This window comes from Vigna angularis, chromosome 5 (genome assembly GCF_016808095.1).
Source record: "Vigna angularis cultivar LongXiaoDou No.4 chromosome 5, ASM1680809v1, whole genome shotgun sequence".
Taxonomy (NCBI): Eukaryota; Viridiplantae; Streptophyta; class Magnoliopsida; order Fabales; family Fabaceae; genus Vigna; species Vigna angularis.
In genome coordinates, this window is record NC_068974.1 from 34717536 (window position 1) to 34789624 (window position 72089).

The 72089-nt window shown below is 32.7% G+C and overlaps 4 protein-coding genes across 8 annotated transcripts; 1 reads left to right on the top strand and 3 right to left on the bottom strand.

Annotated features, from left to right (window-relative positions):
* Positions 1-388: 388 nt before the first annotated feature.
* LOC108340468 (tRNA ligase 1) lies at positions 389-32429 on the bottom strand. Of its 2 annotated transcripts, XM_017577875.2 has the most exons (27): positions 32081-32429; positions 31526-31930; positions 30714-30764; positions 30499-30581; positions 29988-30087; positions 29219-29297; positions 28077-28200; positions 27158-27264; positions 26549-26677; positions 26199-26263; positions 25840-26004; positions 25276-25436; positions 25113-25144; positions 23880-24040; positions 21071-21150; positions 19331-19396; positions 18890-19179; positions 13543-13650; positions 13102-13199; positions 11126-11186; positions 10433-10509; positions 10271-10342; positions 10114-10190; positions 2575-2655; positions 1816-1918; positions 1551-1709; positions 389-1104 (listed from the first exon to the last, which is right to left on the bottom strand). In XM_017577875.2, exons 1-27 carry the CDS (start codon positions 32234-32236, stop codon positions 715-717), a joined length of 3480 nt encoding a protein of 1159 aa, XP_017433364.1. In that variant the 5' UTR covers positions 32237-32429; the 3' UTR covers positions 389-714. The 2 variants fall into 2 exon arrangements, with proteins under 2 accessions (XP_017433364.1, XP_052734299.1); XM_052878339.1 differs by lacking the exon at positions 32081-32429 and having other exon boundaries at positions 31630-31768.
* Positions 32430-35882: 3453 nt separating this feature from the next.
* LOC108340769 (uncharacterized) lies at positions 35883-40337 on the bottom strand. 2 transcript variants are annotated; one of them, XM_017578336.2, is made up of 6 exons: positions 39728-40332; positions 39395-39586; positions 38900-39136; positions 38327-38544; positions 37457-37708; positions 35883-36295 (listed from the first exon to the last, which is right to left on the bottom strand). In XM_017578336.2, the coding sequence occupies exons 1-6, from the start codon at positions 40017-40019 to the stop codon at positions 36032-36034; spliced, it is 1455 nt and encodes a 484-aa protein (XP_017433825.1). In that variant the 5' UTR covers positions 40020-40332; the 3' UTR covers positions 35883-36031. The 2 variants fall into 2 exon arrangements, with proteins under 2 accessions (XP_017433825.1, XP_017433826.1); XM_017578337.2 differs by having other exon boundaries at positions 36119-36295; positions 37461-37708; positions 39728-40337.
* A 3429-nt stretch (positions 40338-43766) lies between these two features.
* LOC108339440 (flavonol 3-O-glucosyltransferase UGT76E12-like) lies at positions 43767-51633 on the top strand. Its single transcript, XM_017576568.1, has 4 exons — positions 43767-43911; positions 50431-50707; positions 50842-51003; positions 51288-51633. Exons 1-4 carry the CDS (start codon positions 43767-43769, stop codon positions 51631-51633), a joined length of 930 nt encoding a protein of 309 aa, XP_017432057.1.
* Positions 47266-56363, bottom strand: LOC108340707 (E3 ubiquitin-protein ligase RSL1). 3 transcript variants are annotated; one of them, XR_001833252.2, is made up of 5 exons: positions 55636-56363; positions 54417-55189; positions 52940-53135; positions 48839-48908; positions 47266-47476 (listed from the first exon to the last, which is right to left on the bottom strand). XR_001833252.2 is itself a non-coding variant. In XM_017578235.2 (4 exons), the coding sequence occupies exons 1-3, from the start codon at positions 56320-56322 to the stop codon at positions 52979-52981; spliced, it is 1617 nt and encodes a 538-aa protein (XP_017433724.1). In that variant the 5' UTR covers positions 56323-56363; the 3' UTR covers positions 47266-47476; positions 52940-52978. The 3 variants fall into 3 exon arrangements, 2 of the variants coding, with proteins under 2 accessions (XP_017433724.1, XP_052734300.1); XM_017578235.2 differs by lacking the exon at positions 48839-48908; XM_052878340.1 differs by lacking the exons at positions 47266-47476; positions 48839-48908 and having other exon boundaries at positions 52736-53135.
* Positions 56364-72089: the final 15726 nt, after the last annotated feature.

Here is a 72089-nt window from a genome sequence, read left to right on the forward strand (position 1 = left end):
CCATTTTTATTAAAATACTTAAATAAGATAAGCAAATAAAATCAAAATATATAACTAGAAGTAGTTTTACACGATAGTAATCCACACAATATTAATAAGAATAAAATTACAAACAATGAATAAAATAAATTTCAATAACAAAGATAAATAATAAAATGAGACGATTAAAATTCACTAATAAAATTAATTGGAAAGTGAAGATAGGTTATGGAAATCTCACAAATAAAATAAACCTAAAAAATAAAAACAAATAAATATTAAAATAATTATAAATAGAAAATATATAAAATTTTAATATATATCTTTTTATTTCAAAAATAACTAGTCGAAGTAAAAATTTATTGTTCAATTGAACAATTCTTAAATTATTTTAAATCCACAAGCATAATGGATAAGAAAAGAGCGTAAAATTTAAGCAAGTAAACAAGGAAGAGAAAACTATCATACCCGATATGGTGAAAGTTCGGCCAGAAAACTCCAGAAACCATACTCGGCTTTCTAAACAGCCTATATATATACACGATTTCTCAGGAGAAAATGCTAACTCCTACAAAAATTTCTCCATCATCTTCACTGAACATTGGATCTAACTTGTATGCCTTGAGCAAAGTGCATGATATTGTTAAAGAAATAAATAAATAGGCAAACGAAAAAGCTCATGCAAGCTTCTTCATTTCAGTTGGTTTTATTTTAGAAAAGATGAGTAGTACGAACTCAATAAAAGTCAATTGTGCCAGATAAAATGATGGGAGGATTGAAGTCAATTCGGGATGCTTTCCCCGCGGCAAACAACTGCGGTAACATGTTGGCCTCCTTGGGTGCAACACCTTGAGCAGTCCATAAGGTTATATGAGGCCACGGATTTTTTGAGACTATCTTCTCACCTTCCACTGAGCCGGGACAAGCTTCCAACGCAGCCATTTTATCTGAGAAGAGTAGTGCTGCTAACTCCACCGGAACCTTTTTATTAAGATAGATACCATAATCAGCTACAGCTTTGATGCCGTGGCTTCTCTTGTGGGCAAGAGTCACATGAGCTCGATTAAGGTTCTCGAGATGTTTGTCTTTAAGGAATGCGTCAATCTTGGGATTACTCTCGGCCAACTGCATTATACATATTAATGCATCAGATACTGTTTCTTAAAACTAATATAAATACACACGAATGTCAAAAACTCGTTGGATACACAATGTAACAAAGCATCTTCCAATTAATGGAACTATACTACCAGTTAATTATACTCACACCTGTCAAGTCTCTTGACTGTTGGAATTAATAAGATAGATTCCAATAAAAACCAGTTAATTATACTGCCACTAAAAGAAAATATACAGTAATTTTCTGCTTGTTCAGAATCTCCAACCTCACCAAAAAAAAAACAAAAAAACTTTACTCTCCTTATTTTTAAATATCTTTTACTTTCTTATTCAGGTTGTCTCTTCAATGCCCTTATAATTACAATTACAAATCAACAATTAAACTGAGCAGAAACAAGTTAGTTTGAGTATATATAACAAAATGCAACTAGAAGAGTAAAAATTTCCATTACTTTATTGAGGGCGCCTTTAATTTCAGTAACTGGCGTGGTGAGAGCAGCAAAAACAATGGTACCAAATTTCCTTATTTCAGTATCCGGTGGTGTGTAATCTCCCTTCGCAATGCTTCTCAACTGTTCCAACACTTGCTTGACAGTAAATTCAAATGGGACCTGCAGACGTTTTTAGGAAATTAGTAGCACCAAAATGTTATTAAAATGCTAAATATTGATAGCTGTGGACAAAAAGAAGTGAGAAAAAAAGGCTAGATGTACAAACCTGAATAGAATTAAAATACTCGGCATTTCCACAAAGTATATCCCGTAACTGTTTCTCCCATTTTAACCATTCTTTTGCGTAGGATCCTTTGGTAGACTCTAATCTATCAGATTAATGATCATTAAGATTGTCAGCTTCTCGGTTTACACCAGAGAGACTAAATAGAGTAAACAGGAGCCATCGACATATTGTTGTCAATCATCAAGATAACAGATATCACAAGTCATTCATACTTCATTGGCAGCTAAGTGAACATCATGGGATAGAAAAATTCCAGTGCGTTGCAGCACATGATTGTTAGAGGGAGACATGGGTGAGGATATACTATATGCAGCCTACGGCAAAGACCTTCCCATAATCAATAGAGTAAATCTCAAAACATGACAATTCAAAATGAAGTTTGACCAATAGTTGAATTAAAGATATGAGATTACAGTTTTATCTTAAGACACAAGCAAGAAAAAAACATTTTCTGCATCTTAAAACAAATTTCAGAACTTGAAAGATTGAGGCACTGGAAATTTCTGAAGCTCTGGTGGTGGCTGATCATAGATAGGTGTTCTTTCACTTTTACTGCAGCTTGTATGCATTTTAATCATATTACATCCAAAAATACACATAATACAGATTAAAAAAGGTCATAAATCCTATTGACGGTTGTTGTAGCAGATAGTGCATCCACTACACACTTAAACATCCCAAATAAAAAAAATAGTGTAATAAATTTCAAGCATGCAAGTAAAATATATTAAAATTGACCTTCCATGTCTATAAGTGTGAAGTTTATATAAATCAATTCCTTCCTCCAAAATGGACTGCACTGGGTTAGGAAGGGGATCCCTGCACATTGGGAAAAATACAAATAAAATGTTATTAAGAGAATATATGAATTCAATCTGGCTTCAGAGTCCTAGTGAGCTTTCTATTCATAAATAATGATGGATACAGTTATCCCATAACAACAGCGAGTCATCCGAAAAAGCAGGTAAAAGTTAGTTCAACACAGATGTTAAAAGAAAATGATCTGTATGTTAGAACATTTTTTCCTCCTCTTCTTTAATCTCGGTAATTTCTCTGCAAGTTCCGCTATTTCTATGTTTTTATTTTACATATGTCTAATAATGGTATCAAGAGCTTACTTCCTTGGATATAAGGCAAAGTCCTCATTGAGTGCAAATACAATATTGGGTGATTTATTTTTTGAGCAATTGTGGTGAAAATATGTCTTTGAAAATTCTCTATCCATCATTCTAATGTTTAATGAAGAGAACTATTATATTTGGACAGTCAAGATAAAGTTTGTTTTCAAGTCTCAACGTTTATGAAACATTGTAATATTTGACACAAATCCACAACCATTGAAAGAAATCCTTCTCTTCCTCAGCTTAAAGCTTTTGAGGAAGATATACTGAGGAAATATGAAACTCTTGCTGTATTCAGGACTTGCATGTCAAATTGTACCAAAATCACGTACTTGGAAACACCTAAACAAGTGTTAGGTATGATCTAAGATGAAATAGAGGGCAGTAACAAAGCCAAATCTGTTAAGACTACTCACATTGAAGAGAAAAATTTGAGTGATGAAAAAGGACAATAAATTTGTCAAAGATTTCTGACAGGTTAACAAATTTTGTTAATCAAATGCAATTTTGGTGAGAGACAATTTACTTATCAAAAAGGCTGTTGAGAAAAATACATGGGTTTCAGTGCTAGAAAAGTTTGTAGTCTATATCTTTGCAATTGTGAAGTCTTTCAGATTTACAGAAAGCTCACAATAAGAAGTCAAACGAGCAAGCTTCATGTATGAGAGAGCAAACGGTCTCAGTAAATTGTGAAGTAATTGACGGTTCCTTTTGAGCAAAACATAATGGAAGATGTTGGAGATATGATTTAATTACATTAAAAAACGAGATATGATATGATTTTATAGTTAAATATTTTACCAAATATTTGTCTTTGTTAGATGTTGATATTTTACCAAATATATCTCTTCTTTATTACTGTTGCAAATTCCACATCGACTAGAGATAAAATCAATTTACAATATATAAATGGGTGCAAATCTCATCTTACAATTCGGTTTAATGGGGTTGAATTAGGTTTAAAGTCTATTTCTTAACATGGTATCAGAGCCATAGTTTATGGCGCATCCTAGTGAGATTTGTGTTTGTTGGGCATATAATTCCACCTGCTATCGGACTACCCTTTAATGTCTAATTCCAAGTTCGAGATGTATATACCTCAACGTGAAGGGAGTGTGTAGACTGTTAGGATATTTATCCTATTTTATCATCATTATAGTGTGTCAAGGGTTACCCTATTTATCATGATTATATTATGTCTAGGATTACCCTATTTATCATGATTATATTGTGTCTAGGGTTACCCTATTTATCATGTATTTGTGTATCAATTTATTCTTATAAATAGAAGATTGTGAGAGGGATCAATCAAGCCCTCTAGAATTATTTTACAGTTTCAATCTTAAGTTGGTATCAGAGCGGGTCGATCCCGCTCTGGTTTCTGTCTCGTAATATATATTTGTCCGGCACCACAGTTCTTTGTCGCCCGCCGCTGCCCGCCGCTGCCCGCCGCCGGCCACCGTCGGCCGTCGCCGGCCACCGTCCGGCCACCGTCTCCGGCCACCGTCACCGCCGGCCACCGCCCGCCATTGCCGGCCACCGTCGTCCATCACTGTCAAAGTTTCCTTCGTCTAAACCCTTAGGGTTTTCTTGTTCTTCGTTAGTACTATTCGTCTTCTTCAGAAATGGCGTCTGGCAGTACTCTTTCCTTCTCTGGAAGTCCATCAATTACCTCCGAGAAGCTAAATGGAAAAAATTATCTATCATGGTCTGCTGCCGTTGAAATGTGGTTCCTTGGCCAAGGGCATTATGACCACCTTGAGCGAGATGGAAGCCATGTGCCTACTGAAAAAGCTGATCAGTGGAAACAAGCAGATTTCCAGTTGTGTGCCCTGTTATGGCAATCAGTGGAACCCAAACTTTTTGTATCTTTGAGGGCTTTCAAAACTTGTCACTCCTTTTGGAAGAAAGCCCAAAGCATTTATGCCAACGATATTCAACGTCTCTATGACACTACGAATAAACTTGCATCTCTTAAAATGGCAGACCATGATATGGTGTCCTTCATGACTGAAGCCCAATCTGCTGTCGAAGAACTTAGGATGTTTTTGGAAGTAGATCCATTAGAGGATATAAAAAAGAAACTAGACAAATTCTACATGGTGTTGATCCTTCGTGCCCTACATCCCGATTTTGATCATCTCAGAGATCAACTTCTAACTAGTCATGAGGTCCCCTCTATGGAAACATTGACCACTCGCCTTCTGCGTGTCCCGGTATCTCAAACTCAAGAAGCGCATGAACTAGTGGAACCATCTGTCATGGTTGCCACACGAGGAAGAGGAGGACGTGGCACTAGAGGAGGAGGACGAGGAGGTCGGGGACGTACTCAATGCACATATTGTAAAAGGATGGGTCATACTCAAGAGAATTGCTACTCCTTACATGGTTTCCCTTCCAAAACCGCCAATATTTCGAAGACTGAAACTTCCACTTTGAAAACTGAAACCTCTACTTCTATGTTTTCTGAGGATGAATATCAAGAGTATTTAAGGTTAAAGTCTAACAGCTTGGCACAACCATCTCAATCTCCCAATACATCAACAGCCTGCGTTTCTCAATCTATGGAATGTCAAAATTCATGGGTAATTGACTCAGGTGCTTCTGATCACATTTCTGGTAATACCTCTTTGTTCTCATCTATTTCCTTTCGAGAAAAACCTCATTTCATAACCCTTGCAAATGGATCTAAAACTTCTTCCAAAGGAGTCGGTCATGTTTCTTTGTCTCCCTCCCTCAATCTCAACTCAGTCCTTTTTGTCCCTAATTGTCCTTTTAATTTAATTTCCTTAAGCCAGTTGACTAAAATGTTAAATTGTTCAATAACCTTTGATCATAAATCTTTTGTTATACAGGAGCGTGGTTCAGGGAGACAGATTGGAGAAGGATATGAAGCTGGCGGATTATACCATTTTGGATCTCGTCCAAGGGTGTCTTGTGTTGCTGCTCTTAATCCTAAAGTGCTACATGATCGACTTGGCCATCCTCATTTGTCCAAATTAAAAAAGATGTGTCCTGAACTTAGTGGTCTCCAAACCTTAGAATGTGAGTCATGTCAATTAGGAAAACATGTTAGATCTTCCTTTCCTAAAAGGTCTCAATCAATATGTAATTCTAGTTTTTCCATCATCCATTCTGATATATGGGGACCTAGTCGTATCTCCTCCTTTGGTTATAGATATTTTGTTACCTTTATTGATGAATATTCAAGATGTACTTGGGTTTATCTTATGAAAAATCGTTCTGAATTGTTAGCTATCTTTACATCCTTTTTGAATGAAATCAAGAATCAATTTGGTCAAGTAATCAAAATATTAAGAAGTGATAATGCCAAAGAGTATTTTTCATCCTCCTTTTCTGCCATCTTGAGTTCCCATGGTATCTTACATCAGTCTACTTGTCCTCATACACCACAGCAAAATGGTATAGCAGAACGAAAAAATAGACACTTGGTTGAAACTGCTCGTACCCTTTTGCTTGGTGCCCATATTCCTGTCCATCACTGGGGGGATGCCATCTTAACTGCATGTTATCTTATTAATAGGATGCCCTCCTCCTCTCTTGATAATAAAGTCCCTTTCTCCATTTTGTTTCCTAATGATCCTCTCTTTCATACATCTCCTCGAGTGTTTGGCTGTGTATGTTTTGTTCATGACATGTCTCCAGGTCTAGACAAACTCTCCGCTCGCGCTCTCAAATGTGTCTTCTTAGGCTATTCTCGACTTCAAAAAGGATATCGGTGTTACTCTCCTGAAACTAAGAAGTATTACATGTCTGCCAATGTCACATTCTTTGAACAGACTCCTTACTTCTCTCCATCTGTTCAGGATGTTTCTATCCTCCAGCAGGTCCTTCCTATTCCAATGGTTGAGTCAAATAGCTCCACTGTCTCTGTCATTCCCAGTCATGATCACAATCCTTCTACACCTGTTTCTCCACATACTGAGATCATCCCACACAGGGCCCCAATGGATAGTCCACCTCCCCAAGACAATGGTGAATCTCCTACTTCAGATTCTTCTCCCTCGTCACCTCCTCCCACGCCTCCTGGTGCAAATGATTCAGCATGGCCTATTGCCCTCAGAAAAGGTACTCGTTCCACTCGGAACCCTCATCCCATTTATAATTTTCTAAGCTATCATCGATTGTCGCCCTCCTATTTTTCTCTTTTATCCTCAGTGTCCTCTGTTGTTATACCCAAGAATGTGAAAGAAGCACTTGATCATCCTGGATGGCGACAAGCTATGATTGCAGAAATGCAGGCTCTTGACCACAGTAATACTTGGGAGCTGGTGCCCCTTCCCCCAGGAAAAAAGGCGGTTGGTTGTCGATGGGTGTATGCAGTTAAAGTTGGCCCTGATGGTGAAATTGATCGGCTCAAAGCTCGGCTTGTTGCAAAAGGTTACACTCAGGTTTATGGTCTTGATTATTGTGACACTTTCTCTCCTGTAACCAAGATGACTACTATTCGTCTCTTCTTTGCCATGGCAGCCATTCGTCACTGGCCACTTCATCAATTGGATATCAAGAATGCCTTCCTACATGGTGATCTTGAGGAAGAAGTTTATATGGAGCAACCTCCAGGGTTTGTTGCTCAGGGGGAGTCTGGTATGGTATGCAAATTGCATCGATCTCTATATGGCCTCAAGCAATCCCCACGTGCTTGGTTTGGAAAGTTTAGCTCCATTGTTCAAAAATTTGGGCTAAAACGCAGTGAAGCAGACCATTCAGTTTTTTATTGTCATTCTTCTCTCGGGAAATGTGTTTACTTAATAGTATATGTTGATGATATTGTCATTACAGGAAATGATGCTGTTGGAATATCTCAACTAAAAGAGTACTTGTGTAGACATTTTCAAACCAAGGATCTTGGAAGTCTCAAATATTTCTTAGGCATTGAAGTAGCGCAATCAAAAGATGGAGTTGTAATCTCCCAAAGGAAGTATGCTCTTGATATATTACAAGAAACAGGCATGATTGATTGTAGACCGGTAGACAGTCCCATGGACCCAAACCAGAAATTAAGGACAGAAGAAGGTGAATTATTCTCCGATCCAGAGAGGTATAGGAGGCTGGTTGGCAAACTGATTTATCTCACTATTACAAGGCCAGATCTATCCTTTGCAGTTGGAGTGGTTAGTCAGTTCATGCAGGCTCCATGTATTGACCATTGGAATGCTCTCATTCGCATTCTAAGGTATGTAAAGAAGGCTCCCGGGCAAGGATTGTTATATGAAGATAAAGGAAGCATTCATGTCTCTGGGTATTGTGATGCAGATTGGGCAGGTTCACCTATTGATAGACGGTCTACAACAGGATATTGTGTTTTTCTGGGAGGAAACATTATTTCATGGAAAAGTAAGAAACAGAATGTAGTACTCGATCAACCGCGGAAGCCGAGTATAGGGCAATGGCATCACTAACATGTGAACTTATATGGGTGAAACAATTCCTTCAAGAGGTTAAATTTTGTGACATCCATACTATGAAGATGTATTGCGACAATCAAGCTGCTCTCCACATTGCATCAAATCCAGTGTTTCACGAGAGGACTAAACATATAGAAATTGATTGTCATTTTGTTCGTGAAAAGTTGTTGACCAAAGAAATATGTACTGAGTTTATTGGGTCAAACGATCAACTCGCAGATGTATTGACCAAGTCATTAAGGGGTCCTCGGATTGAGTTTATTTGTTCCAAGCTTGGTACATATAATTTGTATGCTCCAGCTTGAGGGGGAGTGTTAGGATATTTATCCTATTTTATCATCATTATAGTGTGTCAAGGGTTACCCTATTTATCATGATTATATTATGTCTAGGATTACCCTATTTATCATGATTATATTGTGTCTAGGGTTACCCTATTTATCATGTATTTGTGTATCAATTTATTCTTATAAATAGAAGATTGTGAGAGGGATCAATCAAGCCCTCTAGAATTATTTTACAGTTTCAATCTTAAGTTAGACAATCTCACATCAACTAATGATAAGGTCAATTTACAATATATAAGTGGGAATAAAGCTCACTTTACAAGCCAATTTTGTGGAGTTAAGTTAGGTTTAAAGTCCATTTCTTAACAATTACAAATAAGAATACCCATGTGTGAACACACATGCAAAATTCATTACATTCCTTTTCTTCTCTCTCTTCTTAACACAGGACCATCCTTCCTATCACCAATCTTTTCAACAAAAGACATTTTTTACAATTTTCTAGTAATAAAGGGAAAGTTCAAGCTTCTTCCAGAAAAGGAAACTTTTTGCCTTGTTCTACTACTACCAACGAACCAACCATGTCAAAGAAGATTGTTGGTACAAAGATAAACTTCATTTTTACTGTAATTGTTTCTAGAAATAAACTTGGTCACAGTTAAAAAAATTATTGCAAATTGAAAAAAAAAAACAACTTGAGCAACATGAAAAGAGAAGATGACATTGACTACTAGTATTTATTTATGACATCACAAAAACTTAATTCCAATGAATTGAATATTTGGCTTATTAAGAGAGGTTGCACCAGCCACGTGACTAAATGTTTTTCCATATTTTCCTCTATTGACATATCAATTGAACCCAAAGCCAAAATAGGAAATAGTGAAATTGTGCAAGCCAAAGGAACATGAATAATTTTTATATCAACAAAGAAATGAATGATAATTATAGATGTTTTCTACATTTCAAAACTGGATCAGAGTTTTCTTAGTGTTACACAATAGGTAAGAAGGGGATTTGCAGTCTCTGTCAAAGAAAACTATTGTTTTATCATTGATAAGCATGGGGTTGAGATTGCAAAGATTGGAAACAATATTTGAATTTGAATTTGTAGAAATAAGAGTGATGCATTTGTTGATGGCAACTTCCTTCATTAATGAAGATGTTGTTTGAGTCAAAGCCCCTTGATGATTGATGGATCGAGTGATGAAGATTTTGTTCCAAGAATGCTTCTATCTTGTTAATGTAATGGTTCTTTAGGTTTTCAAAATGTTGTAAGTTCTTTTATCTTAATTTCAACATTAAAACAAATTAGAAAACCTATAAATTTATTTTGCAGCCCTATGTTATTTTGAGTTACATTTTAATGGATTGAAATATGTTTCAATATGTTAAAATGTTATTGACACCTGTGAATGGATAATGATAACATGATAGTACCTATCAGATTTCAGTAGTGGCATCTTGACAAGTGACCCGAAACGCTCAATTAATTCACCCTCAAACTCTTTACGGCTCTGCGAAATATTGGAAAGTTCAGTTTAGGAAATACAAAAATATAAAGAAATTGTAGTAACAATAAAAAGAAGCACTGTACCCTGCCCTCATAGAGATGATAAAACATTAGCAGCACATAGCCAGCATTTGGAGATGCTTTGTCAAGATTTCCCTTGAGAAATTTGAAATGATCAAATAAAGTCAGTGGTAGGCAATAAAACTTTACGTAAAATATATCCAGTAAAACAAAAGTAACAAATACCGGATGATTGACTCGTTGAAGCACGCGAAAAATGAAAATAGCTAATGCATCAAGAGAAAAAGGATTTGAATCGGTTCCTGCACATCAAAATAGAGAGATGAATATTACTAAAATGAAAATAAATGAAGTCCTTCTTTAGCGAGAAACATTGTATTGGTACCAAAATAAGTCAAGTTCTTCACTACCGGGAAACAGAATATGTGAATATGCAGCTAAAAATAAGTCAAGTTTTTACCATCAAGAAACATTACACAACTGTCCTTGTGCTCCCAAGCCAGATCACTATCATCTAATTTTTGTTTTTCCAAATTTTAACCAAAATAAATACTGAGCAAGTTATAAGGGACTAAAGCATATCAAGCAAAATCTTTCAAATTTATGATGTGAAAAAGGACATGTTCCTTACATTTGTTAGCACGCTGTAGTTGATAGTTGATATAGTTTTAAATCAGTTTATATTGTAGAGTAGTGATATAGTTTTCTTATGTACAGCTGAAAGTTTCTGTTAGTATTAATAGAAACAGGACTCCTATAAATATCTTGTACACACTTCAAACTGTTCAGAGTTTAATAAACAGTTTCTTTCATTGTTCTCATTCTCTCTTTTCTCTCAGCTGAAGTTATCTAAGAATATTTAACAAATATTAAAAAACTAGTCAATACAAAGAATTCAGAACTAACAACAAACATTACCTTCAGATTCAGCTACAACCGGTACAGCAGATGCCCTGGTTTTGTGACACATGTCTTCTATCTGCATTTTTAAAAGTGCGTCTAGGTTAATTTATAGAAATTATAATAAGCAAATGATACAAATTTGATAGCAAGACAATAATACTTCCGGATGTAGACTAACAGATCAAAAGCAAACAAAAAAAAAACGTAGTTTCTCTCTAAACAAAGTAATACTATAATTCTAGAATAACACTTTATATCCTTTGCAGCAGCATACTTTAACCTTGGATGGAGGCAAATTTCATCCCCCTAAACTTTCTTTCCTTTCATAACACAAATTTCTAAAATGAAAACATTTTCATACTGGTACCTAGAAAGTGGGTTTAACAATGTCTAGTTCTTTTTGGCTGTAATGTTGATTGAAGAAGATATTTAAAAAAATTATGCATTTGTGCATTGTAGTCAATAATGAATTGAGCTGTCATTGTGTCGTTATGCCCTGTGGCAATTTCCACCACGGCCTGTGCATCACATTGATTTGCTGCTGCAGTCAGTGCAGCCTACAAAAACATACTTTAACCATGTTTTCAGTGGTTTCCCACCCAATTTTGGGGTGACGAAGGAGAATCCCTTGATTCCTTCTCTATGGTAAATGAAGCCTCTTAGGGTTGAAGCCCATCTCACTTGATTAATTTCATTGAAAGCAGACTCTGTTTTGAGCTTTATGAAAATGATTTATTTTCAGGTACCTTAACATCTTTCTTAGACAGACCGAGCTATTTTCTGGTAACCCAAATCTTTTGGCCCTGCTGGTTCCCTCTTCACAGATGTGTAGCACTCTAACTTTCCCACAAGCATTTCATGCCTCTCTGCTCTGTTTTTTCAAAATTTGCATCCCTGTGTTCTCCCCTCCTTGTGTTTAGACTATAACATTTCATTACTGATAATGAGTATGTCTTTAATTTTGAGTTTCTTTAGCATTTATATTTGGGCAGTTTTAATCATCTGCCTGACATACCATTTTCGTTATAGCAGCTATCTCATTGCAGGATCTATTTAAATAAATTTCTCCATGAGCACTTACAGGAGAAGAAAATAAGGAAAAATGAAATAAAAATCTGAATTAGCTTTTGGACAGGTTAAAATAAACTTTTAAGAAAACTACTGTAAGGATTTCTACAAATTAGTTAATGCATAAGCTGATTTTAACTTGTGGAGAAACTTCATTTTTTTTTGCTTTTCAAATAGGTTTATCTAAACAAGCTCATAAGACACATTTGTTTCAGTCATCTTCTATTCCTGGAAATATGAAGAAGAAATACATATTCCCATGTGTGTTAGACGGTTACCAGCAGTGACTCTCAGATAACTTTATTTCCAGGAAACTTGTATTCCCATTCTTCTAGATAGTTTTCATTCCAATGATGAAGGGGCAGGTAAATGAAATTCCCAAGGAAATATAGGAAGTTATTTAATTCTTACATTTATAAATTTTATTTTTATTTAAATTATTTTGAATTTTAGAAAATATAGCTGGAAATAATCATATATAACCAAACACCTTTTTAAATATACTCAAAGTAATAATATTCCTAGAAATATGATTTTCGGGAAGTAATATGATTCTAAAACAAACACACCTATTTACGCAAAACTTTATAATAACACTACAATATCCCAGCCATCTAAGATGAAAACAAGATACCACCCGCCATAAGATTTTAGTGAATAGAAAATTGAATTTCAAATAAGTGAAATACTTTTTAAGGATTTCATATCAAACATAATTCTTATTTTATTTTGTTTCATCATGTAAATTGAAAACACTCCAAGGAAGAGAAACTGATTAATTATTAAATGTGGCAATTTTACCATTGAAAAATACTAAACCAAATCCTATTTAACAAAAGGGGACAGAAGTCAAAAGAGAAACAAATAGGGAGACCGAGGAAATATATTCAATAAGCCATAATGAAATTAGTTTGAACACTAACCAGTTTCCAAACTTCTTCATTTGGGGCATTCTTGTCAGCAAGCATTATCGAATTTGGTTTCTTTCTGCGCTCTTCAGCCACTTTCTGCCAATATTTTCCTGTTGAAACTCCACAATACTCCATATTAGTTCTAAGCAGAATTAACCTGATAAACATATGTTCATTCTAGAATAGCATGCTTTATGAAACCCAATTTAAGGTATCTATCACTGCTTAAGTAGTTAATTGTAAAATTTAACAGAGTAATTCTACAAATATTTATAGCTTCTGTACATTAGAGCACTGGAGCAATAGGATATATATATATATATATATATATATATATATATATATATATATATATATATATATATATATATATATATATAATATAGATATGAATCATGCTAAGAACCTCCGCAATTTAAGCACAATTATAAAAAGATTTGAAAGAAAAACTACCTTTAATCAGGTCACCCATGAGACTATGAAGTGGTCGAGCATCTTCTAGCCCTCCTTCGGCATTTAGCAATTCTTTGCAAAGGGAGGACTTGGCACAACCAGGTATTCCTGGAAGAATGGTCAAATACCTTCAGGATGAGTCTTAAACATAAAAAATAAAACACTTGGCTATACAGCTATTAAATGAAACTGTTAATTAAGGAAAAACTATATCAACAGTGGAATCTATTGTGTAAAATACAGCTACAATATTCAGCAAAAAGAAAATTGCAAAACCTCCACAGTGAACCTGACTAAAACAAAGTATAACCAATAAGAAAAATTTGAAGTTTACTTGAAACTCATTCAATTCAAAGTATACAGCCATAGCTTACGGTCTCAGAGTATTCAAGTTTACTTTCTTTTATTTTGACTGAATTCTCAAAGTCTCAAACAAAAAACATAAAGCCTAAACGACTTGGAAACTGTATGTTAACTCGAAATCCTAGTTCTTGAAGTGATATTGTGGCAGAAGGGATCATTAAATTCATGGACAACTCATTAGTTCTATCATATCCCATGGCCACATATTAATTTGTTTATAAACTAACTTCAGGTTGTTTCACATTAAACACCAACTAATTCATGGTGAGATCAGATCAAGGAGGACGACTTGTAAGGCATAACACCTAACAATCTTGTGACCTAGCTTGTGATAGGTTGACACTTGCAACACACTTTGTCCGACTTGCGAGGGCTCACCACTTTGAAATACCAAAGCAGAGGAATCATCAGCGAAAGCATGTATATCATCGATTAGTTTATTTGGGATACACAAAAGGGTGGAACAAGTAGAAGTTAAATTGGGGATAGTGGATCCCAAAATCCAATCACAAACATGGGAATAGTCATCAGAAATTCCATGTACTTGAAGAGTTGAGAGAAGATGAAAAGTCTTATATTTCACTTAGAAAACCTGATACAACTTACTACTGTATTTATAGGAAATAGTAGTTCTGACAAGTAAAAGGGCTGGAAGCCCTAACACAACCCTAACATAAATATTAATAATAATAAAAACATTATACTTCAACACTCCCCCTCAAGCTGGAGCATATAGATCATATGCACCAAGCTTTGAACATATATATTGAATTCTAGGCCCCCTTAGAGATTTGGTCAGAATGTCTACGAGTTGTTCATTAGACTTGACAAACTCAGTAACAAGATCCTTTGATAATAACTTCTCTCTAATAAAATGACAATCAATCTCTGTGTTTTGTTCTTTCATGGAACACTGGATTGGAGGCAATGTGAAGGGTGGCTTGATTGTCACAGTACAACTTCATCTGCTCATTTTCACAAAATTTCAACTCTTGAAGGAGTTGTCTAATCCACACAAGTTCACATGTAGTTAGAGCCATAGATCGATACTCAGCTTCAGCACTAGATCGAGCAACAACACTTTATTTCTTACTTTTCCAAGATACAAGGTTCCCTCCAAGAAAAACACAATATCCTGTGGTAGATCTTCTGTCAATTGGACAACCAGCCCAATCTACATCACAATATCCCTCAACTCGAGTGTTTCCCTTGTCCTCATACAACAATCAATGTCCTGGGTTCCCTTTTACATATCTAAGAATGCGAATCACTGCATTCCAATGATCAACATGTGGATTTTGCATAAATTGACTCACAACTCCTACCGGATAAGAAAGATCAGGTCTTGTTATGGTAAGATAGATGAGTTTTCCAACAAGCCTTCTATATCTCTCTGGGTTTGAGAAAAGTTCACCTTGGTCTTTCATTAACTTTTGATTTGAGTCCATAGGACTATCAATGGGCTTGCAATTTGTCAGACCTGTTTCCTCCAAAATATCAAGAGCATATTTTCTTTGTGAAATGATGACACCTTTCCTTTGATTGTGCCACTTCAATACCAAGGAAATATTTTAGCCGACCTAGATCTTTGGTCTGAAAGTGGTTGAACAAATGATTCTTTAATTGAGCAATTCTACTGACGTCATTTGCTGTAATAACAATATCATCAACATAGACCATAAGATAAACACATTTATTAGGAGAAGAGTGACTATAAAATACTGAATGATCCGCCTCACATCGTTTCAATCCAAAATTCTGCACAACCCGACTAAATTTACCAAACCAAGCGCGAGGTGATTGCTTCAAGCCATAGAGGGAACATGTAATATACAAACTAACCCAGACTCCCCTGAGCAACAAACCCAGGAGGTTGCTCCATGTATATCTCTTCTTCTAGATCACTGTGAAGAAAGGCATTTTTAATGTCCAACTGGTAAAGGGGCCATTGATGAATGACAGCCATAGCAAGCAAAATACGAACAATACTGGTTTTAGCCACAGGAGAAAAGGTATCACAATAGTCGAGGCCATAGACTTGAGTATATCCCTTAGCTACCAAACAAGCTTTGAGACGATCGATTGCACCAGTAGGACCAACCTTAATAGCATAAACCCATCTACAACCAACAGGCGTCTTACCAGGAGGAAGAGGAACAAGGTCCCAAGTGCCATTGTGTTCAAGTGCCTGCATTTCATCATGGCTTGTCGCCATCCAGGATGACCAAGTGCCTCATGAACATTATTAGGAACCTTAATGGAAGATAAGGAAGAAACAAAAGAGAAATATGGAGGAGACAAACGATGATAACTCAAAATTATAAACAAGATAAGGATTACGAGTAGAGCGAATACCTTTCCGAAGGGCAATAGGCAAATTATTATCTGAGTCAAGAGAGGGTGAGGAGAATGAAGGATCCATGGTTTGTGTCCGACACTGATATGTGAGAAGAGGTGGAGGAACAATGTCATTTGCATTTTGAATTTGAGGTAAAGAAGCAGGAGTAACCAAAGGATCACATGATGGTAGAGGAAACATTTGTTGAACAGACAGTCCTCCATGGGGGACAAGAAAAAAGGTGTATCCTCAAAGAATGTGACATCAGCAGACATATAATATCTCTTGGTTGAGGGAGAATAACATTTATACCCTTTCTGAAGGCGAGAATATCCCACAAAGACACACTTAATAGCTTTTGCAGAGAGTTTATCAAGACCTGGAGATTATTAGATTTAGACACATGAGCAGCTTTGTCTGTAAAGTCATGCAAGGAATAACATTTATCTTGGGTATGACCCATTCTCTTACAATATGAGCATTGAGGACGTCCACTTCAACAACCACGTCCTCCTTGGTTGCTCCTACCTCCTCTTCCTCGTGTGTCACCATTGTTGATGTTTCAATAGCATCACTTAAATTCTCGTCTTTAACCAATGTAGGTACCCGAAGGAGTTGAGTAATTAAGCCATCCATCAACAGGATTTGATCACCAGCTAAAACTTGATCACGTACATGATCAAAATCAGAGTGTAAACTTTTCAAAATTAGGACCATGTAAAACTTGTCAAGCTTTTTGTTGATATTTTCTAATGAATCAGCTACAAAGAAGTTCTTTAACTCTTCTACCGCAGCCCGAGCTTTTGCTATATGGGAAACCATATCATGGTTGACTTGTTTGAGAGAAGTTGCTCTTTGGGTTGCATCGAAAAGACGTTGTACATCATTAGCAAAAATTTCTTGGGCCCTTTTCCAAAAAGAGGAACATGTCTTATAGGGTCTCAAGATATCTAGAACCTCTTGCTCAATCGATTGCCACAAAACAGCACATAATTGAAAGTCTAATTTTTGCCACTGAGATTTTTCTTCATCTGGGACCATAGAAATATCTTGTTCAAGGTGATTATGGTGTCCTTGACCAAGAAACCACAATTCCACAATAGAGGACCATGATAAATAATTTTTCCAATTCAGTTTTGCAGATGTAATGATAGGGGTAGCTGATAAAGAGGAATTAATTCCAGTAGAAGAGCCCATTTTAAAACTGTGAGAAGAAGTGGGACTTAGGGTTTCAAAAAACGTGAGGGAGGAAACCCTAGGTATGAGCCCAAGCCAACTAAACGGAGAAACAAGAACCAAAACACACTCAAGAAGCCCCGACGAGACGATCTGCAGTGACGTGGTGTAACTCCGACACCGGGAGGGCGGCGCGTGCAGAACACGCGAGACTAGCCGGAAAGAAGCGACGCGTGGCGACTCCTGCAGAGGCTTCGAAGGACAGGACCACCAGGGTTGGGTTGCGCTTCTCAAGGAGCACCAAACCCTTGACTTCATCGGAGAAAGCGATGTTTGACGGCGGACAGCGGAGTGAACGGCGGAAATGACAGAGAGACGATGTCGCCGATGATAGACGAGGAAGACACAAAGGTATGGCTCTTGATACCAACTTGAAGAGTTAAGAGAAGATGAAAAGTCTTATATTTCACTTAGAAAACCTTATACAACTTACTACTGTATTTATTGGAGACAGTAGTTCTGAAAAGTAAAAGGGCTGGAAGCCCCTAACACAACCCTAACATAAATATTAATAATAATAAAGACATTATGCTTCAACACATGTAAATCCAATAACATGAAGAACTTTGATTGTTGCACAACATAATTAGTATAGGATGATGAACTAGACAAAGTGGTAGTAGCAAGGGTAACAACAGAGGTAGAAGACAAGGAATAGATGAAAAGGAGAGAAAAATATATCTAAAAAACAAAGTTCTCCAATCAAGTCAACAAACACAAATCCAGAACAAGGAGACGACAATCCCAAAGCAGGTGGTCGCTACCAAAGACAATGCAAAACGCACCACCACGCTAGCATAAAGCAGTGACAGGTGTGTGACTAGGAGCAGTGCATGAGGGCACGTGGGAGCTTCTGTTATAGACATTGTGGTCGCTTGGCCCAAATGATTTGATTGATGAGGTCACCAATCTGAATGGTGGCTTTGCAACAACAGTTGTGGCAACAATGAAAAAAAATATATGGGGTTACCTAAAACCCCTAGCTCTAGATACCATGTGAAAATAGTGAAAAACTAGGTAGAAGACTCATTCCCCTTGTGTAGAAAATACATAGGGTAATGTATTTAGAAAAATGAGCTAAGCTCAAATATATATAATATTGTAACTAACAATATCTAATGATATCTTAACAATATCTAACACTAACACCAACTGGAGATTGCTTCCCACAGTAAGAGTTCATGAAACAGAAAAGCAGCCAATCCTTGTACTTGCTGGCAATTTATATTGCCTCACCTATCTTATAGCATAAATGGCGAACTACTCTAAATGCTCACATTTAAAACCTTATTTATAGTTCTAAATACTCAATTTAAGATCTCCTGAACTTCAATGGCTTTTTGGATGTGATGAACAAGCAAATATAAATCTAATTGTTGGGAATTACTACATTTACAGTAAAACAATTACCAGGAAAGAATACAATCAACCCTTCATATTTTGGAACTGTATCTTTGACTGAGATATTAGACCCTGGAAGTGCTATCTCACGCTCTGCCAGAAGATCACCTTCTTCATCCAGGCCTCCCTCAACAATAGCCAAGAAATCTTCAGTTCTAACTAAATTGCCCGCAGAACCTATCAGAACTTGGTTCTGTGGACTACGTTTTGCAAACTGTTCAAGAAATGGTTCCGCTTCACTCAGATATGTTGATGATGACAGTTGCTTATTTCCACACTTCCTTCGTATATATACAGCCCTGTAAGCAGAGAAAAGAAAAGATCCTAACCAAATGCACCACCAAAGTATGAAAAAGAAAAATAGACAGGCAGACAGAAGGAAAGTGAAAAGGACTCTTCAGCTGAAAGTCCAAACTCAGAGGAAATCGAGAGGAATGATTCAGGAGCTACCATTCATCAAGCATCTTGCTAAGTTCTCTCTGCTTTGCTGGAGACGTTCCCCAAATTTTCATTTGTCTAGAAAGTAAAAAAGAAGTAATCAAACAAAATATTTAATTCAGATTACATAACGTTGGATGACGAGCATAAAGTTAGATAAATAGCAAGATAGTTTGTAAATGGAGGAAGGGATAGATTTAAGATCAAGAAAGGCTTTGTTTCCATGATTTGTTAAAATTGCCCAGAAAAGGTACATGTTGGGGGTTAATTTGTCACACTATAAACTCAACTCATATTTACAAGTTTACCTAATATAAAAAATAATAAAATTCCTACAATTAAAATATGTATGAAGCATAATACTTGTAACACAACAATAATCTAGTATTAGAACTCCGTAATAAAGAAAAATAGCTCTTATTTAGAATGAATAAATATAAAAATACATATTTTACTCACTCCAGTATAAACTATTTCAAATTGCTCTAATTAGCCTCAACATGGAATAAAAGATTAAATTTGTTAAATGTCATCGTTTGTATATATCGTAAAACTAGCACAGATAACTGAATCTGATCATAAAATTACAACCCCGAAGCAAGGTTAAAATTTGACAATTGCTTTGGAAATCCCTATTATAGATCACCATTCCTTAAAAAATTGCTCAAATTCTAACAATGCGTTATCAAACTACATTCTTAACCATCATTTTTCAATTGACTACTAAAACCATTTTTAAACAAATCCAAAAATTCAAAAATAAAACAAATTGCCACAAAAAAGAAACACAATGAAACCAAATATCGGGAAATGGATTAACACGAATCAAGAGGAACCTCAACATCCCCATTAGCAGAGGTGCAAGTTCTAATTATCTCTTTCACAGTGCTGCTGATACCCTTGGTTATGGTTTGTTTATAACAAAGATGAAAAGAGAGAGGAAAAAAACAAACATGGAAAGGTTCAATTGGTTCATCAGCAGCCATCAATGGAATCTTCAGCCTTCAATGGCTTTTAATTCAATTGGATTGTCTGTCTTCAGAAGAGAACACAGATGAAAAATGAAATGCTCTTAAATTTTGAGTTAAAAATGTGTCTCAAATAGGATAAAACAATCATTTTGGTAAAAGGATGGCTTTTCATCAAAATCATGAACATGACCTTGAAAATGTGATTCAGTTTGAGCCTGCTCAAGTTACCACTTGCCAGTGCTGGAATAATTCTGCAACCATTTTGGCTTGGCTGAAAGCATATAGGATCATAAATCAGGAAATTCTACTAAAAAAAACTTGAATTTGATAACCTTGGAGGTACATCATGAGGTACTTATATTATGTAGCAGAAAGGAAAAAATAAAATTAAGAATTAGTTTACTAATATCATTCAATCCCAATTTGGCAGTTGTGCAAAGTTCAAAAAATTTAAAAACCCTTCTCTGTTAAGTTGTTGTTTGCTTATGAAGCCCCTGTTCATGCTTACAAAACTAGCCTAGACCTAGTAGAACAGTCACATAGCAAACACATCATTCATGCAGCAGAAAGAGTGATGCTGATGAACAAACTGCCCAAATGTCAACACAACACATACAAATCAATCTAAAATCTTGACCATGAAATTTTTAACTGGAAACATATATGAAGTAGTATATGCAGTTAGCCAATTATCCAAATGTAAACTTGCGAAAATATGGCAAAACCAAAGTCCGCTGAAAACTAGATTTCAGTTCTCTTGTGCAAGCAACACATAATTCACCTGAGGTAATAAGACTTGTAAGCAGCTGGACCTTCTTTGAACAGAATTGACAGGCCATTTCGAATAAGAAACGTTCGCAGCTGGGGCAGAGATAAAAAATAAGAATAAGAATAAAGCATAGTTATTAGATTCTTAAAATACACAATTCAAATCCTACCACTGGGCATATATTTGGATACCTTCCTATTTATATTAGGTGAATCTCAAATGATTTTTAACATCACAATGCATTAATAAATTCATACAATTTTTGTATCACTATAAAAATCACACAATTCAGTGATTCATTATTTTCTCTTTTTATACTTCTCTTCCACCAATTCTCACAAGAAATTGCAAAGTCGTTAAGCTTAAATTGTTAAACGAAAAGGAATTGGAGTGCCACTCTTAACCAATTTGATTATTCTACCACTTTATTTGTCACTCTATTTGATTATTCCATTGCTTCGTTTTCATCCTTCTGAAATAATAGCTTCACAAACAAAAACATAACTAGTAACTTTGTTTTTTAAGGGCCTATGTCTTAAGTTGTTTTTTTCTATTTCTAGTGTAAAATTATAATGTTAACCACTATATATCATCTATATATGTTTGGAACTGTTTCTATCTTTGAATCTTACCATTTAGCACAAATTATGATTTATGATTCAAAAATCACCATTAGAATCTCGATTTGTTAGCCTAATTATGGCCGTTAGTATCTAATAAGACATCATTCTTGACCAAAGAGGCCCGCCTAGTAATATCACAAAGAAATGAGAAGTATTTTATAACATAATTTCAAAGCAATTCCAAAAAGAGAAAAATGAAGGCTGGTGAGGATAGTTGTAAAGAGAAACTGAGATGCTTCATGGATTCAAAATATTAAAGCATTTAAGGGGGCCCTGTCCGAGAGACTTTGTTTAGGCTGGTGTTATGAGCAAAGTAAAGCATCGGTGTCACCAATAGTTCCAATCCAACATACAACAGATTATCATTGCTTTGCAGCTTCTCTCTCGTGTACCACTCTCAAGGAGATACTTTTGTAAGACTACTGGATTACATAAAATATAAAACACATTAAGCCAAAAAAGACACAAACTACATTTTGTCACTTGATGACAATTTTAAAATTGAAGGGTAGAACAGATCCGTTATATTATAATCTCCATGAGTAGTTATACCATATAATTACATAACAATATTATTTAAGTTTAATCATTCCAGCAGTCCTATTTTTGTTGAAAGTCCCGAATCAGTTCCTTGAATTGGATCCCTACTTTTGAAAACTAAAAGCAATGAGGTCCTTTCCATTAATGTAGTACTAAAGGGAGTGTCAGTTTGAGTTTTTAAATATTTTTATTTTTATTTTTTATATACTTTTTTCATAAAATAAAAATTTGTCATGTGTCAAATTAATAGTGTGCCACGTGGTAATGATCAATGTCACTGTCATGTCATATGTCATTGCACAGTCTCAATTTGGTATTTGTATTTTCATTTTCTCTTAATTTAGTCCAATATTATTTTTAAATTAAACAATTTTGTCTTTCTCCAAATTAAAACGAAATTTAATTTGTATATAGATATTACACAAATATTTTTATTAAAATTAATATTTTATTAAATATTTTTAACAAAATTAAGTTTATTTATAATTTCCATGGAGTTAATTATATTCTTTAAATATATCTATAAGAGTTAAACGTTGTTTCTCTTACCCCTTCTTAAGCAAGAGAAATGACTTTTAATTCTTATATTTAAAGAACCTAATTAACATTTATATAATTAAATATAAATAAATTTAATCTTGTTAAAAATATTTAACAAAAATATCAATTTTAATAAAAATATTTCTATAACATACAAATTAAATTTCCTTTTATTGTGAAGATGAACAAAATTGTTTAACTTTAAAAAAAAATTAGGACCAGATTGAGACAAAATAAAAATACAGAGACTAAATTGATACTAATGCAATGACATGTAACATGACAGTGACACGAGGCACTGTCACATCATATTATCATTGTTACATGACACAATGTCAGATTGACACAAAAAAAATTTATTTTTAAAAAAAATATTAAAAAAATTAAAAAATAAAAACACAAACTAACATGTAACACCTCCTTTAACCGTGTTAGTATACAGTAAGAACTTGATTGCATCAATTTTTCAAAAATGTATGCCCTCTCTATTATTGGTGAGCATTCTTTCGGCAAAGGGCTTATTGCTCCTTTGGACTTTCAAAAGAAAGAAGGTAGCGAAGAGTCCTTTGAATAGAAGGAAAATCCCACTTAAAAGAAAAAATGTAATTATTGATGGAGCTAGAAAATAACCTATACAAAAATTTAGGATGATATAGATTACAAATGTAGCAAATGCGGACAAAAAAAGAAGAGACCCGGCCGGCTCCCCCAATGAAGGTTAAATGTATCATTATTTTATTTAGACCGTAGTCTAAAGAAATAAGATTCAAAAAAGCGATACCAAAAAAAGGTATCAAATAGAAGAATGGTTCTATTCTAGATCCTTCTTTTTTATATATAGATTCTTTTTTAATAAAAGAAAAAGATAAGAATATACCATATAGACTAAGAAAGAGCAACTCAGTCACCAGACCGAATCCCCAATCACCCATTTTCTGATGAAAGAAGATTCGGGAAAGGACCACCACAAAAAAAATGAAATGGAAGAAAACATCAGAATCAAAGAATAAATAATTAAGACAAAAAATTGAGAGACCAATGTGACTTTGACCTAAAAACAAAGGCATTAAACCTATTATTTAATTATATAATTTCATATTTCAAAAATGAATGTATACCTTATATGTAAGAAATTTCAATTTGACCATTAAATTTGCATCTTCGTCCGCAAAGTCATCTTCCCCAGCATTGTTGCTACCAGTTTCCTTTACACTGTTACTAGAAATTTCAGCAGCTGTCTCCTTGTTTGCGTTAAATAAATTTACATCAACAAAAAAACCTGGGAAAATTAAGGAGTCAGAAACTTGTATGAATAAATAAGAATAACAATAATGACAGAAATTTGGTAATGCCATTGACCATCATGGTGTTCCCAACCATGAATCTGTTCCAGACTTTATTAAATTTAGATCTTGGAGTTGCATTTCCAATAAGAGAGAATTTTTCATTCTTCTCCTATGAGAATGTATCCATTGGAATAGTTAAAGGGGTTGTAAATATTTAGTTTTAGGATGTAGGCGAAGTAGAAGTAATGGACAAAATATTACAGCTGTACAGAAAGAAAAATCAGGTTCTGTTCTGTCCCTCTGTAGAAGGAAAATCAAGATCTGGTTCTGGTATGAAGTAGGCTGCTAGACAATCATTTATATTGTGTAAAGTTGGGGTGGCCCTTATTTTAATATGTTTTCTTTCCAAAGAAAAAGCACCAAACATTGAACAAAATAAAACTGTGAATAAATTGGTCATATATAAAATGTTATGCAGTGTTCTTTCACAAGCTTCAGCTCATCAGTAGAGTTGATATAATACAATACATGCTCTATATCGCCAAAATTTTCATAATTTAAGTTTACATCTAAAGTTGAATTTTTTTTTTCAAATCAAGCATTAAAAGGTATAATATATTTACGAAAATTATCCACAGGATTAATAATTTATTCCAACTTCTCTATTGCTGCTTGGGAGAGCATATTATCAATACGTGTCTTTGATTTGCATTTTTTGAATTTCATAGTAATTAAATAAATTTGGATGAATGAAACTTGTTTAGTGCTTTTGACATTTTTAACAGTAAAAAGTTAACTAAGCAACTTCAATTTCAAAACTCATGATCCATAATGCAAGAGATTAAATTGTCAAATATACATTTTCCATTCAATCATTTACATCTCTCAACAGCAGCTATCAAATACTAAAGGCCTAAACAAAATACCAAAGACCAGTACATACTTCTTATTGGCAACATGATTAACAATATTAGTTGCTCAAAGGGAGATGCAAACATTAGCTTAAAATTTTTACATAATGAATAATAGGATATTAGAAAATTGAATGGAAAATAAAGCATTTACCTCGATATAATGGCCATAATCCTGGCTTAAGCCTGAAAACAACAAACATTCAAAACTCAACAAATAGGTAAAACTTTTCACGTAAAATGTTGAAAAGGCTGAAATAGAAAGACTTTTAGAATATTAAATATCTGATTAATTAGGGAGAAATAAAAAGTTAGACCTCATATCTTTCTGGTATCGTCGAAAACCAGAATCACTGTGTACATGAATGACCATTTTATAGAAAACATTGTCACTTGACATGCCATCAACCTTGTGGAAGTTATGATAACATTTGAAGGCAGCAGGGTAGCGTTTCTCCCTCATTAACCGAACAACTTCCTGATTCAAAATCAAATCAAAGCTATGGTTGCAATGACAAAACGGAAGACCATAAAACATTGGATTTATAAAAGGTGTAAGCATTGGAAAATTAAAATAAAATTTCAGCACAAAATAAGAATTGGGAGGCCCTCTCATCCACGCATTGAGAAAAATAATGATGATTGAAAACTATTAAAGTCTAGGAGGAAAATACTATTATTATACACTTGTTTTATTATACAAAAATAATTTATAGAAAGGAAGATTTGTGAACTAAGTAATGAATTGAGGATATACTTGTTTAAAAATCAGGATATGCAAACTTTGAAACTTGTACAAGAACAAAATTGAATGCATGGAGTTTGTGGAAATTAGCATAACTCCAAGCGTAAGGTTAGGATGTAAGAAAGTCTAAACTGACCTGCAACTTTTTAGTTGAATAGTCTGCAGGATGGGCTTGTAAAAATTTTGAAAGAACAGATCTGTCCACGTTTCTTGAATGATGATCAGCACCATGAGTCCCAAACCAATCCAACTGGCTAGGACAAAAAGAACTACCAACACTCTCGAGAAGTGCTTTTATTTGCTGCAAACATTCCAAATCAGAATACCTGTAAGTCTATCTGAACAGAGGGAATGATGAACCCATATTTCCTGCTTGACAGCGTCCCACCGTTATCTTTGCTAGAATTGAAATGTGCTATAACTGGAAGAACCCAAGTCTACCCCATGAATTACAATTGACAACTTCTAATTAAGGTAAAGTAGTTTACTTTGTACCTGTTTTTCATTATCTCTATTTTCTGCACATATTTCCCTTAGACTTGGTCCAAAATCAAGGGCCACTGAAAGAGACAGGAAAAATCATATATTATTTTAAATTGCAATGTATACTTTGACCAATACTATGATTTTCAATATCTGAAACTATGCCCTAGAAAAAAGATCTCACTTTGCTTTGATTAGGTACACTTGTACTTATTACTTGTTACGTGTACTAATATCTCAAGCTTTAGCATATCTAATCAACTCTCAACTATCAATAATATATTACACGGCATAAAATAACAAGGCCATCAACTACGAAAATCAAAGTAAAGGGCACATGATATTTAGAGAAATAGGCGTACCTCCATCAGCAGGTGGAGGTGGAAATTCTTTCAAAGTTTTCTCTATCTGGTTTGAACTATCATGACTTACAAGACGAGCCACAAGACCTTCTAAAATTTCACCTTGGGACTTAACATGGTCTTTTGAACCTGGAGTTATCAAAACAAATGTACATACATTTGTAGTGAATTTAACAAATAATTCATACATAAATTGATTTTCCACAAGAGACCAAAAACAAAATAAAGAAAATGAAATACTTAGATTAACAAAGCACATGGGATTGAAATTGAAACAATAATACATAAACTACAAACCTATGTGTTAAAGGTCTCATGTTTACTAGAGATATGACCAAATTATAATATATGAATGGATTTAAAACTCACCTTATAAACTAAATTTGTGATATTGAGTTAGGTTGAAAATACACTTTCAAAACATTTCAATAGATTCAAACTTCAGAAGGCAAATTTAAGTAGAATATTAGTTCATAAACGGAAGCAGCACTAAACACCCGAAATTGATTTCAGAAGGATATTGTTTGCCTATGATAGAAGTAAAAAAAAATGTGGGAGTGAGAAATGCTTAGTCTACCGAAAGAACCATGTGAAGCTCAACATTTTTACCTGGTACTGAGATGTCAGCAATTTCGTCAAGAGCCTTGCAAACAGACGTTGCAGTACCCTCCTCACATAAGGCATCATACGCAGCAAAGAAAGAAGTGGCTGATTTTCTACATTTACATAAAGCTATGATAGTGAAACCAAATTTTCCACATGTTTTTTAAGGCTCCAAGTTATATTAATGATAAAAATCCAAGATAAAACATAGGCCTCGAAATAGCAAAAGATAGAGAAGACGTCTTAATAAATTAGTTCATCAAACATATTATATAGTTATTCAAAATACACTTAGTTAAATGAATATAAAAAATTCTACAAAGAATACCAAAAATACATTATACTCCAATCTAAGATTTTGGTATCTACATAATTGGACCATATCAAAATTAGTACCCAAAAAAAATTCAGTATTTTTAATACCTAACATAATAAATATGCAAATATGGTCCTCAGAGTAACTTTACTACTTTTGGATTAATAATATTGACATGTAATTATCCTAGTCAGATACTGGGAAGTATGCTCATATGTAACACTATTATGATTAGCATGTCAATACCATTAACTGAAAAGTAGCAGCATAATTGTCAGGACCAAATTCACATATTTATTAAATGTTGAGTATCAAAAACACTAGAAAAATATTGGAAGTACCATTTTTAATGGGACGATTTTGGAGCTTCCAAAAACTTATTTAACCCACCACAAAATAATAAATTCACAAATAAAAGGTATTTATTTAGAAGACAGTTTGGTGCATCAATATAAGTACAAATGGTCCACTAGTTCTTATGCAACCCTAGTTATTTTAGTATATCACCATTTTAAAAAAGCAAATTTTAAACAAATACAAGTAAATCATGTGAGGTGTGTCAAGTAAGAAAATCCTATATTTTTAATAAAAAAAATCATTTGTGTTCACCTTGTTGAAAACAGCCACACATGATTTGTTGGAAGGCGCCATTTTCGACAGAAAGCTATTATCTCAGGAGTTGAATAGAACTTTGGCTTTCCATTGCCCAATTCAGTAACTGCCGTAACTACCGCTGTCCAGATTAAAAAGAACACCATGAATGTTTCACATGAAAAACACCAAATGAAATAAATCTTTAAGCAGGAATAGTATAAATTGGAAGCATTATTTGCTTCCTAATGTGGTAGACCATTCCCATGGCAAGAGTTAACTCAAGAGTTTCACTCCCTTCTAAACTCCTGGTCCAGGCGAAACTTTGAATTTCTAATAGTGTGAATCAGAAAGATACAGCAATAACTAAAAGATCTAAAAGACAGATCAGGTGTATGTAAAGTACAATTACTACACAGTACTACATATTTGAAAGGTTTAATTAAGTTTTAAGTCCTTAAATAACTTTGGATGTTTTCAATTGAGTCCGTGTTAAATCTTTAATGTCTTAATTTTACTATTTCTTAATTGAGTCCTTATGGTTTAATTTTTTTTGGTTATTGGGTGACGTGACTACTATCTTGCCACGTCTTGCTTTTTTTGTCTCCACATTTTAAGAAATATGAGGTTTTTAATTAATATAAAACAATATTGTGTTTAATGTAAAAGAATGAGTGACTCATTATTTCAATATTGTTTCTTATATTAATCACAAACATCACCTTTCTTAACACATAGATACAAGCACGCAAGATGATAAGGCAAGATAATAGCCACATCGCCGAATTATTGATAAAAATTAAATGAAGGAGAATCAATTGAAAAATATAAAAATTGAGTACTTAGTAGACAGAAAAAATTTAATAGGGACTCATTTGAAAACACCCAAATTTATCGGGGACTTAAAACTTAATTAAGCCTACAATTGCAATTGAAGCTATAACTTATAACCGTACAGCTAGTCTACACATAGCTATAATATCCTTACAATTCAATATCTGAAATCTGACATAGCCATGAACAGAATAGTTGACCAAAACTTTATACATAGTATTTTGGCTGATCAGTAAAAATCAGTTTGTAGTAAGCAATAGTCTGAATTGTATTTTCAGATTTGTACCTAGTTTTTCAACTGAGCTCACAAAGTAAAAGAATTTTACCATAATCTTCTTGGGGACGCTGTCCATGGTCTCCAAGAACAGCGGTTACTAGTTCCATTGATATGCACATGTGGTTTCTCTGAAAGAGAAGGTAACAACAACATTCATTTCATGATGTTGGGCATGAATTAAAACTAGAAGTTAAATAAATGCAGGAGCAAAATTCTGCGCACTAGTATCAACTTATAATTACAGAGTGAATACGATTCAACATCCACATGAACAGGAAGTGCATGTTTGAAGGGATGAAAAATATTAGTCAAAATTATACACAAATTGCAAATATGCCTAGTTCAAAAAGCGAGACAAACAGAAAACTAGACGATCATCAACTACATGTATAAGCTAATGTTTTATACAATTTTTAACTACAATCACGCAAATTATTAGAAAGTCCAACCCGAGAGAGAGAGAGAGCGGGGGGTTGGTAAATTCTCAGATAAAGATTGGAAAACAACAATAAATATTACAATTAATGTGGCTTTAAAAAACTCTCCTCAAGCCACAATATATTAAACAAAGACACCCTGAATTTTGAAGATAAATTAAAAGGTGCAAATGTGTATGAACTGAACAAATGTTTGGGATAAAATTATAGCAAACTTTAACTAAATTTATTAAAACATGCTAAAGCAAAATTTAAAAACTGAAAAAATTCAATCCTCTAAATTTGATCTAATCCTGGAGATGCTCTTGCTAAACACTACTACCATAGAATCCTATATATGCTATTAAATCCAATCCTCTTTGCTCTTTATTCTTGATTTACCTCAAGAAAATTATTAAATTCAGCCTGCTTTTTTGAAGCTTCAGTTCCCCATGCCTCACGAAACATCCGTCCAAGAACAAATACACCAACGGCAGTATATCTGCTCAAAGAAAAAATGGTACAACCAATAAATAACAAAATTAACTACATAAAACAAGACAATAAAGTAAAATGTATTCGTAAATATGGAAAACCACTGCAATTATACTCCTAGAAAATCATTTACGTACAAATGAAGAATTTTCCCATGCCACAACATTTCACCATTAGATGAATTACTGCATGACCATTGTTCAAAGTAAAGGAATAAAGAAAATATCAAGCATAAGCTATATGAAAAGGAAAACATAAAGGAGGCATGATCTGTCTTGACCATACATATTTCCCAATAAAGACAGGATCCAAATTACTGCATGACCATTATTCACAATAAAAGGCAAAAAAGAAAATATCAAGCATAAGCGAAATGAAAAGGGAAACATAAAGAAGACGATATCTGGCTTGATCATACATATTTCCAAAACTGTTTTTTGCATAAGCTCCACCCTCATGACCCGCATACATAAAAAGAGAGCCAGAATGTTTAAGTGAAACCTGCACAAGCAGTTGAATAGAATTAAATTCACCACTGTAAATCAATCAAATCAAAGTTCATCCAGCTAGAGTATTGATCAGAGCCCTAAAAGCTTAAATAAGTTTATGTAACATGAAGTATAATTGCCATACCTCTAAGGTAGCCAACCCTTTTGCTACCAACTCAATCATCCTGGTCCGGACCTACAGCGATACAGAAGACATACAAGTAAGAGTCTTTAATGTATACACACGTGGATAATTCCAGGAATGAAACAATACCTCTTTATCCAGAAAAACAATTTATTATCCCACTGGCATAAAATATTAAAACCTGAGTCGGATAGAGACAAGTAATTTACTCTAATACTTTTTCTTAGAAGTTAAAACTAAGCGTAACAATTAAAAACACATCATGCAGCCTTTAGGAACTTGGGATCATGTCATGCCTGAGTCAAGATCTAAAAGCATTGCAAATTCCTTCATTTCAAAGAGAACTTCTGGTTCTAGGAAATGTGGAAGGATCGAGTGCCATATCAGCAAACATGGAGCTGAGTAATTTGCCACGAGACATAAATACATATTCCCACATCAAGAGAAACTCGAGGCTATAAAAGTTTCTGTTTGGAATTACGACTTATAACCTAACTCAATTGTACAAAATCAGCTTAGGTAAGGTGAATTTAGGTGAAGATTGTTTTCGCCTTATAGGAACTACATTGATCATATCTCTACCTGATCTGTTATATCAACAGTTATTTTCTGGAATTAATTCTTACTTTATTTCACTCTCCCTGTATCATAAACTCCTATCCCTCAAAACATCAATAAAATATGTGTTTACTTTGTCTGGAGGTATCCAAGGAGGCTAAGATTTAAACATACTTCAAACAAAAAGCGTAGATATCACATGACAGACACATTTCTGAACAGGAAGAAAAAAAAGCAATACAGAAAGAATATACCTCTTGATCCGACTTTTCATTTTCAAATTTGGGATAGAAAGTCGCTCTGATTTGTGCACGTGTGTACGTGGAGTTGTTCACAGTGAATTTCTCTAACAGATTACCTCGAAATATCTTACTCAAACTACTTCCACTATCCTTTTGCGTCGAAGCCACACTTGCCTCAACTCCAGCTCCATTTTCCACTTCAGTAACAGCGCCTCCACTCGCAGTTCCGTAAGATTTAGGTTTCCAAATCGAACCATGCGCACCGGTTTTCCCACCGTTATCACCAATACTCAATCCAGCAATCTTATTAGTAACAGTTTCCGAAGCAGTTACGGCAGCTACGTCTCCCGTAGCCGGCAACTTCGCCTCAGTTTTGGCTTTCTCTTTCCATCGCCGCTCCATGTGCGCGCCACTTCGCTGCAGAACATTCAACCATTGGAAACTCAGCGCGTTCGATCGAGAAAGCATAAGATCACCAAATTTCAATTTGGAAGTAGGAATTTGACAATGAAAGCAAAGAGAGTCGAACGGAAACGATGAATTAAGAAATCAGAGGAGGAATAGTACCTGATTGCGAGGCATTGGTGAGAGCAAGGGAGTTAGGGTGAGGTAAGAGCGAACGAATGGAAGGAAAAGGAAGGTTCTAGATTTGAAGGTGCAGAGAGAAGAAGAGCGAGGAAAGGCGTGGGAGAGAGTGCAGAGAAATTTCTGCGGTGCCGACATCCAAGTGAAGACGGTTATATAAAAATATATACTGAGAGTGTGTGAGGTTTGCGATTGGGATTAACCAATGGGAAGAAATTGAGAATAGTTGGAAGACAAAGAGGCGCTTTCGGGAACAGAGACTGGGTAAAGGGGGAACTAACGTAACGTGGGTTACTGCGTCTGGCTGAAGTGCAGCGCCAAATGCTTCACGCCCTGCATGCCATGGGGTGGTTTAAGCGATTAAATGAGAAGAATTAAAAAAAAATCAATTAAAAATAAAAACTTAGATCAAACTATATAAAAAAAATCTACAAGTTAATTTATGAAAAAATAATTTTATGTAGACACTAATACATAATAAATGTATTCGTTAATTTTATTTTATTTTTGTACAAATGATCACAATAATAGGTCATTGCATAATGTAAATGTCATATTGGTTTAAATTGTTCTGAATAATAATAAATACAAATAAAATTCGTAAAATATTAATGTTGAACCAAAAAAACACTTACAAAAAAATTTGCTGAGGTATGTTACGTGGTATGGAGACAGATGACTAATTAGTAAACTAATGATTTTCTATTAAAAGGTAAAGAATACTCTGAGTTAATAAAAAAAATATAATTACATTAAACCACACCGTTGCATGGATGTGATGGTAGTTGTTTTTTATGATAAAAAAACGGTTTTTATTTCTTAATGATACTTGCTAACATTTTTATGTAAGAATATATTAATGAAAATACATATATGATAATAATTTAATCTTTCTCGATATGTAATTCCTTAAAATGCTTATTCCCATAATTAATAAAATAATATATAAAACATGAATATTAAGATATTAGTCAACACTAGTATTAATATAGTTGATAGATAGTTAAAATTCTCTTGATTATGTTTTTAAATATTTAGAATAAATTGATAAATATACTTCACACTTCATTAATCTTTATGCTTAAAAGAAGTTAGTATTTGTAACATCCCAAATTCTCTCATTAATGTAACATCCCAACTTTTCACATTAATGTAACATTCCAAATTTTCACACTTGATAATTAACATTACATTTACATTTACGGTAACATCCCGTAATCTCACCCTTTAAAATTTCCTAGTTGATATAAGTCTATACATGTAAAAAGGTTATAGTTCTTCTACTCCTCCCTTTCCTTGAGACTGTGTGAAGCGATATTCCTTCATCTGCTCCCGTATAACGAATTATACGATCATCGCACATATCCAAACACAAACAAGTAGGGTGAGCTAACATGCAACCAATCATTTATAAAACATGCATGCAAACCTCATATAATAATTATGTCAGACATACTCATACCATCATACAACAATCACAACATACATATTCATCTATTACTTTGATACACATGATAAAATGACATCACAAGACTTGTTACTTTATACCCCGACTCGTTCGGACTAGAATGATTACCGAGCTATGGCGGGTCTTGCACTCGTGGTGGCTTTTTGAAACTTGGGCACTACCGCCCGGCCACAGTCACGAGGTTAATCCGTTATCACTCACCTTGGATCATATGGAAGCACCCAAGACTAGGACCTCCTGCTACTCCTCACCACATGGTTCAATCCTCTCTACATGAGAAGAAAGACCATTGGAGTTTCAGGATGACCCCCAAAACTGAGCTACCATGCAATCATTCTATACACCCCCAAATCACCACCATGTATCCTCTCCTTGAGGATCATGGAATTACGTATATGAACCATACTGTCACTTTGAAACTTAACCCAAGACATGAATAACCAGATACTATCATATTATCACAGTGAATCCAACATATCTCATGCATTCACATACTTCCCATATAAATCACATCATTATAGTTCACAACCATGTTCAGATGCATAATTCAAATGTAATAAAATCCAATCATTTTAGAAATCATACAAACTGAATATATCACAAAATAAATTAACACTACATAATCTGTTCAATAGGATTTAAGTTAAAAACTTATCGAGTAGACTTCCAGGAAAGAGAGGTGCGTCACAATGGACAACTTAAGTACCAAATCTTTCCTTAGCCAAAGCGTTCCTCAACTAGTTTTTAACAAATTTCTTATTTACAGATTCAAAACAACAACATATAATATTTACACCGAATTTCAATATAGATAAACATACAGTAAGCATTAACAATATTCACACATAATTTCAAGACATGAATAGTAATAAAACAGTACTAAATCATAATATAAAAGCTTAGAAAAGTTAGCTCCCCTACCTCTATTACAGACTTAATCTCCTGCTCCGAATTTGTTTCCCCGAAAACTCTTCAGAACCTCTACTCTTCTTACAATTAAAAATTTTTCCCTAACTCTTTCTTCTCTATTTCTCAAGCTCTCACTTGATTCCTCTTCTCTTGGTGCAAAAATGTCCTTCCCTCCCATGGCTATTTATAGGTAAAATTTTTTACTATTCATTAATTTTTTTAATATTATTTTATTATATTAATTTCTTAATCACTACTTTACTTAATGTATTCATAATGGATTCCTTAATAATGTCTTCAAATCTGATCTTAATTCCTTCCATGCTAAGAAATTCTTAAATTTTTTTTTTTACTATTCACTATTCACTTTTTACTATTCACTATTCACTATTCACTTTTTACTATTCAATTTTCTAAAAAAAATCCTAAATAAGTTATCAAAATTTTGAAGCTCTCCTTCTAGAATTACTATAATTTTATATCCAAAATTTACATATTTTTCTATCCATTAAAATTATTATTACTAATAAAATGCTAAAATTTACTATTATAAATATTTTTCATGGGTCTTACAGCATTTATTATATATGAAAAGATTAGTACTTGCCTATTGACTAAGGAATATTTTTAGTGTAAGAAAAGGTATAACAATGTAAATCAAATTATATGTATTTCCCTTAATGTTGTTGTGATAAGTACACCTTCCTCTATAGAAAAAATGTCCATTTTCTTAATGTGTATGCATAGCATTACTCTCATTGTATGTTTTTAAAAGGTGATCAATGAAATGCTACTTGTATTTTAGATAATTTTGAAAAAGAAAAACATGCAGTCATGAATATTGTGTTCCAGGAAATTGCAATGAATACAATAATATCATGCAGAATATACTATTATATGATACAACCATAGACATCACATTTATCATTGCTCTTAGCAGGTAAAAAAAGCATAGTTGCTGGCCTAATCCTTGAATAAATATAAAATGGGTCAACTCTTCATTTAACAGAAAGGTCCTCAGGTTCGAGGCTAGATAGAAATGAAATTAAGTAGTGAAAAAACCTTGCTGGTGTAAACGACAAAGATTGCAGTGTTCTACTTTGAGTAGTTTGACTATTTTCATCGTCAACAGTTATGTCATTCTCAACCGAATTTTTTAGTTCAGGATGTAGAGGGTGCAATTCCATCATTTGGTGTCCACTAACAGAAGGATGGGAAGAGACGAGTAATAATACACACTTTCTGATTCCCTATTTCGTCAGGTGAACTCGAATTGTAGTATCGTATGTCATTGTTACCAAAAGCAAGTTATGTTTAAGTTATGACTAAGTGGAAGGAAATGGGGCATGGGAGTTGTTGAATTAAAGGAGTTCAAACACAATTTTTGTTGGACATTTCAACAGCCACTAGACCAGAAACACGAATTTTTATTTTCTTTCCTATACTGCTCCATTGGAGATGAGGCAAAACTATAAGGTATTTACATCATAAAATTGTGATGTTTGACCAGAAAAATGGAAGAAGAAAAGAACATTTTTATCCTGTTATGTGTACGTCTAGTTTGTAGCATAATCATCATCGTTTACTCCTTCCTGCTGTTCAATATTGGCTTCTAGGGTGGCTTGATTTACATTTACAGGAATGCTGAGTGGACCTTGTGGGGTTCCGAAGAGTGTAGTAAATATCTGCCGGTGGCATTCATGACAAAAGTATATATAAGTGAAATGGCCTTCATATGGGAGTTTATGTACTGCGGCTCCGGGTAGCACGCGGTGCACAAAATCAGTCATTGATGGGGGAACCACTTTATCATCCATTCCCTGTTAACATTGCACTACAAGAAGTCATACTTCATTTAACAAAAGTCAACTGCTGGTTAACAAAGAATTAGAGCAATCAGGTAAAAATAAGCTTCTTGATGAATATACACATAAACGAGTAAAGACTTCTTAATACTAGTATAAACTACGCCAAGGAAACATCTACAGTAAGGAACCATATCATACATTCACAATTTCCTAAATTCTGTTTAGTACAAGGTAAGGTACAGCAATACAACAGCAGAATTGAAAGAAACCAAGAAAACTTGTTACTTGGTTATGCAACAGTTCGATGTTTTCCTTCATACACTCAATAGACGAGTAAGCTAGACTACTAGGAACTTAAAACAGCTAAGGTTCCTTCCTAGAATGCAGTCATAATAATGATAACTGAAAGGTGGGCTTACTGACAGGTAATGGGAGATAAGAAAAAAGTCAAAGCAAGTTGCTTTAATGTAATATAAAAGGGAATAAGATGTTATATGGTTTTAACATTTGGGACCAACTGGTCAAAATGGACAAATTAGCTTCTAGAACTTCTGAAATGAATGCAAAAGGCAAAAAAGTAATTGAAAATGCAGAAAATCAGCTTGATAATGTCTAGTAGTTTAAATTTAATACATTTAGTGTTTTAGAACATTTGTATATACAAATACATTTTTAATATTAATATTTGACATACTCAAGTGTACCAACATTCTAATCCAATATTATATCAAATATATTCCAAATATGCATATTGCATCATTGCCTTTAAGTGATTTGGTTTTATAAGAAACTGGAATTAACCTTACAAAACTGGCTTTAGAGTTTGGCTATATCTATGGTTGATATAAGATCTCTAACACACCTCCTCACACAAAAGATTGAACATCTCAAGTTTGGGATTAGATGTTTGAAAGTGGTCTAATACCAACCTAATAACAAGTGGCACTATAGATCAAACAAACTTCATTAGGATAAGATTTGATACCACCTTAGAAAGAGAACCTTAAGCCTAATTCAATTCTATAAAGCCGATTTGATAAGATAATTTTACACCCACTATATAATTGATGTGTGATCTCCAATAGATTTAAATTAAATTGTTTCGATAGAAGAACACGAGCAAGAAATTTTGATAACATGACTGTTATGTGAATGAAACATAGATGCACTCACTTGCCATATATGTATAGGGCCAAGAAATCCTGTATATTCCTCAGTTTCAGTGAACATTGATTTCAGCCAACTGAGTAACTCACTAGTCGGTTTCCTCTTCTGCAACTTGAGGTCTGAAAGGCTGAAACCCCAATTTGTAACCTGCAAAGCAGCTTCCTCCACAAAAGGTTTCACATCTCTTTGTCTGGTTGATTCCTCCACATCCCTTTGCCAGAATTCCTCATAAATTGGATCTTCCATCAGTGCTTTATCCTGAAAGGGACATTGCAATCTTGCGTGAGTCAATGCACATGTTTAAAAAAAAAAAAAACTCTTGCTAAAGCATGGGCCATTAGAACCTGCTTTTGGTGACACAAATTTACGTTGCTATCAATTTCAACCAAAGTTCAGTAATAATTTTTGCTTTAAATCACAGAACAGAGCTAAATGATATTTGAAAATGTCAAGAATTTCTTTAGCAATTGTGCAAAGCCGTCTCATCCATATACTGATCAGTTAATTGGCACAACTCTAATGTTTAGTCCATCTAACTGAATACAGGTGGGTGACAGTCACAAAGTGGACCATCAACAAAAATGTTAAACGTTTGAAGTCATATATGAATGTCACATATCAGTATTTGCCTCCTCTAAAGTGATAGGTACAGTTTAAAGGATACAGTTATAACCATTGATTTGAAAAATCAACAGTTGAATGCCGTAAAATACATGCAACAGTATTTCAAACTATGAAGTTAAAACTATTCCGTCGATTTTCTTACCAAGAGTTCTAACTCTACATTAAGTATGCATCTCACTTTAAAGGAACCAAATTGTAAATATTGGATTTGTTGATTAAAAGATATAAAGGGATAGGCAAAGTTTCCCTTACCCTACTTCCCAGAGACAATGACAGCCACTTATCAATCTGTCCATGCTTTCCAGACAAGAAGCTTCGCTGATAGAAGAAGGCTAGAAATCTAGGAAACCTCCGGGCTAAGAAGTACAAGAATTTTCTTCTCCGTGTCCATTTGTTCCAAGTTCTTCGTCTCTCTTCCTTCGTCACCGTAGGATCATATGGGTTCACCATGGGAGCAAACATGGCCGCACCTGATAATGAACATAAGACAGATTAATTTCATAATGCACGGCATGGTGCTTATTCCCTCTGAAAAACTTGATTATATTGTTGCGGCACATTACACACATATATTACCTGATATATTTTAAAAAAAACAGTATTTTCAAAAGGATGCAAAATGTTATAACAATCCACTTTAAATAATTTGTTCAATTGTTTTAAATGAGGGAAAAGAACAAAAGGCCTAAATGAAATGAAAAATAGAGCAATAAAACATAAAGTAAATGGCTAAAAAGCTACAAAATTTATGACATGAACTGTATCAAAAGTTGCATGACAAAAAAAGAAAAAAGCACACGACAAAAAAAAAAGAGCAACTAATACCAGCAAGCCTATCAGGAATGTATCTAAGTGCAGCCCAAGCATGCATACTGCCGCTTGAATAACCAACAACCCAAAACTTGTTCACACCGAGAGCATCCGCTAAAAATGCCATATCTGTTGCCGAGGATTCCAGGTTCCGCTTGGGGTGAGGATCACTCTCACCAAAACCAGGAATATCATACGTCAACAAACGAATACCAAACTCTTCCAGCAGAGAATCTTTAACTCCAGGAATTCCTAATTCCAAAGAAGAAGCCAAAAAACTATTAATAGAATAAAAAAAACTATACCTCAAGCAGGTCTCTATAGTCTGACCCAATCTCTGCATAACAATACTCTTTATGACAACTAATTAGCAAAGTTCAATTACTGGTCATGTAAAGACTAGTTGTGACCATTGATCACAGTAGGGTTGGACCATGAAACAACTTCTCCTCACATGAGATCACAAAAAATTAACAGCAACTAAAGCTAACAATTAAAAAGAAAATCAACCTGCAAGCCGGGAGGAAAGAAAACTATGAGGAGCAATGATGGAAAACCTAGCTCTGTGAGACGAAACACCTTGCTCCTTATACGCCATATACCGTCCGTCAGGAAGCACAACGCGAGAAGCACTAGGAGGATGCAGAAACACCTGCTTCACCGGCGGCGCGTCCGGATCACGCTCAAAATTCACATACAAAGCTAGAAATAAAAACAAATCAATCATACTCAAACACCTAAGACAGCATTAATAACTTCCAGGAAGCTAATCCCAACCTGATCCAAAAGTGAACTTCAAAAGTATTAAATTGATTTGGTTACATTGAAATTGAAGTCGATTACCTAAGAAGGCGAGAAGGAAAACGAAGAAAATGACGGACCAAGCGTGAAGAGGATCCTTATCCTCGGGCAAATACTCGTTGAAGAAGCTCAATTTGGCAAAAAGCTTGGCACAGGGTCCTCTGAGTCTTTTTCCAATGTAGGAATCTCTCCCTAAGTTTTTGACAATAAATGAATCTTCATTGACCAAACTCTGCTTGACTATGTCTCTGCAACCTTTTCCGAACTCCACCGTCATCTCCGCCACCCCAACCATGAACTCCCTAGCGCACTCCTTCATCTTCACCCACTCCATCACGCTTCTCTCGCTCTCTTGTTTTCCCCCAAACAATCACATTCTGGAAGAAAAGGGGGGGAAAGTAGACATGATTGGAACAGAGAAGTGAAAATTTGAGTTTTATTTGCTTTGGATTGGAGAAAGGGAAAAGGAAAAAGTCGCAAATCAGGTATTTATTACTAATATTTATTTTGCAGATGTTTTGAGTTGGAATTCTGAGGGGTTAATGCTGACAAAGAAATGGACCCAAGGAGAAGCAGAAGAAGAAGAAAAACAGTGGTGAGTGAGAAAAATGGGAGTGGCTTTTGGTGGTTTGGAATTTGGTTCCTGCGCCACCAAAGCACCTTTATTTAACAGTTACTGCTCACGCTATTACCCTTTCATGTCTCTGTTATTACTTCTAAAACATGTTTCTAAGTAATTATTTACTCTAATCTATATTCTATATCACATATTCAAAGATAATTAATGATGTTAAACCCTTCATAATCTTTCTTTCTATTGTCTGAAAAACTGAAAATTTTTCATTTTTGTGAGGCGTCTTTGCGGTGGAATGACGCTCAGTGAACGCTACACCGATCGTCGCCACGTGTACACCGTTTTCTTAGTTTATTTTATAAAATTCACATCTCAGGACAAATTTCTGTCCCACTACTCTCATAAAACAATAAATAAATAATTTGTCACAGTTTATTAAAAATATTATATGTTTTTTAAAATTTTAAATATTTTTCTCGGAAAATGTTCATATAGATGTTTGTCCAATCACTTCTTTTCTTATAAGAAGAAAATCCATGCAATATTTTTTTTGGATATTCGTTATTATTTTTGCAAATATTTAATATAATGAGATAATATTTCCTTATATCATAAATTATTCGTATTTCTTTTGTCAGTTTTGATAAATAAATAAGTCTTCGAATATATTTTGTCTATAGTTTTTAATTATTGAAAGATCCGTTTATCATTTTTCATCTTCCAATAAAGAGTAGTTGCCGCTCGATGTAGGTATAGGAATTGAAAAGTCAAATAATTATTCTAACTAGTACTTAGTGTTGATGTATAACATTTTTTTTAACTAGATTTAAATTATGTATTATTTATCTACTCAAATATAACTTTTGTATTTCTTTTAAATACCCTTATTTTTGTAAATAAAATGAAATAAATGGCATTTTAATATTTGGTTCTGCTGCAAATGCAATGCCTTTAGACCAAGCCACCTTAAGAATTGAGAACCAATTTTTATGGTCTTAAAAAAGAAAACGACGTAACGAATTGTCTACGAATAAGAAAGAAGAAAAATTATTGAAACAAATATTTATGCGGATAAAATAATTTTTAAAAAATAGCTAAAGTTTTCTATGAAAATGACTATTTTAACACCATTTGGTTGCAATCTTAATGTCGTTCTCATCTCATGGACCATTTGACTTAAAAGTTCACCTAATGGGAAATAAAAAATGGACAACTCAAAATTAATTGATAACAGATAAAGAGAAATACAAAAACTGCAAAAATATAACTATTTTATGAAAAAGAAAGAGATTAATTAAAACTTCTAAATGAGTATTCTTTGTAGTGGATGGAATTTGTAGATAATTTCACGTAAATCATGAGACTAATTTTTCAAAGAAATGAGATACTAGTAAGAGTCAATTTCCCCACATACAGCTCATGAGTTCTGTCAAGTAATCAGATTTTGATACATTTGAATAGATTTCTTTGGAAGCAGAAGGAAGAAAAGAAATGAGTTTGTTTTTAAAAAAAAAAAACACACATATATAAGATTTTTTTTTTATAAATTGAGGTATATTAAGTTAGTTTTAACTTAAGAAAATTTAATTTATCTATTTATTTTTATTTAATGTCTTTTAAAAAGTGTTAATAAAAAGGGTAACGATAGTTTGACACCCACAATTTGACAAATTTTTTACACCACCACATGTCATCTTCTAGGTGGTCCACGTGTAAAATGAATAAAAAATAATAAATGATGTGGATATTGAATGCAGAGGGGTCTGAAGAGCGCGTTTCACTTTTGCATTTGAAAATCGTATTCAAAATTTTGGATTGAAAACCCTAGAGAAAGAAGCACTCACGCCAGTGAGAAGAGCTCGACGGAGTTTCCACTCACTTGCCAAAGTTGCGTCGTTCAACGGTTATCGGAGGACATTTCGCCGCTGCGTGCCGATTGGAACGTGCTCAGGCCCCGAAAAATTAGTCCCGTGAAGTAATTCCTTTCGCTCGCGTGTCGTTTATCGATGAACGGAGCAGATTTCGGCGTTGTTCCACCACTGTTCCACCGTTTATTGGATATAGAAGTGATGTTTAGCCATTGATGATCACAAGTATATGGATATATATGGCCAAGGAAGAATTCTTGTTAAAACTCAATGTGTAGAAACAGACCTGAAAGCAATGGCCAAATAAGTGGGAAGTTCAGGCAAACTTTCTACACACGGGAGTCAACCGTGAAAATAACCTTATTTTTAATCCTAATAAAAATGTTACTATATGTGTCAATACAAAAAAACAAACAAAATTGATAAATTAAAATTAGGTTTAAACCCTCAGATGGTCCTCATGTTTGTATGGGAATCTCGGTTAGGTCCTCATATTTCCAACTGTCTCAATTGGGTCATAATATTTGTAAAATTGAGCCAATTTTACTCTATCCGTTAAGTTGTCCCAGACGGTGTTAACTTGAGCTGACGTGGTGCATACTTAAAATGCTGATGAGGCAGTATTATATTATGTATTTTTTGTTTAGGTGAATAATTTATGACATGACACAAGATTTAATTAGGGATTCAGAGTCTTCATCATCCTCCACTGTCTTTATCATCCTCCACTGTCTCCAAAACGCAGCTACCATCATTTTTTCTTCTCGTTCTGGGCGACGGCGGAGGTTGTTTGCTTGATTTTCCTTCGACCCTGCGAGTTGTGCAGAATAGAGACTTCTGCTGGGGCCTTTCACTTTGTTCTTAACTTTTTGGGAACAATGACTTAAGTGGGTTTTCCTTGTCAGAACCTGGATGCCAAACACAGAAGAAAACAAAAGGGATTTGTGGTTTTTTTGAGTCAGAAAAGCCGACGCTTTTTGGAGTCGATTTATATCGATTTGATGGGGTTATCTGAAATTAGAGTTGTTGGGAGGGGGATGCAGTAGTGGGTCTCCAAATGAGGTCAACGACATAATCGATCAAGTTGATTCTGGTTAAATTCTTCCTCCTTCATTTTGTGCATTGAAAATTCAGAAAAAGTAATTCCTAACTTTAAACCCCTAGAAATATCATCATCCAGAGAAAAACACATAACACAAGCATCAAAACCCAGATTCCAATATATAAAGCTGAAGATGGAAACACCCACCCTCCAATCATTTTGACTATAATAAAATAAAATAAAATAACACGAGGAAAGAAAAAAAAACGTACCTTGCTTGAAATTTCAATTCTTGAAGATGACAGTAAGTATAAGGGTGACCGTTGACGGTGTCGGTCCAATTAATTTTGGTGAGTGTGTATTTGGGGCAGCCATCAGGATCTGCCATGGACAAGAGCGTGGGAAAGTAATGCTCCTCGAGGTAGCATTCGTCGTTGCAATAACATGGGGATCTTGAATTTCCTCTAGAGGGTTCGGTCCTTGACGACGAGGCGAGTGTGGCGGCACGTGAGGGCGAAGAATTGGGAGCCGACGTGGAATGAGGGTGGAGAAGGAGATGGAGCGGTGGACCGTGACGATTTGAGTGTCGCCACCGACATGACGGAGCCGGTTGTCGTTAGCGTTAGTAGCTGCGTTTTGGAGTGGATCTTTTGGGCCAGTGGGCGTCTCAGTGGCAATGTCTCTACGGGGACTATGGTTTTCGTCCTCCGACTTATCACTGCGATTGGGGATATTTGGGATTGTTCGTCTGAGGAAGGGATCTGATATTTGGTGGTTCGAAGTTGTGTTTAGATGATGCAAGGACTGATTGGAGATTGGGGTTGAAGATGGTTTAGGCGTAATGGTGAAAATGGTGACTGCCGGTGGTGGCAGCGATGGTGGACCTTTGGACTGATTCAGTTTTTGGCTTAATTTGAAGATAAATAAATTCCTAATCTGAAAATTAGTAAAACCCTTTGCCATGTCATAATGGCTTAAATTAAATAAAAAATTCACGCAATCAAACACTTTAAGATTAGCATGCAACACGTCGGTCTTATTTAACGCCGTCTGTGAAGATTTAACGGACCGAGCTTAGTTGACTCAATTTTTCAAATATTTGGACCCAATTGACTCAATTTTACAAATATTATAACCCAATTGAGACAGTTGGAAATATGAGGACCTAACTGAGATTCTCATACAAACATGAAGACCATCCGAGGGTTTAAACCTTAAAATTACTAACAATGAGATATTCGACAATAAATTATGTTTAAAGAAAGGAAAAATTATTCCATAATTACCGAAAATCAAAATTTATAGATAATCATATTTTGGAAAATATTTTGATTTGATTTTTCTTCATTCTACTCATTTCTTATTCTTTTTTTCCTTCTCTTTTCCTCCTGTTCCTCTTTCTTTCTTTTTTTTCTTATTCTTATCTTTTTTTTATTCATCTCAAATTAATTTATAATAAATATTTCATTAAATTTATCAAAATAATCGACACCATTGACAAAATCAATTATCATTAAATTTTAAAAAATGTAATTATCAACGAATCTTAAAAAAATTAATTACCAACAAATTAAAAAAATCAATTCATCATACCGAAGGATTACCTTTTGTAATTGTGTATATTAATTAAGTTCTTTTAAATATGTAAAATAAGAATGGGTTTAATATCATATAGGTCAACCATAATCAAAACATAAATATATAACTATATTACTTTCAACTCGACGAACGATATTACAAAGTAAAATATTCAACCAAACAATATTATAAATAAATTTACCCATAGTATATTGTAAATAAGAGTTAGGATAAAAAGATTACAAAGAAACCATTATTATTAATGAAGTGTTATAAAAATAAAAACTTTACATTTTCATGTATTATTCCGTATAATCTTATTTGTTTTCACTGATGTACCGATCAGAATGATGTGAAAAAGAGTGAGTTCTAGGCTCATATAAAAAGATTACAAACTTTTTCTTTATTTTTTTTTTCCATTTTTTTTTCTTAATTGAAACAATATCATTTTTCACTATATTTTTTCCTTATTTTTCATCATTTTCTACTCTGAAATCCACCCTTAAATCCAATCATATAATAATGAAACCATGATTACTTATAATTTGTCTTAACATTTATTGATAAATACATACTTTTTTTATTTCCTTTACAGTTTAATATTTGCATAATTAGTATTAAAAAAATACACAACCCACTAATTTAACTTATATTAAATGTATGTTTCAAAACAATATCATAAAACTATTTTTTTAATTAAATGATAATATAATTCTGTAATTATTACATAAAATATCTATTATCTTTTTCATTATTTCAAAGCATCATAATGCTATCATACATATAAGTGCTCTTCCATTGTGGTTGGAAGTTGGTGTGAGGGTCCATATGTTAATCCAAAACAAAGGGTAATTAGTCAACGAGCTTAGCCAACATAATTAATTTTTCAGAAAAAAAAAGAAGAAGATAGAATGTGAGGTTGAATCACATGTTTAACTTTTCTTTGCATTTCAAAAGGTTTATGATAACTGTGTCGGTGTTATCTTTTTGTTTGTTGCATGGGATCAGATTCTTGTGCCCACCAACTCCTGTTTTAAGAAAAAAAATTAAAAGCTTGATCTATCAAATCAAAGCAAAGCTCTACATATTCACTTCGATTTAATCTTGATAAATTAATAATTTAAAGTTTTTACAAAACTTTACACGAAATATTTTTTGTATATATTTTTTAAAAATTTTAAAATTTCATTTTATATAATATTTGCTTATAGACTTAGTAATTTACTGGCCAGAAAAACAATGATATTCAATAGTATTTTTCTCGTAAGGGAAGAATTACCAAAGTGTAACATCCCCAGATTTCTATATGTCATAGTATATAAAACCGGTAGTGTCATTTAATATTAGAGCATAAAGTATTTATTAAAGTCACAAATATACAACAGATAATACAAATATATATTTAGTACAGTATTTCAAAATTATAAATATTTTTTTAAAATATTACATGCAAGGTAAACTAAATAAATTTTAGTACATATAAGTACACATGCATAGAACTCAAATTAAAAAAATTAAGCCACACAAACACAAAACGAAACAACTTGTGCTCTAGATAAAAAGGTAGATGATGAACTTCCTGTGATGTGGATTCTAATACGATGAATTTATAGGATTATATGCCATAAGCTCATAGGTAGTCTTTCATCGAAAAATAGTTGAAGAAAGAATGAATACTAAGAGAGAATTTTTAGAGAGGAGATATAACAATCTATTATGTGTCACGGGTAATTGCGCACAATTTTTTTTATCAAAAATCTTAATTTTTATGAAGATATTAATATTAATATATAATTATAATTAAGGTCTTAAAAAACAAAAACTGATAAAAGCTAAAAAAAATCATTAAAATTCAATTTTCTTTATATTTTTTTCATTATTTTTTCTAAATTGTTAAAGTTTCATATTAAAATAAAATATAGTTAGTTCCATTGAGTTGTTTCTAACAAAAAAATAAATAAATGACATTAATTAATATTTCACTGAAAAATATTAAACTGTTTAGAAAAAATATTTTTCCATTTAATTGGATAAGATATTGTTGATTCCAAATGTTTTCTGTGACTCAATTAACTTTTCCTATAATTTTGGGTTTGTGAAGATTTGAGGGAGTGAATTTTAAGTAGATTTGAAGAAAAAAATGATGAGAAATGAAGGAAAATGTGATGAAAGTTTATGAAAGTTATTCAATGATGTAATAATTTTTATAGATTAAAATAAATTATGAGTGATTGATTTAAATAAAACTGGATTGAAAAAAAAAAGTTGAAACAAATTTTAGATGATTAGTTTTAAAATATTATTATTATTATTATCTTAATTATTATTATTATTTATGTTATTACATTGTTATTATTTATTTTATCATTATTTTATTTATATTATTATTTATTTTATTATTACTAGTGAAAACATGTGTGTTATTGTGACATCCCATAATTATAGCGCAAAACATACAAGTATCATCATTTAATAATATGATAGGATAGTTAGTGCATTAATAAAGTTAAACTTTCAGTTATTACAAAATAACCATAAAATTCAAACTTTACAAACACTTCCTATACTACTGCAAAACCATATACGTAACCGAACGGTTATATACAGAATTAAAGAGATGACCGAACGGTTCACCCAAAACTAAGACTATACACATGACCGATCGGTCATAAATCTACTCTGCAGGATTTTCAACTTCCAGCTCTGCTCCAACGTACACTCCTCTCCTTCTGCTCACATCCAAGAAGGATGATCATCGCAAGAGAAAAACCGAATAGAAACATGGACAAAACAAGAAATAAGGGTAAGCTACTACAATTTAATTGGGCATTCATACATACAATTCATACAAATACAAACAATACAGTACAGAGCACTACAACAGTTAAAACCAACACCTGACTTGACCATCCGGATTGTATGAATATGTAGCTTGAGGTCGTTCATGCACTCAGGTGGTGTAATAACTGGAAAATCATCAACTGCCACCTGAGGTTAGTCCGTTATAACTCATCCAAGAACCTATGGGCTAGGACCTCCTGCCATTCTCACACAATGCATTACCCATCTCTACTTGAGAATTGGTAATCATTAGAATATCATGATGAACTCCGTGGATTTCACTATCCATATTCATACTTTACCACTTCAATACACCTTTCACTGAGACATTTCTCCTTAGAATTCTCTTCCACATTACTTGAAACACATACCTTATTTGAATATCAACATAATTTTCATTCTCAATTGATCAATACAACCATTTAAATAAATCAGAATCAACTAGTGAAACTAACATTTAAAGACCAAATAATCATTCATAAAATAAGACCGAACGATGACAACCAACCCCTGAATACGACCGAACGGAAACTCACTAACTATGACAAAACCGAACACCTAGAGCTTATACCGAACACTTATAATTACTGAACCATTGGTGTAAGACCGAATGATATTTAGCTATTCTCAACACGAGACCGAACAGTATTTCATACTAAGCGAGGATGAGAATTAGCTGATTACTAGAACTAACTAAAATACTACTACGAAACCGAACGGTATAACCTAAGATGAACAATTATAATTCAATCCGAACACTTAGGATTAATCTTACAAACTATTCATCAAACCTAACACTTTTTAATGAAACCAAATGTTACAACAATATGATCAAACTATGCACAGGAACAACTATCTCAGTATAATCAATGTAATTAAGCCTAGTATAAGGAGGAGATTTAATACTAATATAAGAACTATTGCTAACCAGAATACCCAATCCGATACAACTGATCATTAATACTTAATCATAAATACTTAGAATACCAATCACTCCCTAAAAATCGAGCGGTCATGCGCTGGTAAGACTAAAATGCTAACTCTATTGATAAATTATTAACTGACCATGACCGAACGGTCGAGACCGAACACAGCTTTTCTGCATAATTCTGCAAAACTCTTATAGACTCATACAGAACCACCAAAACCCAGAAACATACATTTCATACCATCATAAATCATCAAATCAATTCATTCCATACATACACAGAATCATCCCACACACAATTAAATTAAATAGCTTCCCTTACCTCGTAACAGAAAGAAACACTCTCAAAGAAGATCTTGCTCACCACCAAAAATCTCAGAACCTAAGATTCACTGATTTGGGAAAAATAGACCAACCACAAACCAAAAATGTGATTAGAACCTTAGAAGAAGAAAAAGATAAACACATACAAACAAACTTGGTTTGGATGTGCCCGAAACTTAGATTTTTTTAAAAGTAGAAAGACCTACCAGCTCAAACCACCACTTAATCGTTTGAAAAGAGAACCCTTGAACACCCTCTGATGAATGATCAGATGAAGGAAAACGTGAAATCAGTGGAGGAAAATATGATATTTTAGAGAGAAGAGAAGGAGGAGAAAATGAGTTTTCAGAAAGTTAGGGAAGAGATTGCATGCAGAAAGTGACACCTGATTTGAAATTTTCCCTTAAATACTACCATCAAAAACCGATCGGTCCACTTCGCTGCTCACACCTGTCTTCTACTTTTTGAATTTCTAAATTCTCACCCCTCCACCTGGCTTCCACTACTCTACATAATTTAAGGGTTCCCACAATTATTTTTTTTATGATAATAAAAATAATAAAACTATTATTATTGTTACTATTATAATTATAAAATTAAATATAAATAATTTTTATATTTTTATTGTAAGTATTTTTTATTTATTTTATATGTAATTTTTAATTAAAAAATAGTTAAATTTAAAAATAAAACATCAAATAGAAAAGAAATTAAATATAAACCAATAGTGAAGGTAATATTGATAAAATAATTATTTTAATTAAAAAAATTATTTAAAAGGTAAAATTGAAATAGATAATTGTATTATAGGTAATTTTATTATTATTATTATATGTATAGATAATTATTTATTTTATTATTATTCTTTATATTATTATAATTTTATTATAGTATATTATTTACATTATACATATATTATTTGATACTTATTTTATACTCTCCTTCAAAAATTATATAATTATCATTTATGTATAAATATTTGACATTCAATATGATTTTTTATATATTAAATTTTGATAATATCATTTTTTGTGATTTTTTAATATAAGTTAATTAATTAAGACAGATAAAAAATTTATAACCGTTGAATATATAGATAAGTACGAATTTTTACAAAGATACGATAATGAAACTTGTACCCAAACCATTATCATGGTAAAAAATATGTTTTCTATCGCGCTATATAGGTTTCAATTTTATCAAAACCGAAGCATATAAAAACACGGTGACTCGTTTGTAATAATAGCGAATGTTTATGTTTCGGTTCCAGGACACCCGAAGCAGAAAGGGTCTTTTACCTCGGTTATAAAAGAAACCGAAGCATAAAAGTTTACCATTTCCACCTACTTTCTACAAGTCAGACCTTTTGTCTGACACACCTTTTCTGGAAACGCCTATTGCCTCGGTTGAGAAGAAACCGAGACATAAAAACTTGTCAAATCTACTTTTCTGAACAGTTTAAAGAACCACTATTGCCTCAGGTCCTTGGAAGCTGTTGTGTCAAAAGGTTCATAGGCATCGAGTGAGCTTATAATCGAGGTACTATCACTTGGTTAACTTAAGAAATTTTAACCATTCTCTTCTTCGCAGCCTCGCGTTGCTTCCTTTGTCATTCTTCTTCTTCTTTCTTGTGTTCTCCTTCTTCTTCCTTGTGCAAGAGCCATTCTTCATCTTCCTTGAGGCCATTGTTGTTTCGTCTTCCTTGCGGGCCATTGCCATTGTCGCGCGAGCCATTGTTGCCGCCTCTCGCCTCTGCCTCATCGATGTTGCCAACATCTTCGTCACCGTGCAATCGCCTCCGCCTCCGCCTCACTCGTAGCGCCTCTGCCTCTGTTGTCGCGTCTTTGTCGTCGCGCCTCCGCCTAGGGTTATAATCCAGATCCCCTTCCCCAATTTTAGTGTTTTTATCCCCTTTCTCAGATCTACATTGCTTTAGCTGTTATCCCCTTTCTCTCCCTTCTTTTTGGGTTTCTCAGATCATATGGTGTTGTTCGTGCACAGCCTGGTGCGGCCCGTGCCAGTGGTGGAGCCGCTGGCCTGGCACCCGGTCCAGCCTGCTCCCAAGCCCTCAACCCCCGTGAATGAAGCCGTGGCGAGACCGTTCGACGCGCTGTTGTTGCCCTTGGGCGGCGAGTTTCCTACTGCAGCAACACCATTTCTGAGGTCGCCACAAGGGACTTTGGCGTTATCAACGCCCGTACCGGTTTGAGGGTTTTTTGGATTTCTCTTCTACAGGTTTCAATCACCAGCTGTTTGCTTAAAGGGCTCAAAGAACCAGATCTCGGCTCAAAGATTTCTCTGTTCTACACCTATGACCTCAAGTTGCTAAGGGTTATTGTTGTACTTTTTTGTTGCTCAAAGATTTCTCTATTGCTCAAAATTTTTGCTAGTTATGAACTCGGTCTGCATTTTTCTTGAATTTTATCTTGTCTGTTTCTTGAGCAAAGAGTGGAAGGCAAGAGGCTGATTGTGAGGGATTGGACACCCCAATTGGAGATTCTGAGTCACCCTTCAACAGGAGGGTTTATGGGTTATTGTGAATGGAACTCGTGCTTAGAGAGCATATCCCTGGGGGTGCCAATGGCAACATGGCCAATGCACTCGGACCAGCTGAGAAACGCAATTTTGGTCACAGAGGTTCTGAAGGTTGGATTGGTTGTGAAGGATTGGTCACAGAGGAAGTCGTTGGTGAGTGCTTCAATTGTGGAGAATGGTGTGAGAAGGTTGATGGAAAGAAGGGAAGGTGATGAGATGAGAGAGAGCAGTGAATCTGAGAAAGGCCTTCTTGAGTAAAATTAAAAAAATGTCTCGGTTCAACTTTAAACTGGGGCATAAGACCTCCTCTGTTGCCTGGTAAAGAACTCGGTTGCATTTGAAACGAGGCAAAAGCATACACTTTTTTGCCTCGGTTCAAACCCAAGACAAAAGGTGATAGACTTTTTACCTCGCCTGTATATGCCTCGATTGTAGAACCGATGCAGATAAGTAAAAATAACCGTTGTCGTTTCTCTTTACTGCACTAGTGGATCCCTCTTTTCACTTCACCACTTTCGTTGGCAAAAGTTATAGCAAAAGTTGAATAAAGGTAACATTAATGTGTTTCTATAGTGATGATGTAAAAGTTTATTTATAGACTTAAAAACAACTATTATCCATCCTATTATCTAAAGGTAATGGAATAATAGGTCTTGCAAAATTAGGATTTTTTATCTTGGGCTTCAAATTCAATTTTGAAACTGAAATATATCAAACTTATTGTATTTATCCTAAGATTAACATTTTTATTTTGAACACAAAAGGTTAAATATATTTAGATCTCGAAATTAGACTTTGAGGGCTACTTAAAATAAATGACCCTAATTTTGATTTCATCTTCTTCCACAACACCCATTACCCCTAAATAATAAGGCAGATAATAACTATTTCTAAATCTATAAATATACCTCTCTACACCATCACTACAATAGATGCATATTGAAAATTTCAAACCGAAAACTGTATTCAGCTTTTGCAGGAACACCAACCATCAGACACTTAATCCCCAACCCATGCCCAGATAATTGTAATTCTAAATTTCTGAATAAAAATGACGATTTTTCAATGAGAAGGCAGGCATCTAACTTTATCTAAAACCGTCAAATAAAGTCACATCAATCGTGTGTGGCCATTTCCCCTATCAGTAACTTCATCGCAATTTCGTTGAAACATGATACTAGGTGTGAAAATAATTGTTTTTCAACGTATTGTGCATCACTTAGGCGACGAAGTTAACATTAAAATAACATCATCATACTTCGTTGTCCTTTTTGTTGATTTGTCTGCAGACATTGTACTCGTTCAAAAAGTGCTTTTTTTATGCGAAGCCAAAGGAAAATGAAGAGTAAAGTGGGGCAACTAAAAGATTTTGTTTTGTTTTTTTATATGCATTGAGGGAAGGACGCACTGGGCTACAGTGTATTGGGAAAAAAATTGGAGCTTGGCTGAGTGTAAAATTAAATGGAGGTAAAATAAGGAGAGAGAAAATAAGAAGTCAATATTTTGCTAAGTAATATATTTAAAATATACGAATATTTACTAGATGTAGAAGGAGACAGTCAACCTGCTCAATCGGCCAGCTGCTTAACAAGCATCACAATAATCAAAGCCATCCTCCAAAGACGTCATCATCATCGTCAGTCTCGTCCAAGTCTCTCTCCTCCATCCAAATATTGTCTTCTGCCCAGAGTGGGCAAGAACACGTTGCTTTTTTGTCCTTCCACTCAGCACCACAGTTATAGCAAAATTCGGAACCACATCTGCAATCACAAGAAATACCGGAGAATTATATAAAATGAAAACATGCATTAGAAGTGAAAGTAGCAATGGGCCAACATACCGTTGATGATGTTGCGATTCAACACTAATGACTTCTTCATTCATCCAAATAAGAAAACTACTTACTTAAATATGCATGTTACAAACTAAAAGTTCTTAGTTTGAGTCATCTCTACCGCAATGGCAATGAGAATTATTTTTCTAATCATATGCTCAAAGGAAACTTTTATTGTACTGCCACAACCAATTATACTTTATGATAGTGAATGTTGGCCCTTAAAGGGACAACTGCAAAAAAAAAACAAAAAAAACTGAGAGTGGCAGAAGCCAGTATGATCTGATGAATGAGTAGTATCACAAAAAAGGAGAGAACAAAAAGTTATTTTACGAAAATATTGATGTGGGTACCGATTACGGAATAGATAACAGAACATTGGTTTATGTGACTAGGTCCACATCGACACAAACAAATAATGCCTATGGAGACACGAAGAGGGATAATAGATTAAATGATTTTTTAACTATATGAAGTGGTTAGAGGAAAACCATTAAGGACATTGGAGAGAATTAATAAACGGGTCTCGCAATGACCATATCCCTGAAAATTAAGATTTTAACCGAGCTCATTAAAACATTGTGTAAGCCATGTAGTCAACATTAGTTAGTGCGAAAGGCTGTTGTTGTCCATATTTAATATTAGTTCTACAAAAAAACACTAAGTTTTCAGCATTCTATCATACACACATATAGCAGAACGATCAAATAACACTGATGTAACTTTTACCGAACCAAATATTACAACTGTCAATAACTCTATAAAAGTGAATTTTGTTGACCCAGCTGTTTCCATCCCTCTTCTATCTATCTATGTGTGCGTGTTTTGAACTTCAGTCAGGTTATTAAAGATTACATGTGACTCCACATCACCCATCCAATTGCGCTTGCTTCTTGTATAGCATAGACAAATGGAAACTTACTCTCGCTATCAGTTCAATTTTAGTTAAACACAATTTTTTTTAGTCTCATTTTTATTCCATTAGTCTCTCATGAATTTGCAGTTTTCAACAATTTTTAACCAATAGTATAGTGTATTAGTAAAACTCTGTTAGTACTACGAGTGCTCCTCTATAAATAACTAAATGTAGGTTAATTGTTAACAGTTATGTGTACAGGGAATTATATATGCTCACTTTCCATTGCTAGGAAAAAAGAAGAAAAAGTATTCGAACGAAGATAAAACTAAGCAAATATTATTACTCTACCTGCAAGTCATGTGATAGCAACCTTCGGCAAGTTCAATCATATGGTTACACTTCACGCACTGCCGCCATAGGCTCCTTGATGCCAGAAACTTTAGCTTCAAATCTTCAGCAGGAGGGTTGGGATTCAACGTTTTGTACATAAAACATGTCATACCACTATGCCAAGGGACCTTGCAGTTAAAACAGAAAAGGCCATGACATTTTAAGCATTTCTTGGGTCCCGACAGTTCAGATTCACCAATAAGATTTTTCGAGTACTCAAAGACCTCAGTTTTTGTCATTAATGCAGAGCATCTTGGATAAGGGCAGTAAACTTTTTCAGCAACAGGAATTGAAGCTTCCGCTTGGCGTTGACGCATGATATCAGTTAACTTTTGAGTCAAGAACTTCTGGCAGCTGTCAACCAGAAGCTCATACTTACATCCCTCATGAGGGCACTTAGGCACCATTCCATGAAGCAACTTCACCTCAACATGTTGTTTCATGCAAGAAAAGCAATAGCGGTGTTGACATCCATCAACTGAAAAAATCTGACTGACATCAGTATCCTCCAAACATATAGCACAATTTTCATTCAAACTCCTTGTACTCCCAGGTCCCGAGGGTCTCATAGACTGAGACACAATCGCATCCCTCGCAAGCTTAAATGCAAACTTGACATCATTTCTGGCCAAAAGCCTTGAATCGCAGTATGTAAACTTCCTCTGAAGCAGATGAACTTGATCAACCAGCATGGCAATCTTCCGCTGTTTTGCAGACCAGTTTCCTCTCACCTACCAAAAAAACAAGATATCAAAACCCTTAAAAAAACACATAACATCATATCCTCTCACTCATCCATTACCGTCCTAAAACCACCAACAAACAAAATGAAATTTCAGCCACATCATAATCCAAAAACACAATCTTTAACAGATCAACAACGACGTCTTTTATCAGAAAAAACTCCCCAAATCAATTCAACAATGAAAAAATTGCTCGTTTTTTAATTAGTGCCTAAAACTAGAATCTTTAATGACTGATCTTAGTCTGTAAGACCTTTTGATCCCTAGTTCATGTAAATGTCACAAAAACTTGTCTCCTGATGAAAAAAAAAGACCTCACATGCCACATTCATAAATCATAAACCTACATTGTCCCATTTTAAAGTAACTCGCAAGTAAACTATGATTGTTTAAAGACATGTATTTTTTAACATAAGATGTTCATAAGGACTCACATATTGGAGAAGTGGATAATAATCGGTATAGTAAACTATGCGCTTTAATTCCAAAGCAAGGACCATATTGAAGGCTTCAATCAACGCCTTAATCTCCACAGCGACCTTGCTAGTGCCATTCTCAATCACCGACTTAGAAACCTCAAATATCAAATTATCACTACGGTCACAAATCGCAAACCCTATCCCAGATAACACAACCTTCTCCCCCCTCACGTTTTCCTCGCTCACCAAACCCTTCAAGTAAACCCTAACCCAGCCTTCCTCCGTCTCCGTCCTACCCGAAGATGATGAACCCTCACCGAACGGCTTCTCAAAGTTATCGCCCCACTGCTGCCAATCCGCCTCAGAAATCGTCAATATATCCCTCGCCACCTTCTCGTCGTGGATCCTTCGACAGAGATCCTCCCTCATCTTCTGCATTTCCCTCTCGCTCTGCTCCTTGTCCTTCATCTCGCACTCCACACGCGCCAACTCCTCACTCTGCACTGAGGTCGCGTTCAGCTCGTCAACAGTAGGCTGTTCGATAACAGCGGAGGAAGAAGACGGATTCAAAGCGAGGGAGGCCTCGAGAGCCTCCTGCAATTGGAGGTCAAAGGCAAATTCCAGGTCGGATTCTATGACCTCCGCCGTGGCGAACTCCCGGCGCTGTTCCGACAGGAAGGTAAAGTCTTCTCTAAAGTCCATGTCAGTGAAAAAAAATAAGGAATAGGAAAGAGTAACAGAATTTAAATAGAAAGAGTAACAGAATTTAAATATCGCAATACAAAATCAAGTAACAAATCAGTAACAGAACTTAAATTCATTTTAGTTGTACATGTCAAAAACTATTTTTATTTATTTTTTAATCTATTGTATAAAGATTTTAGGTTGATTATCAACTATAAATATTGAAATATAATATACTGTTAAAATATTAAAACTATCCCTATTTAAACATCTACTAGTATGTGATCAGTGCATTTTTTTTTCTTCTTTTTAATTTCTTTTAGAAAAATAATATAATTGTTATTATATTTATTTAAATAAATTTAAAAATATCTATTTAAATATTATAATAATATATAGTCTTATGGAAATAAAAAGTTGAATGATGTAAAAATATTAAATAATTATATTATTTTATGATAATATATTAAAATAATAATATCTAGTATAAATAATAATAATTTAAATATGTACGTAAAAATAATATTAGTAGGCATCCTTTTATGTTACATGCTATAAGAACGCAAAAATGTAATGATAAATTAATAAAAAAAGAAAAAAAAATGTAAAGAATTAAAATATAATTTCAAAGTACATAAAAATAAAACGTATGTAAAAAAATAAAATATAAATATATTATAAAATATAAATAAGTACAAAAATGAAAATAATAAAATATAAGGGAATTTAAATATCTCAATACAAAATCAACTAACCAACAAATAACAGAACTTAAAATAATTCCCAGTTCAAAAAAACTATTTTTTTTAGAGTAAACGTTTTATATTCATTATCAATTATAAATATTGAAATATAATATACTGGTGAAATATTAAAACTACCCTTGTTTAAACAATTAACACCTACTGTTTTCTTTAAATTTCCTAATGCATAAGCACGTGATATCTGAGAGTAATGAGTAATTTTTCATTTTACCTATGTCATCAGTGTATATTCAGGGTTTTATTTTCTTTTTAATTTCTTTTAAAAAATAATATAATTTTTACTAGATTTATTTAAATAAATTTAAGAAATATATATTTAATTATTATAAAAATGTATAACATATAAATGTGTTATGAAAATAAGGTTAGAATCATGTAAAAATATTAAATAATTATATTATTTTACGATAATATATATCAAAATAATAATAATATCAATATTAATAAAAATAAAAATAATATAAATATATACATAAAAATAATATTAGTAGAATGTTACGAAAATAAGATGTAAAGATAAATTAATCATAAAAAAGAAAAAAAATAATTAAAATATGATTTCTAGTAAATAAAAGTAAAATACATGTAAAAAATAAAATTAAAATACAGATATATCATAAAATATGAATTATTCTGTACAAAATAAAAATAATATAATTTAACAGAATTTAAATATCTCAATACAAAATCAAGTAATAGAATTTAAAATAATTCCTAGTTCACAACATATATCAAAAACTATTTTTATTTATTTTTGGGATTAAATATGTTTTTAGTCCTTCAACTATCAAGTGATTTTGTTTTTCGTCCCTCTTTCAAACTTTGTACACTTTGATCTCTCTCCTTAAGGAAACTATAATTTTTCGTCCTCCAAAACTAACGTTAGAATTAGACTGAGTTGGCTAACGAATTGTCACGTCATTATTTTTTTTTCTGACACTAAGTCAATTTGTCCCTCACCGTACGGTAATGGCCAAACGATATTGTTAATGGCCGAACGGTTATGATGACGGAATGATGATGGTGGTCGAACGGTATTGGTAATGGCCGAACGGTATTGTTAATGGCCAAACGGTTATGATGACTGAATGGTGATGGTGGTCGAACAGTATTGGTAATGGCTAAACGGTAATGATGATTGAATGGTGATGCTGATCAAACGGTATAGGTAATGACCGAACGGTTATGACGACTGAATGACGATGGTGACTAAACGGTGATAGTGACCGAACGGTGAGGGACAGATTGACTCAATGTCAGAAAAAAAAAATGATGTGGCACTTCACCGTTAGCCACCTCACCTGATTTTTAATGTCGTTTGTTTTGGAAGACCAAAAATTATGGTTTCTTTAAGAAGAGGGTTCAAAGCGTACAAAGTTTGAAAGAGGGACAATAAACAAAATCGCTTGATAGTTGAGGGACTAAAAACATATTTAACCCTTATTTTTTAAACTAGTGTATAAAGGTTTTGTATTCATTATCAACTATGTATTTTCGGTAGAGCTGTGAAAATGGGTCACATGGCCCGACTAGGCCCGACTCGATCCGACTTACCACAGGTTGATCACTTAGTGAGTCAACCCAATTTGACTCATTTATTAGTAAGCCAGAAATTTTCGAACTCGGTCCGACCTACCACGGGTTGGTGAGCAAACGAGTTAGCTCACTAGCTCACTTAATTACAATTTTTTTAAATAAAAAAATATTACAAACTTTCTATAATTCAAATCTAAACAAATTTCACTCCCAATGAGTGTTTAATTAATTTTGAAAATAAGGAACTTCAATAATTTTTTTCAAGCAAAAATAAAATAAAATTAAAATTAAAATTAAAATTAAATTTTAATAAAATAAAATTAGGTAGGTGGGTTGGTGGATTAACTCGGCCCACCACAGGTTCAACTCGCATGAGTCGGGTTGAAATCTGACTCGCATAAAAAAATACAATTTTATCAAACTCAACTCAACCCGGATCTATGATGAACCGAATTGACATGCGGGTTGTAATTCATTTTGACAGCTCTAATTTTCATTGATATTTTTATAAATTAGAAAGGATAATAGGATATTTTATAAGTCTCATTTTTTAATCAATAAATGTGGTCGGGACATGTATCAAAATTTTAAGTGGGATAGATTAGTAAATCTGCAGGGTATTTCTTTCTTAGTAGTACAGTAGTTTAAAATTTGTGTGTATGCATGGGTTTGATGTTTCTTGGTGTTTATATTAGTAAATATATGTTATATTAAAAGATATTTAAATATATTTTATATTAAAAGATATTTATAAGTTAAAGAAAAAAATAATAATATTTTTAAATTTATAATTAAATTTTGAATAGAAATAAAGTGAAAAATTATTCATTTAAGAAAGTTAATATATATATATATATATAGAGAGAGAAATAAATGTAAAGAGTAAATTTTATAAAAATACAAAAGATATAATATGTGAAAAACTATAGAATAAACACTTTAAAAATGCAAATATTAGACTATGCAAAAATATGTTGAGTACAATTGTTATAAATTGAAATCAATATATAGACATATTGGTATAATATGTGTTAGATATATTATTTTTATTTTATATTTATCTTTTATTTTTAGTTTGTTTATTATTATTTATTATTTGTATTTTGGGCTTAATCCATATTTCTTCTATTATAAATAGAGAACCATATGTGTATATTAAAAAAAAGAAGATTAATCTCATATATAGTTTTCACTATATTCAACATAGTATAAGAGCCTAAGGTTCTTTTGAGTAAAAAAAAAAACTCTTGTTGCCTATGTCACTACACTCGTCGCTGTCGACAGCGCCATTGTTTACCTTGTCACTATTAGAGTTCTAGTTTCGATTGACTATCACATGGTTTTGATTGTCTCGGTTAGACGATCATCATGCCATCAATGACGCCTTCATTGGAGCTCCTAGGCGCTCTTAACGCCTTTTGAAGTTATGGATTTGCTCCATTTTTCCTCTTTCAGGTTCATCCTGTGTTGTCACATGTCTCATCTCCTCCACGCAACCATTCATAGCACCAAGGTTGCTCTTTTTCCTTTTCCAGGTGCCTTGATTGGAGAATCTTTGATTTTTTAAGATTTCTCTCTTTTATTCATCCATAGCTTCTTCCGCTGCTGTCTCTTCTGACCTCTATTTTGTCACATTATGTTTAACCCGTCCATATATGTTTTTTTTCCTATGAAAAAGATAGTTTTTTTTAGTTTATTTATAGTCGTGGTGACTCTCCAATAATTACCTCTTATCCACTAATGGCATTTCTCAAGGACGATTTGCAAGAAGAGATTTATATGGAGAACCATCCCAGATTTGTTACTCAGGGGGAGTCTTCTTGGTTGGTATTTCATCTTCTATGTCGTCTTATAAATCATTAGTAATTTGGCAGATATTTTCACTGACTCTTTATGGATTATATTTGTAACAAGCTTGGTACATACGATTTATATGCACTAACTTGAGGGGAAGTGTTAGATATATTATCTTTATTTTATATTTATCTTTTATCTTTAGTTAGTTTGTTATTATTTCTTATTTTTATTTTGGGCTTAGTCTATATTTCTTCTATTATAAATAGAGGACCCTATGTGTATATTAAAAAAAAGGGAGATTAATCTCATATATAGTTTTCACTGTATTCAACAATATATATTCTTAGACTCGTATAATTAGTGTATTGACAAATTCAACTAATATCTAATGTTTGGTTCGTCTAACCAAGAAAAGGTGTCTGACACACTCATCTAATGTGTATTACTGCACTCATCTAATGGCTATGAACAACTAGCATATAATCCTAAACCAATCACCCCTCCTTAAGGTAATCCTTATCCTCAAGTAGTAAAGTTAGGAAACTTCTTCTTTAAATCAAAGAAGAATTCCCAAGTTGCATCCTCTAGCAGAAGATGCTTCCATTAGACAAGAACCTTAGTAACAACCTTGTTTCGCCTCTTGACTTTCACCATTTCTATGATCGCCTATGGATATTTGATTCTTGATTCTTCAGCATTCCTTGGATAATGAGTTGATGTGCTAGCTTTTCCTACAAACTTCTTCAATTGGAACACATGAAACACTTTATGAATGAGTGACCCAACTGTTAATTGGATCTTGTAGGCTACTTCTCCAACCTTATCGGTTATAGTATAAGGTTCCTAGTATTTTAGAGCTAATTTGGCACTACTTCTAAACATTACCGAGATTTCTATAAGGATGCAATTTCACAAACACTAAATCTCCAATTTCAAAGACCTATCGAACCTACTATTGTCAGCTAGTTGCTTCATTAATGTGCTGCCAAATAAGATCAAGGACCGAGAGTGGTTGTAGCAACCCAGAAGAGGCAAAATTATCATACTTACATTGATGGAAGGTAGTGCATTAATGGACAAATCTTTTAACATCCTTACACAATCCTTTCCAATACATCACAATCTTGACTCTTTATAAGCGACATATATTCCTGAATGATTGTCACATGATGAAGAATGCAACCAATCAAGTATTTCCCTTCTCAATTAAAGATTTCTACCAATGACCAACTTCCCTTTGCTCCTTAGTTCTCCACAGTCCAAGAGAAATCCTTATGTGAATAAGGATTTATCATAACTTTAGTAATCAGTTTTTGTAAAGCATCATCACCCTGCCAATATGCTTTGATTTTCTCTATATCAGATTATGGTTGGTGTGTAGAGATAGTAGCACATTCAAACCTTGAAAGTGCATCAATAGCTTGGTTTTCAATTCCTTCTTATATTCAATAATGAAATCAAATTCCATGAATTTTACCAACCATTTTTGTTGGAAAGTTCCTACCTCCACTCTTGAAGCATCCATCTCCACTACAAAAGTCTTTGTAAAATCATATAAGGCCAATATAGGTGTCTGGCTTAATTGATACTTAAGACACTGAAATGTCAACTTAGCTTCATCAAACCAAGAAAAAATGTCTTTCTTTAACATGTTTTTAACATGAAGACTATGAATATAATTGAAGAATAATTTAGTAAATTAAATAAGTTTTTTTTTTTAATTTTACAAAATGCTAAAGTCGTTGGACAACCTAGACAAAATTCTACATCTGTAATTTTTGTTTTTATTATTTTTGTATTTTGGACTTTAAGTTTTATTTTAAGATTTTTAAGTTTTGTTAAACTTAGTAATTACCAAAAACTTACATAAATCTTTTTTGAGTCATATTATATACATTTAATTTGAAAAAAGAATTTCTTAATTCTTAAATTGAAACTCTTAGATTCTTAAAAAAACTAAAATTCTTAAAAAAACTAAAATTTAATACATAGTAAATCTTCACTTAACTTACCAATCTATTATACTTAACTTATCAATCTATTATACCGCTTTGATTTTATTTGACATTGTACCTTTCATCCATGAAATGGTATCGCTCACCTATCCAACATACCCAACACAGATCACGTAACATTCTCCCAAACCTTTCACCAAACAAAGTCTCACCCTTTCGACCAGGTTCCATTTTCCATCATAAAAAAACTTAACCATTCATTTTTTTCGGAAACAATATTTCTAGAAAACTTATTCCAGAAACATATTCCGAACATTTTTTTTTCTGGTAATATATTCCAGATTTCCTTATCTGAGACCTACACCTCCTCTATTTCCAATTTCTTATTCCGGTGAATTTTCAAATAACTCACTTTGGTAAGAAAAATACATGCCAAAAATCTTAACAAAGCCAACAAATTGAAGGTGAAGATAAAAATGCAACTATGCATGGTGAGTGAGAGGGAGAAGCCACAACTCCAAGAAAAAAAGGGTAAAAAAATATTTGAGGGGGTGCAGAAAGAAATTGCCTAATTTTTGCACTTAGTAGTTTTTAAAAGGATATTTTACTCTTTATATGTGATTTTTGGATTATTTGTTGAGGAAATCTTTCAGAAAAAAAAATCAAATTTTTCATAACAATATCTAAAACAGGAATTTTGGAATACGCTTTTCAACAATATGAGATACATTGTGCAATCAGCTTTATGAAAAAAAAGGTATAGAATGAACTTTTCGAAATATATAATAAACTTTCTGAAACAAACTTTTCAAAATGCATGAAATATATTTCGAAACTAATTTTTCTAAAACAGGTTTTTTAGAACATGAAGAACTCTCTCTTCCCTTCTTTCACAGTGCAGTTGAAAACAAAAGTGAAAGAAGTGTTTCGAAAATTTATTCAAAAAACCTATTCTTCTTCTTGTTCCCGAAAACATATTCCAAAATTGATGGGTGTGTAACATCCCAAATTCTCACATTAATGTAACAACCCAACTTTTTACATTAATGTAACATCCCAAATTTTCACACTTGATAATTAACATTACATTTACGGTAACATTCCGTAATCTCACCCTTTAAAATTTCCTAGTTAATATAAGTCTATACATGTAAAAAGATTCTAATTATAGTTCTTCTACTCCTCCCTTTCCTTGGCACTATGTGAGGCGACATTCCTTCATCTGCTCCCGTATAACGAATTATACGATCATCGCACATACCCAAACACAAAACACAAACAAGTAGGGTGAGCTAACATGCAACAAATCATTTAAAACATGTATAATTACCTTGATATAAACATCATATAATAATTATGTTCGACACCCTCATACCACAATCCCTATTAGACACTCGTCTCACAATACCCAATAGACACCACAATACCCAATAGACACTCATCCGGATGATACGTTGATGAGCGGTCACGGGAGGTTATGCACTTGGAATGACTTCTACTTCTTCTTACAAATACACTTCCAAAATACTTCATACCATTCACAAGGTTAGTCCCCTCACTATGTCCAAAACCGGCACATAGACCAGGACCTCCTGCTCCTCTCACCACATAATTCATCCCTCTCTACTTGAGACTAGATGATTATTAGAGTATCAGGATAACCTCCAACTACGGGACCCTCAACATCAACATATACACAAATACTATAATATTACTGAATCTCTCCACGAGACTCATGCCATACTCATATTCCTCAACTCATATTATACCATTACGAAATCTACCCCTAATCCTCATACACATACCCTGACATTACAGAATCTCTCCGCGAGACTCATACCATACTCACATTCCTCGACTCATATTATACCCTTACGACATTTCCCCGTAATATTCATACATGTGTAGATGCATAAATTCAAATCAAATAAACTTCAATCATTTCAGAAATCATACAAACTGAATATATTCCAACAAGATATATTACATGATAATTTAACAGTACATAATCTGTACACAAGATTTAAGTTAAAAACCTGTCGAGTAGACTTCCAGGAAAGAGAGGTGCGTCACAATGGACAACTTAAGTACCAAGTCTTTCCTTAGCCAAAGTGTTCCTCAACTAGTTTTTAACAAATTTCTTATTAACAGATTCAAAACAACAGCATATAATATTTATACCGAATATCAATATAGATAAACATACAGTAAGCATTAACAATATTCATACATAATTTCAAGACATGAATAGTAATAAAACAGTACTAAATCATAATATAAAAGCTTAGAAAAGTTAGCTCCCCTACCTCTATTCCAGATTCCTCTTGATCTGAATTTATTTCCCCGAAACCCTTCAGAACCTCTACTCTTCTTGCAACTAAAAATTTCTCCCTAGCTCTTTCTTCTCTATTTCTCAAGCTCTCACTTGATTCCTCTTTTCTTGGTGCAAAATACCCTTCCCTCCTATGGCTATTTATAGTAAAAAAAAAATTTACTATTCATTAATATTTTAATATTATTTATTATTTTAATATTATTTAAAAATAATATTTCAATCATTTTCTCACCAAATCTGATCCTAATTTCTACCTACTACTTACTTCCATGCTAAGGAATCCAAATGCTGAAAATTTATTTTTACTATTTACTATTCACTTTTACTATTCACTTTTTACTATTCACTTTTTACTATTCACTATTCAATTTTTACTATTCGATTTTTTTAAAAATTTACTAAATAAGTTATCAAAAATTTTAACTTCTCCTTATAAAATTACTATAATTTTATATCCAAAATTTATATTTTTCTATCCATTAAAATTATTATTACTAATAAAATGCTAAAATTTACTATTATAAATTTTTTCATGGGTTTTACAGGGTGCAGGAAGCAATATTCTATTTTTAATAACTGATGAAACCAATTGATCCATTAGCATCAATTTCAACCCAATTAAAAATAAATAAAACAACAGCAAAAAAAATTGAAATTAGATAGGAATTGTGAAAAAAGAAAAATGAGCTCAGGTGGATTTGTCACAATGAATGTAATTTTTTTACAAGAATAAAGGAAAATCTGAATGGAATGTTTGTTTTTTACAATTATGTTATGATGTTAATGATCTCAAAATTAATTAGGTCTGTTTATTTAAGCTTTTTTAGATTAACTATTTTTAAATAAAATAATTATGTAATAATAATTTTTCCATGTTTGAATAAATTTGTTTAAAAAGTAGAAATGGAAAATTGTTGTTATTATTTTGTATAAACATTTTGGAGCTGATTTAAAAAACTGCATAATAGAGTGAACAATTTATTTTTGATATTATTTTTTCAAGCACAAACAAACGTACCCGTTGACAAACAAACATCAATTAAGTAAAATACCAATATTTTTATTAAAACACATATGATTTAAATAAAAATATCACATTGAATATTTATTTTAAATGGTGTGAAAAGGAAAAGGTAATATTTATCATTTTTTATATTACATTTAATTATCATATTAATTAGATAATATATTTATACTATTTTTTTATAAATTTAATCATATAATAATAATTTTATTATTCTTGATTATCATAAAAAATTGAACACAATTACGTGTATGACATGCGTTTTCACTGATATCTATTATGATTATCATAATATAAAACATTCTTTATCACTACAACTATATTATTGAGTTTTTTTTTCATTTTTATTAAATTAATTATATTTTAAAAGGAATAAAAAATGTATATACACTAAAAATATAATTCAGCACAGAGAATATTTAATGATTTAAGAGATATTTATTTAAATATGTTATAATAGCTAATTTTTATTTCAATATGTAAATTAATGCGCAAAATTATATATTAAAACCCACCATCCTAAAAAAGAAAAGGGTGAAAAAAAATTTCCATTAATTTATCATAACTAACTTTGTTGACATATCATTTACACAAAATAAAAAAATGATCAAAATATATGAATGTTAATAAATTAAGTTTTGAATACTAATAAAAATTATGTTTAATGAATTTTATAGAAATTTATTTATATATTTTTACCCTTTTCAATTAAGTTTTTATTTAAATTAATTAATTTTATATTCTGGTCAAATCAAATGGGCAGATCGGGTTGGAAACTTGTTTTCTAGAGGGATGGAATGACCCAATTTATAAAGTATTATCATCATTTTGATGTAATTTCTTCATAAAAATAAACAAGTTTTAAAAAATGTATACATATAAATATGTTGTGCTTATTATAAAGAAGTCACGATGACACAATTTCATGCACGTTTTTAAACTTTTTTAAAAAAGAAATCGTATAGAAAGTTATGCTATATTATAACACAATTTTTTTACAATAATTTTATGCAATGAAGTCATATTATGCAACCAGAAAGAAATCTCTTTCAAATGTCATGTTCCTTCTAAGAAAATAGTAGTGAAATTAAAAAATACACTTGATTATTTTATTAATAAAAATTATATTATAAATTTTTATTAATTGAGTTTTATTTTATAATAATTATTATTTTTTAAAATTTCTTTTTCACTTTTTTCTCTATTTTGTCTGTTTAAAGATCAAAATATGTAATGAGTGTGACATCCGGGCACTGACGAGGGCGGGGAGTGACGCCGGTGCAAGAGGCATGGTGCAGGGGCACAGACAAGGAGCGGCTCCTGGCAGCTTCGGGTGGAAGGGGTACATGGACGAATCGAACATACACCGAAATGAGAGGGATCTGGAGACTGTATAGGTATGGGACTATACGGTTGAAGGATAGCTTAAAGGGATTGATTTGGCTACTCATATCACCAAATGCATTTGTTTTTCGGTAGCCTGACTCATAAGAACTCCATGGTTAAGCGTGCTTAGCCTGGAGTAATTACACTGGAAAGCCTAGTGGTGATCTGTGGGGGCAGTCGATGGTCCCTGTGAGTTGCCGGGACGTTACAATGAGACTTTTCAAAAAAGTCTTTATTAATCCTACTAAAGTGGAAGCAGTAAGGAATTGACTACTTCCTTAGACCCTCAAATAGTGGAGAGGTTTTCTAGAGTTAGTAAGCTATTATAGAAGGTTTGGGCAGCGATATAGCACCACAACCAAATTTCTATATCATTCACGAAACATTATAAGATTTAATGATACGTGCTTTGATCTTGTCGTAAATCCTTTGAATTGTAAATGTTATTCTCACGTTCTCCTCATATATGTTTAAGAGATAGTCCTCTATCATACTCTTCTTCTTGAAGAAAATTTATCTTCAAACTTACAAATTCTTTATCATTCTCCTCTGTTTGGAGAGAATTTGACCTAAATTCTAGAAGATCATATGCATAAACATAAATCAAAGACACAAATATAAAATAATCCAAAATAGAAATTCTACTAAAATGAGATTTGGATCCTCGAAGAGGCCAATCTCTTATTATCAAAGACTTTGGAGGTCGACATCCAAGGTCAAGTATCCACCAACACAAATCATCAAACATTTTTAAATTAAAGATGCAATGCTCAAAAAAAATTCAAAACAATATTGCCCAAATAAACACTCGAACTATAAGTATGACTTTAATTGTCTTTAGATTTCTTAAAGATAGACAAGCAAGCTAACTCATGTACATATATTTCTAAACTTGCATCCTTACCCATAGATTGGTTGGGAATGGATAAACAAACTAACTCATGTGCATTTATTTCAAAGTTTGTGACCAAACTAATAAAACAGTTTTAATTTTCTAAAGTAATTGACAAACAAACTAACATAGTATCAAACAAAGATTCATTGAATTATAAGTTTGTGTCTTCGTTTTTTTATCATCCTTTCTTTCTTCCATTATTTTTGTCATTCTCATTGATGAATAAATATATCATAGGTAATAGCATTCTTTCTTCATCCATTCTCCTTTTTTATAAACAATTCTTTCCCAAACAGTAAAACAAAACGAGATAAATTAGTACTTTTTTAAATGACAAATAAAAATTACAATAAATGCCTAAAAACTCTAAAACTGAATTCCAAAATTAGTATATATTGTTGTTCGACTGCATTACTTATATTTGAATTTTCAGCAAATCATCTTATAATACTCAACATTAACTTTGAAACTCAACGTCATCTCCTTAATTTCTTTCTATCTAACTACAAAAATATCAAATTCTATATTATACAACTTCTCTGTTCTTTATTATATAATTTAAGATTTACATAAAATTTCATACATAATAAATATATAAATGATATGTAATTATAATAAAACTAAACATTTATCATATATTTATATTTAAAGCAAATTTCCAAAATATTCTAAACTAGTAATATATTGTTATTATCAAACAATATAAATATATTGATATACAATATTCCTAAATATATTGATATCATATACTAATCGATTATTCTCATAAATATTCAAAGAATTGATACATTTTTCATTTCTTTCTCTTAAAAACTGAAAACTCTGTTATTACAATATAATAAATTCAACTCTTAAAAACCTTATACTATGTTTTAGAAACATTTAATCTAAATCCAATAACGCCTGAATCCGATAAAAAAACATTTTGTAAATCTGTTGTTCGAAGCCAATGTAAAAACAAAGTGCTTCTTTCTCATAACTTGTTTATTTAAATTGATTTAAAAACTTAAAAAATAATTAATTTTGAAGACATACTTTTCTAGTACAGTATCCACACGCAAATCAATAAAAATAATACTACGTTAATTAAAACCACTCACGTTTTTTCAATACAAATTTATAACATTAATTCAAATTTATCTGAAGTTTATTAAATAATTTATTCTCATTATTTCCTTTTCATTTGATTTCATTTTTCCCGAAACTTATTTCGAAATAGTCGTGAACGAATTGACTAATTAGAGAAATAAAACAAATAATGATAATTTGACAACAAATTTTTATAACGTTTTAATATCATCTACGTGTCAGTAATTGATTTAAAAGTACTGCACAATTAATAATAATAATCATAAACACTAATATAAATCAATCATAAAATAACACGTAGATAATATTAAAATATTATGAAAATATCATTATCAAATAAAAAATTTTCAAGGTGAGGTAATCCTTAATTAGAACTTTTTTTATGATAGTGATGTTTGGTACTATGAAACCGTGTACTAAAAAGCATTTAATATTTTCAGAAGTTAGGCTGATTTTACTGTTGCATCTCTTCGCTCGTAATAAAATAAGCACATCAATTGCAGTACTCTTAAAGTATATATTATATTACAATAAAATAGTTAAAATTGAATTTTAAACATGTAAATTTTCCATAGACCACTGAAAAACAGTGCATTTATTTGACTCTGAACATTCTAGATGGTAGCATCATGACAAAGCAGAGAACTTGGAAGTTTATTAATTCGTCAATGGCTAATTAATTATCTTTTAGTTCAACTTTCTTCCTTTATTCTTTGTAGTTATCTCTTAATTGTTATATGAGAATGCTGATTCAACATTGATTTTGCAGGTTAAAAAGAGAGAAATAGAATGAATAAACATGATCATGAATGATGTAATAATATTTTTTTTACCAAAAGCTTATGAATAATTAATTATGAAAAAGGCACGTTTATGTTTTTAAAAAGGATCATTTTTATAGTATAATTAAAATATTTTTTCACCAATAACACAAAAAATAAACTTCATCGTCATTATTTTAGAAATTATACTTGCAATAAATTCTAAACAGTAAGTTAAAGATGCGCAATAATATTTATGTCTACAATATATTAAAAAGATTTTATTATACAATATTTTCATATTATATTTACTAATGTTTTATTATCTAGAATGGATCAATATCTTTTCAAAGAATAGTCGTTCAATACTTTCTCTTCTAAGCTATTTTTTCTTTGTCAATATCTATTAGTGAGTATTTGTTAAATGTTTTCTAATGTTAAAGTTAGGACTTTTATTTATAATTTTTAAAATGAGTATTTTTATAGTTTTTAATTATGATTCAAACTCTATTAATCTTCATTCAAGGTTTAATCAGAATAATTTTCTATTTTAAGCTATTTTATTTTGATCTCTCAATTTTTTTTTGATAAAAATATTATATCGATTAATTTCATTAAAATACTATTTTTGACTGATTGACTGTCAGACTAACTTATTAATTACTTAAACTCAATCATAAGTAGAATTTTAATGTTTGCGTATAGAAGATGTTGATTAACACACAAATTAATAATAACGTATGTCAATAAACAACACCCATTTTATAACAAACATATGTCAATGAACACCAGAAACTTGACTTTTATATATAACTTTTCGTCTCTATGAAATAAAATATAGAACTATATTAATGATTAAATATTAACAATCTTATAATTAGTATTTATATTTTTATGTATTTCGTTATAAAAAATAATAATCAATTTAATTTTAAAACATAAGAGCATATTTTATTTGAAGAATAACATATAAATAGATTATCGAGATTAATACAAATAAGATTGTTAGATATAATAGTTTGTTAGAAATGTTATACACATAATAACCTTCTATTACGGTTAGCTATTAGTGTCGCAGATTTAGATTTTATTTAGGATATAAGAAGACATTTGTTAATATCTAGTTAATATAAAGTTAAAAATATATACTTTTTCAATAATATGTCTCAATTTTAAATGTCGAATGATATTGTTAGAGTTAATTATCATACGTATAAAATATTATCCGTTTCAAAAACTAAAGTTCTAAGAATTTTATCTTTTAATGATATTTCAGAAGATAGAAAAAGAAAAAAATATATTTAAAGTGTCTTACGTCTCTACTTATAAACTATATGTAATTATTAGATGTGATGAGAAAAAATTCCGAATAGCACACATAACAGTTTTTTTTCTCTTTTATGCCAGCTCATAATGTACGAATATTATAATGTTTTTTTTACCACATTACACGCAACCCATTTTATGCCAAGATAATTTACAATGAGTATTGGTTAAAAAATGTGAGCGTGGAAAGGTTTAATTGATAAGAAAGTTGAAATTCTATTACACATAAAACATAATTTTTTTTAAGGGTCAAAATAAGTTAACAAAATATAACTTGGCCTAATAAGAGTAGGTGACCCTGTAAAAGGATATAATAATTGGAATGATATGTCAAAAACTCTCAAAAAAAATTCAGACAAAAAACAAAGAAAAACATTATAGAAAATATTACTTCTTTTCTTAACATAAATTACTATATTAATATTCTTTTGAACCATTTGAAAAATAATTTTCTTATAATAAATCACGTCCAACCATATACTCTTGCAATAGAGTTTGAGAATTTCATCTTAATAAACAATCGAACCACTACTTGTGGGAACTTAGAGATAACTACATTAAGGAAAACCTTTTTTTTTTCACACCCCTATTTAGGGTATTATTATAATGTATATTTGGGTTGAAAAAAAAAAGAAAAAATAAATAAGTACTATATATGGGGTCTTCCTTTGTAGGTGTTATTCTTTGTTGGAAAACTATGGCCCTCATATTTGGAAGATGGCAAGAGACACGTTCTCTACTAGTTAGGGAAGAAGAAGCCAATTTAGGAATCCAAGTCAAAAAGAGAGGAATGTGTTTTGTAGTTCAATCAAGGGTGCAAGATCACTTACACTGTCTTCAAAGTTTACCCTTTATCAATGATAAGCATGTGCATGTACAATCATTCTTCTCAACCTTCATCTTCATCTATGAGTTAT

Excerpts from the sequence above, each read along its gene's own strand:
- LOC108340468 (XM_017577875.2), bottom strand. The coding sequence starts at position 32,236 with ATGTCGGCACCGCAGAAATTTCTCTGCACTCTCTCCCACGCCTTTCCT. Across the intron at positions 25,437-25,839 it reads ATTCAACTAAAAAGTTGCAG|GAAGTTGTTCGGTTAATGAG; the intron begins GTCAGTTTAGAC and ends ATTTTGAATCAG. Across the intron at positions 19,180-19,330 it reads AGCAAGATGCTTGATGAATG|GGCTGTATATATACGAAGGA; the intron begins GTAGCTCCTGAA and ends CTCTGCTTACAG.
- LOC108340769 (XM_017578336.2), bottom strand. The coding sequence starts at position 40,019 with ATGGAGTGGGTGAAGATGAAGGAGTGCGCTAGGGAGTTCATGGTTGGG. Across the intron at positions 38,545-38,899 it reads CATTCCTGATAGGCTTGCTG|GTGCGGCCATGTTTGCTCCC; the intron begins GTATTAGTTGCT and ends GTTCATTATCAG. Across the intron at positions 37,709-38,326 it reads CATTGTCTCTGGGAAGTAGG|GATAAAGCACTGATGGAAGA; the intron begins GTAAGGGAAACT and ends TGTCCCTTTCAG.
- LOC108339440 (XM_017576568.1), top strand. The coding sequence starts at position 43,767 with ATGACGGAGCCGGTTGTCGTTAGCGTTAGTAGCTGCGTTTTGGAGTGG. Across the intron at positions 43,912-50,430 it reads GATTGGGGATATTTGGGATT|CCTCGCGTTGCTTCCTTTGT; the intron begins GTTCGTCTGAGG and ends TCTTCTTCGCAG. Across the intron at positions 51,004-51,287 it reads GCAGCAACACCATTTCTGAG|AGTGGAAGGCAAGAGGCTGA; the intron begins GTCGCCACAAGG and ends TCTTGAGCAAAG.
- LOC108340707 (XM_017578235.2), bottom strand. The coding sequence starts at position 56,322 with ATGGACTTTAGAGAAGACTTTACCTTCCTGTCGGAACAGCGCCGGGAG. Across the intron at positions 55,190-55,635 it reads ATTATCCACTTCTCCAATAT|GTGAGAGGAAACTGGTCTGC; the intron begins GTGAGTCCTTAT and ends TTTTTTTGGTAG. Across the intron at positions 53,136-54,416 it reads TGCTATCACATGACTTGCAG|ATGTGGTTCCGAATTTTGCT; the intron begins GTAGAGTAATAA and ends TTGTGATTGCAG.